Source organism: Lytechinus pictus, chromosome 1, assembly GCF_037042905.1.
Source record: "Lytechinus pictus isolate F3 Inbred chromosome 1, Lp3.0, whole genome shotgun sequence".
In the NCBI taxonomy this organism is placed as follows: Eukaryota; Metazoa; Echinodermata; class Echinoidea; order Temnopleuroida; family Toxopneustidae; genus Lytechinus; species Lytechinus pictus.
The window spans coordinates 24,393,190-24,465,278 of record NC_087245.1 but is presented as its reverse complement, the minus strand read 5'-3'; the positions used below and the strand labels follow the sequence as shown (position 1 = coordinate 24,465,278).

Genomic DNA, 72,089 nt, shown 5'->3' with positions numbered 1-72,089 from the left:
AAAGTACGAAAGCTCTGTAAAGTGTTTCGCATTTCAATATCCATGACATTTCAACAGAGTCATGAAAAGTCTGAAGTTCACGAGCAATGGCGATGTGATTATTAGTAGCGAGCATCTCGTAAGTTGCTTGTTACATTTCTCAATCCTTCGGATTTTGTGAAATCGATGGTGGAATAATTGACTTGATCGCAATTCTTATCCTCATTGGGGATACGTCTGAAGGGGGATCGTGATCGTTTCTCCCGCAAAGCTGGTGTGGAACTACCAGATTTGTCAGGAGCAGGTTGTCCAATGTCAACATCGACATAGTTCAATTCCTTTTCACCGCTCAGCGATGACTGGCTGGAACGTCGTGACGAGTGATGCGAGGACAGCGCACCGGGGCTAATGGTGTCGCTGTTTCGATTGTTATTTCCGACCCCTGTGAGAGAGTTGGCACTACCTCTGGACGGGATGCTGCTGAGCTGCGAGAAGGATAAGTCTTCCAGCGACTTCCTCAAGAGTTGCTCAGCAACCGGTCTTCGCAACCACGAAGGGGACGGTGGGCTGACGGGGGAGTGACGGGGACTCGACTTCATACCGGTCTCCCGAGTTTCTGTTTGGACATTGATGTAATCATGACTGTCCGGGTTAGAGTGAGTAATCGGATCTATGAGCAAGGGGGGAACCTGCCTCTTGCTCAGATCAGTCACACCTTTAGGACCATTCCTACCCTTCCCAAAACTCATGTTCATGTACTCCCCATTTAGGCCGCTGTCCGTCGATCCATTCTTGACAACATCAAGACCTTCATCAGTACTATCAACAATGTTCCTAACCATGGCATTTCCTTCTATACAGTCTGGGGCATCAACCGTTACCTGTACACTACTATCCACATGTTCATTCTTCTCCTCATAATTCACATTTATATACCTTGGTTCCTTCGCCGGCATGCTATGCCTCTGGGTGGCATCCTTCTTATCAATGTTGTTGTTCTCGCATGCTCTATGCGAGACTTGGCCACGCTTTGCTTCAAACTCCATATTGCAATAGGTATCGACCACCGGTTCACTGTGTGACCTCTGATGAGCGGATGAAGTGATCTTGAGCAGGTCGTCGTCCTGCGGTCCTGCAGAGTTCCTGTGCTTTTTGTCAGGGGACTTCTTTCCCAAGGAGTTTGTAGTAGTGAAGGCACCTCCACCTCCAATGGGCGAGATGGACATGGGTGCAGGAGCCCAGGCTAAGCCGGGGCTGTTGGACGGTGAAGGACGATTGGCCGATGGGTTCATCAACATGTAGGTGGAAGGTTCTGCACTCGAGCTACCGGCGTGTGGGGTTATGGTTATAGGTGTTGCTCTCTTGGAACCTTGGAGAAAATGAGCAAAACAAGAAAAAACAGCCATTAACTCATTTGTTATAGACACCTGGTAGTTCCTGTGGTTCGGGCTACGGGAATAAAAGAATCCTGAGAGCACTTAATGAAGAGTTTCGATGATGATGTTCACTCATTAGCTCTCTACCAATTAGATGAAAGGATCTACAATAGCTTTAAATGTCAGTGAAAATCACCTACAACAATCCTCATGAAATGCTCCTCATAAGTTGGGGAGTACTGAAATCAATGTACAAGTTGATAGAATAACTAGCACATAATGGTGTGATATCATTGATTATGCTAATTTATAATGTATGAAGACAGATATTTTCAATCGATAAATAAATGTTTGAATAATCTGATTTGGGGTCCAGAAGCTCTCCCTGGACTTCTTGGAAAATCTACTATACAAATTATTATATGAAAATAATTTAATATGTAGTGTGTCATAAATTACTGATATGCATTTCTATGTTTTGGGGCAAATACAGTGTGCAAAATAATTAATATTGATTAGCAACAGCAGAAATAATCATTCATTTCTGAGGCTGAAAAAACAATTTTGTTTGAAATTCTATGTTTTCTTTTTTGATAGCCTTTTGGTCTGACATGCAGGTATAAGATTCTGCACAACTTTGGAAATGAGCACTTGAGCAACACCACTTTGATCTTTCATCAAACTTCAGGGGAAAAAGGATGGTAATGTTGCAGTGGAGGTTCTTATCACCGTGACTTTGATATAGCATGGTGCATCAACAAGGGGGGGGGGGGTGGGGGGCTGCTTTTTTTGTCAAGTGAATGGTTACTGTTACTTACAGTGTGATTCATAAACTGTATACCAATCATCTAACAAGTTCTGTAACTCCCTTGTACTTTTACAAGGACCACCCGGTTCCAGTATGCAATGGGTAAATTAAAGTCAGATGGATTGGAACACAAGATTCTTGGATTTATGTTATTAAGGACATTCCACAGTTAAAATGATGTCCATGTAATTTTCACCGTCTTTTGCACAAAGTTGCTTTAGCACTTAAATATTCCAAATTTGCAAAACAACATGGATTCATGTGCTTGCATTTTTGCTATAGAGCTTTGAAGTTCACTCATTGAAAGTTCTTGTGAAATTATGTAATCAAAAGAATTGGGCATTTTTAGACCTCACAAGATCATAACATTGAGTTAATCCTCTTTTTAGTAATCCAGCAAAATGTGCAAAGTTGTAGATGTGTAAACATTGAGAAAATGTGCTTGTTTTGTATCTTTGTGAGGAAAAAATCTCAACCATTCTCCCATATATTCAAACTCCAGGTCATATTCGTCATACTTTGCAGCACTGCAGAGTAAAGTATTCTGAAGTTGTAGAGGAAGATTTAAAAATTAGTTTCAGCTAATTAGCTGATTAATCATCTCTTCATTCAATGTGACATCAACGCGCATACATGTAGCTTACAATAGATGCAGATCACGATGCGCACAAAGATAATTGTGGAACAGACATCCATGCATTGAACTAAAATTCTATTCTACTTTATCTGTATTCTGTGAAAAAAATCATTAGTAATTAAAATAGAAATAAAGTAACAAAATCTTCCTCATATGAAATATAAAGACAGAATTTAATGTCAACCTAACTTGAATAGCAAGCCTCCAACCAAAGAAAAGGTTAACATTCATTCCAAAATTTCAATCAAAATCAACCAAAAATATTTTCATACTCCCTTTTTTTTGTGTGTGTGTAATTGAGGGCAAAATATCTATCCACCTAATCAACAAATTAGAATGAATATTACCTTCATGGTTCTGTAAGCAAAAGCAATTAGAGTAATCATCGGAATCATCAGTAAGATACAAAGAGACAACCTTGCCATGGCCAGATCAAGGTTAGATCAATATCAATTAATTATCACAGTTCCCTTAATCAGTGTGATTGACTACAAAGAGCTCCTTTTTTTTTGTGTGTGTTTTAAAAGCTCACTCACTTCTGACTCTTCATCGTGGAAAGAAATTTTTAATAAACAATAAGCCACACTTGGGATGCTCGTAAAAGGTCAGTGGGTGTTCCACAAAGATAAAGGGGAAGTTCACTCTGACGAAAACTGTTATAGGAAATAAAAATATTGGTGAAAGTTTGAAGAGAATCCATTTAATATTAAGCAGGTTCGAATCCCACTGGTTCCAATTTTTTTCTGACGTATGATTTTCATTACAGATCGTGCATGGGATCTTCAACACATAGGAGTAATGCCGATAAATTTGTGCAAAAAATTAAAGAAAGTTATTTGAATTTAAAGTTTGGATATGTGACGTCATAAACGAGCAGCTGCCCCATATTTTATGTAATATCAAATGCATAAATTTCAATTTTGTAATGGTTACTGATGACTTATTTTTGTTTACCTTTTAGGAACGGGTGTGAAGTGATTTGTCTATTGTTATGCTGAACATACAGTAAAAAACGTTTTTAATTTTCTGAAAAAATGACATTTCATTTATTTTTTACCATACGATATATAAGAAGGTTGCTTGCATATGATGTCACAAATCAAATAATTAAAATTCTACGTACTTTTTTTTTTCTTTCATGGAATTTTCTTTAACCTTTTTGCTATTTTTACACAAAACTTTTTGTCAGGGTGAATTTCTCATTTCAAAGTCATCTTTCAATGTTGACACAGACGTGATATCAAAATGAAAAGGAAGACACCTTGAGTAGCGAGCCATGTTGTTAGGGTTATGAAAATGATATTGAATGCACAACCTCGTTGATCAATGTGCAGTAGATTGTGTCCTCTATGATCTTACCATCGCGCTGATGTATTATACATTGCACGCAATTGGAATTCAAGTGCAACTCTATTAAAGTCACACTTAAAATATCCCCCATCCATGAAAATATGATGATTATATAATCAACCATGATTCACTGAATTGGATATAAGATGAACTTGTCAATTTGTGAAAACAAGTTCTCTCATTTAATTGTACAACATATTATTATTATTAACATGTGTGTAGAATGCACTTCTTTTTTTAGCATCTGATCATACTGTCACAAAATGTGCCACGACTCCATGATAGCATGCATGATTATAATCTTAAATTTGCTACCAAAAGACTTACTGATTTAATTAAGGAGATTTAATTTTCGAAGACTGTCTAAGGGATGTCAAACTTGTAAAAAAAAAAGGAAAAAAAAAGAGGAGCAGTACTTTGAGGAATGACAACAAGTTTTGGGGTGGAAAAACAGTATCTTTCCACAACAGATACAGGTATTATACAATTTGGGGAAATAAACTATTTTTCATGAAACCTGCTACATTTTTTTCAATAAGTAAAAAAGTGCAAAATACTGTACAAAAGAATCCGTTGGCATACCATGATTTAAAAAGATGTTAAAAATAAACCGATTACCGGTAAGTCCTATTCTCAGTTCTTTTTTACCCTTTTTCAAAATAACTATTTACTATTTTGTCTGTTTGTTTGTTTATAAACTGGCATACATGTATCAGTTAAACTTTATATGTTGGGGGACAAATGCTTGATAGGCCCCAGACTTTTATTTGTCCCTTCACTTTTTAATGTATACCTGTAGTACTTTTGTTAATGCTTGTATATTATTTACCCATTGTTATTGTATATAAATGTATGCCTATGAATTGTTTAATTCACTGTTTTGGGGATTTATTTTTGTGTAATTCTAATGTCTATTTTGCTGAATTGTGGAAATAAATGAGATTTAATTAAGTTTTACATTGGCATGTACTGTTTCGATTTCCTGTTTTTATCGTTGTTTACCTGGACTGGGTCCCATCATCATATAACCCTCGTCTTCATTGGATGGTGCCTTCAACGCGCTGCTGGAAGGGGCCAATCTCTGGCTGGGTGACGGCGTCAACTGAGTAGCAGGGGAGGAGCCTGTTGCCAGGGTAACAGAGCTTGGTCTTGAGCGGTTGCTAGGGGTCATTGCCATGTAGGAATCCGGTTCATCGACAACGACTATGGGTATGATGGGGAGGGATAAAGAGGTGAAGGAGAGAGGAGGAAGGAGAGAATAGAAAGAGAGTGTGGAGGAGGTGATGGGAGAAGAGAGAGAGAGAGAGAAGAAAGAGAGATTGCAGTCATATTACTGTACATGTATGTGCAGATATATTTCTAATACGCTTTAGTACAGTACTTTTAACCCCTCCATAGAGTACAAGTGTAGGAACGTGTGATATTGAAAGGGCAAGTCCACCCACCCCCCCAAAAAAAAAGTTGATTTGAATAAAAAGATAAAAAATCTAACAAGCATAACACTGAAAATTTCATCAACATTGGATGTAAAATAAGTTATGACATTTTAAATCTTTGCTTATTTATTTTTTTACAAAACAGTTAGATTCACATCCGGGTCAGTATGCAAATAAGGGGACCAATGACGTCACCCACTCACTATTTCTTTTGTATTTTATTATATGAAATATAAAATATTTTAGTGTCGTGTAAAGCAAACTTTTATTTCTCCCTGAACATGTGGAAATACACTTTTTTAACATTTTGTGGTTCAATTTGTCAAGTCTGGAAAAATTTAAATATTGTTTAATTCAAACAATAAAAAATAAAAGAAATAGTGAGTGAGTGACATCATTGACTCACTCATATGCAAATCATTGAGTTTTGGATACAGGCCTAACTGTTTGGCGAAAAATTTATGAATCTTTGAAATGTATTAACTTTCTCATTTCGCATTTGATTTTGATGAATTTTTCAGCGTTATTTTTTTATTCAATTCAAATCAACCTTTTTTTTCTGTGGAGGACTTAATACCTAAGTGGTAAACATTAGGCCTGGAATTTCTATTTTGAAAATTTTATATTGAGTAATTCACTTCCATTCAAAACATTAACCTTTTCCAAGCATGAACAGTGATTTTGGTATTTGAAAATTGCAACAGGATGGCAAAATAGACCATCTGATCACAAAACTTGTTAATACCACAGGCACTATATCGTACAGAAGTCATACACTAAAACAACATTGGCTGCGTTAATAAGCAACTCTTTTTCCGAGGTAGAACTATGGTTCCAATACCTGTACAGGGTGTATATAAAAATCTAAACCTGCTTGAGATTATGGGGTTTGGCAAGTCTTTTTGAAATAAAAAAACATTCATACATTAGCTCATATGTTAACGGCTTGTACTTCTATGCAATTACTTTGCACCCAGACAACTACAAGAAACTCACACATTTCATTTTTCGGGACATGCACGGTAGATTATTTGACACAAATTCAGCAGAAATAAACATGCGATATCATGCAAAACAATCATGCAGACAAAAAAGTTAAAACAATAATACAAAAATTTCATTTTTCAATAAACATTTGGCAAAAGTTCACCGATATCTATTTTCTAGCTTGTTGAATCATTAAAACGTATAATAAAATATATTCTGCATTGGCAAGTTAATTTACCTCACCCCCTTTATAAAAGATAAATGGATTATCATTGTAAAAAAATCAAAAGCAAACAAACTAACGAGGGGAGAGACTACGGGGCGAGCTCTCAGCGCTGGAGGCACACGAGGAGGACGAGGCAACATGCAAGAATAGGTGATTCTGGTAGATGTGATGCTGCTGGTGCTGCTGGTGGTGGTGGTGGTGGTAGTGATGCGGTACCTGGAGGTGCTGTCCACCGGTTCCCGGGGCTAGGGAGGGGCTGGAGGTGGGGGAGGTTAGGGCCGGGGAGGAGGACCTTCTATGGGCCAGGGAAGGGGACAATCGACGATGGTGGAGGTGTGGACTGTAAGCAAATGTTCTGGGTACGGGTAATGCTAGATAAAAGGAAAAAGAAAAACATATACACATCCAAAATGGTGAACATAACAAAACCTGTAGAGGATAGGTGTATTTCCTGAGAGTGGTATATATCTTTCAATTCGACCAAGTAATTATTTGTTTGGAAACAGCCAGCAACTATTTTTATACTCTATTTGTAATAGTAACTGTTTGTAATAGTAACCTACTTTTGCAAGAAAACTTTACAAACTACAGTTAGAGGCTACAAGCTCTCCATTTTCATAATAGGTTATTCGCCATTACGAAGCTATCCATAAATGTAAGTACACACAACTTACACACGGCTGGAAAATAACAGAGAAAAAAGTATGAGCTGAAAGGTTATCTTCTTTTTTTTTTAATGAATTAAAAGTCCTGACAAATTTTTCAATATATGGCATATACAGTAAGGTGTAAACCTCAACATATTTGAACTTCTTCATGTGTAATGTAATTAAAATGACTAAGACATCAATGTGGATAGCCATTTTCCAGTCTTTTGTAAAATAACATAACTTTGTGAATAGCATGGTAGTTGTATTTTGGATGGAAAAATAAACACTATCATAATTTTTAGGAAACATGACTCAGGACTCAAATACACAGAGAGCAGTAGAATTCAAAGAATTAAAATATGCAAATAACCACAATCCTACTGAGCATTCTTGCATAAAGGTTTTCTAAATTTTATTATGGAAACATTGCCACCCCAATGTTAAAGGTAAATGCCAGTTGTGGTAACGATATCAAAATGAGTTCGTACAGAATCCAATGAAATGACCACCAAAGTGTCCGTTTGTATAAATAAAACAAATGTGCCAAAGAATTCTGGAAGAAATTGTGTAATTGCTGAGAAATCAGCAAATAAGCACAGGATTCGGGTCATGCGTCGGGCCGACATTCAAGGCAATAATAATACACTGTCCCACGTGCGCTTATCTGTGTTGGTGATCTTCAGTGTGAACATTTTTCAGCGTAGATTTCAAGATTTCACAAAGTTCAGTTCATGTAACTGTGCATGTACCAGATCTAGATCCTCGATGGTATACTGAAAATTAAGCCTGGTTTACAGACTTTCTCATGAAATCAGTGTTTACTACAACTACTGGCATTTCTCTTTAAGTTCCATGGTAACAATGTCGAACCAAAATCATGGATTCCATGGATTGAAGCATTGGAAAGAGAATGTTACGATTATAGTAATTGTAGTTATTATAGTAATAGTAACAGCAATGGAGTACCAGGTCTTTTCCCTTGATGTTTCAAGTTCATCACATTGAAAGATATATGCCACACTCAAATACTATCCACAACATACCAAAATCGCAGGTTAAAAGACAATACACAGGAAGCAGCATGCAAACATTAAATGCACAATACTATTAACAATTAAACAGAATCAATCCAAAATGAATACAATTTATAATTATCATACTGAAATCATACATACAAACTTATCATTTTTCAGGGAATTTTATCATTTCGAACCCATAAATCAATTTGTGCAGGGAGGCAAAGAAACTTTCTTGAAAAAAAAGGGACAAATCATATTTGGCAGAGGCAACATGCAAGCACATCGATTGGATAACAAAAAATCATGCACTACTTCTTAACTCAAAGTTTTAATTGTGATTTTGTTTTCATAAGCCAGAAATAGGTCATGAATTCCAAGGTAAACTAAAATTTAGCTAGGGTCATATTCTCTTGTTGAATAAATTAGTCAGCTCAAGTCTTTTAACAGTGGACCAAGAGCCAGCTACTACAAGAGTTGAAATCAAAGAAACAAAAATTCAAATGATAATTGATTTTCAACCAATCAGAAATACATGAATGTATATTGGACTTGCATTTGATATTTTCTGGTTGTGTTTCAAATGCAACTTTTTTTTCTGCAATGGACCACGTGTCTATATGTTATTTCAGACATTTAAATGAATTAATTGATTAGAGAAAACTTTGGATACCTTCTCTTGTCGAGATTCATCATATCAAAAGTTATCTTTTTTTTTCTAATTTCCTAGTTACTAGTTTAATCTTCTCACAAAAGAAAAAATTACTATGTCAGATGTTTGCATCTCTCAACATATTTTAATGCTTTAAAAAAAGTTGGGCAATGTGTCCCAACATGTCTAAATACTATGACAAATTTTGCTGAGTATTGTTGCACCATATCTGAAAGGTGTTTTTAACAGTGAAATCGATTGTGAGTGAACATCCATAATGCTACATATTAAAACATTCAGGCCCTGTAACAAACAGCTTTAGTGATTAATCACGAGGTTGATTTTTTTTATAAATGATGTCATATATAATAATCAATGCAATCAATCTCAGAAACTAGCCCCACGATCAATCACTGCACTTTATGAAGCAGGGCCCGGACAACCATGCAACCCACTGATGATCATGCTCCCCTATGCTCAGCCAGGATGCCTGGATCATACCTTTAGAGGACGCAGAGGGCGACATACTCATATATTCATCGTTAGCCTCCAGTGCTTCTTCTCTTATCGATACATGAGATGGGGAATCCGGGGTGCGACTTCTTCCCCCGCTGCTTCCAAACCTTTAAGAAAGAAAAATCAGATGAGATCATTTAAAAGGCGAATGCCGTCTTGATACTGTCGTGTTTGATATGCTGGGGCCGCAGAACCAGGGCAGTTCTGGAGCTTCTAGTCTGCTGTGCAAACCCTTCACTTGAGTTAAGGGTCTGAATGTGCAGCCTATTCAAGCCTTGTGTACTGACGGCCTAAAACAGCAAGTTATGTTTGTTCTAGTCTTTGCGTGGAGACACACTTGTTGATCATTTTCAATCAGGGTCTGTGCCTGCAGACTATGGAGCTTCAGCCCCCCTTTTTTGTACAAAAATATAATAATGATCATCTGATTGTGTTTTTTGGGTATGGAAAGTAAACTGTATCAAGCATTCGTACCTGGTGAAGTAGTGATCATCTGAACTATGGGAATCGCACTGGTAACGTTCATCAAGGTAACTCTGTGGACTTTCACTGCAAATTACAAACAACAAAAGTATTGAGCATTAAGAATAAAAAGAGGGAACAGATAAAATAAATCAAGTCTCAGAGGTTAAACTCTTAGCTAGTCAATAAAACAGGCTCAACAATCATCAACAATAAGTGTACGCACACAACTCACTTACTTGGGGATGATTCCGTTCACCCTGAATATCTAATAGCAGTTTTATGTCTGTACATTAATTTTACTTCCCAAGCAGGACTTTAATATTCTTGTCTATTGGTCCATGTCAGACTACGAATCTCAGTCAGAATTAAATCAGAAGTGCTAAGGTATTTGTTTCATTTCATTGTGACTATATAGCATATAACTAAATAGCCCGGGCTATTTTGAAAACGCATAGCCGGGGGGGGGATGTTTTGGCCCCCCCCCCTAATCTAGGCCGTTGATTGTGCGATCGCGATGAAATTTGGCAAGCATGTCATCCATGACATAATCTCCACAATTCAATTGTCAATTATACCAAAATTATTCAAATTCATTTTTAATTAATAATGCTAATTAATGCATAACATCATAATTTTGCTGTAAATCTTTCAATATAACCACCAAAACTGCTAAATTCTGGTCAGAACGCTCTTCTTAGGATTATCATCAAATGAGTATTTAAAAATTGCAATATCCATTTTTGTTTTTAAGTATTTTATTGTTTTTTTGATGGAAATCATCGGCAATGCTATTTCAGTCACAAATAACATGAAAGCTATTGCTTTTAATCAGTTAAAATAAAAATGATACATTTATTAATTTTGGCTACATACAGAATTTGCATTGGATTTGCACATGAAATCACCTTTTTGAGCAATTTTAGGTCTGGCATGCACTTACAAAATGTTACGTATTTTTGGAACCGTGTAACCCAGCATCGTGAATTTGGTCTTAAAAGTTGCATGAGACTTGAAGAAAAAAGTCACGAAACACCGCGGCACGATCTTTTCGCATTACAGATTTATTGTGAAAAATTTTAAGCCCCCACCCCAGGGCTGGATAGGGTTAAACTAGGGACTCCTGTTAATTTCCTTGTCTAGGCTATAAAATGCAGCATGGATGAAAAGAGAGACGGCCTGATTTTTTTTTTATTCAACAGGTTATACAAGGATGAAACCATATAACATACAATAGATCAACTGAAATGAATTTAATAGTGTTTATAAATGTACTAGGTTATACAAAGATTCAATACATTTTTTGTGGCATCATTTGATCATGAGCTGTGCTGGTCAATAAGCTTTCCAACGAATTTATCAGTGGTTAGCCAAAAAATATCCATAAATTACAGGAGCACGGACAGGGTTATCAATTATGGGGTTTGATTCCATCTTTTCCCTTCTCCCTTTTCTCCATTTTTTCCCTTGCTTTTGTAATTGTTAGGGAGTTCGATAGGACCCCCCCCCAAACTCCCTGGCTACGGGCTTGAATTACAACTGACGCAAGCATCTTGAAATTCATTGTGCAAGCCTATTTCTATGGCTTCACTTGGCCCTCACAGAAATGCTCTGCACAGTATTTAAAAATCCCACATCGATACATCAACAACTTAAGTTTCAATGATACTATGGTTCTTTTCAACAACAACAACAAAAACAAATTATCCAAGAATTCAGCAAACAATTTTTTTTTCACGGACACTATTGGGCTTTAATATTAAGAGTGAATTCCTTTAAAGTTGGGACCCATACAGTATGTTTAAAATAAAAACCACCATAAATTCGGCTGAATTTGATGCTGCCATTGTCATGATACAGAGGGGAGAAATATAACATTCATCCACACTGCTACAGAAATAACAGCAATAGGGTCAAAACCACTATCTCGGCGCAATTGGAAACTCAACAAATCAGAAAAATAAACTTTGTTCAACACATATCATTTTATTATGAAAAGAATGCATGTATTGTCAAGTTAATATCCGTTGATTATTGGCTTTTGAATTTTGCTGATTGACTAAATTTTCACGTTTTCGTAATGACATGTATAATTCAGTGTGAAACCTACGTTACAGAGCATTACACCTTTAATAGTCGTGGTGAAATCTATTTCTATTGAGTAGAACTAATTTGCCACTTCTGAAATAATCAATTTGGTGCCAAAAATTGTACGATAATGGTCTATTACTTCCCTTGAGTTTGATTGCGAAAACCACTGAGGGGAATTGAAGTTTGAAAACATTAATTTCTATAAAGAAATTTGACTGTCAAAATCACGAATCGTATCTTTTTACTTCGAACAATAAATCTGAAAGATAAAGGTAAGATTTAAACATTTATAAAGTCATGTAATGATTAAGTTTACAGGATGTTCATCAAATTCAACGAACGGGCAGCATGTAATATGTAATTGTCTCATTAAATATGGTAACGTAGGTTTCATGAAAGGTAACGTAAATTACATGTTCTAAAAATCTGAAAATAACTACGAAGGTTTAGAATTGTATGCACGAAAATAACTGAAAGTTGATTGGTTACATTCTCAAATAATATCATGAAACAAAATGGACCCAACTATTATCACAAAATGGTTTTAATCCACGGGAAATTTAGATTACACGGTGCTCAGAATATGGGCATTTTATATTCAAATGTAAAGTGCCAGACGTGTGGAAGTGTGAGTGATAATCAAAACGCGGGGTCAGTTGTGTTTTCAGATAATGGTATTTATATCAACTCCCTCGTTCTGTTTGCAATTTTAATTAAATGTAAAGAGTGAAAAGTAGAAATAAAGTTACTTTGAAAATAGTAACGTATGTTACTTTAATATCTGACAATGCTAAACAATTGTCCTACCACAACTAACATTAAAAATCTGCTAGCTTGGATGAAATATAACACCAATGTGCCAAGAAATTGCAACTTTAAAATTTAACAATTTGTCTTTTTGAACTTTACCAAGGTATGAAATACTGAAAGTGTGAAAGAACTATAACACCAATTTGAAATTGTGAATAAACTATAACACTTATAGATCAACTGTACGTCAAACATATGGAAATGTGATTGATCATCAAAACGTGGTTACCTTTATTTTCCCGATGACTTTTATATCAATTCCCCATTTTCTGTTAGCAAATTTTGATTACGTTTACATAGCGAAAATTTGTAATAAAATTATTTTAAAAAGAGTAACGTATTTTAACTTCAATATCTGACAATGTAAAACAATTATTTTAACTCAGCTAACATTTAAGATTTGAAATTGTGGATGAACCATAAAACCTAATGTTGAAAGAGAGAGATGAAATGAGGAAAAGGGAGATTGCAGTAAGTAGACACAAGATGAAAAACAAGAAGAAATTAACCCCCCATGATATGATGAGGAACATAATAGGGAGTTGAAGATAACTCACATATCAATTATTTATGCTTGAATATTAATTCCCTAAGACTGGAAGCAGATCAATCTGATATCCCTACAACTTAATCACATAGGCCTAACTCTAGTTTTGCATGTGTGATATTAATTTCTTATAGCTCTTACAATAAACATATGGCCAATGATTTATATGGAAATCAATTAATCAATTAACCCATAAAAATTAAAACCCCTTTTGAATCATTCCAGTAAAGATCTATGAAGTCAGACAACGGCCTTGAAGGCTTCTTCGATCAGAGCTTTCTGCTCTGGAGATAAAGTGACAATTCTTTGAGAAGTATCACAAAAGCATGGTGTAATGTGACACAACACTTTGTCCCATGCCACCCATATTGCATCTTTTTTTACAGGCCATTTGTATTTCCCCCCTGTATGGGTACCAGAACATTTTGCCATGAAGTCAATATGAATATCAGAAGAGTCAAATTTGAGGACTTTGCCAATGTACCACTGCTTATCATAAACTGCAGCAACCCAGTCGTCAACACCATATGTACCCGAGGACGCTTCGTTGGTTGTTGGTGAGGACTCATCATTTTCAGACATGCTTGTGTTGCTTGGACTCTGTGGTGTAACAGAAGCACCTGTTGTTGACATGGTAGTCGATCGATAAAGGAGACGATTGTGTTTCCACCCTTCGCACATCGTTTCAACTTGGCCTTCTTCCCGACTGCCATAGCAGCTTTGACAGTAGCAGGACAACTTTCTGAGAAGAACTCCATTGTCATGGCCAATCACTGCGTGCATCTGCATTGTCCCAGGAAAGGTTTTCACACTGGACCACCTCTCCGCAATGAGAAGACTTCCTGCAGCACAATCTCCCTTGGCTACAAAGAAGAAGTTGATCTTTGAACCTGAGCATTCGTGGCGTTCTTGTGAGGCCCAGGCGAAAAAGTCGTAGGCATCTTGGATAACTGCTGCCCGTCTCTTCACTGCAGTGTCTGCAAGACGTTTGATGGTACCCCCGATCCCATCGCACGGACCCTTCCCGTGGCCACTCTCGAAATAGTTCCATTGAGCATGTATGCCGTCGAAGATATCAGCATGCTCACTCACCAACGAAAACATTGTTTTGTTCCTATATTGCGATGTAGGACTGTCGGTCCAGTAGTGAACCTTATGGAGATGGGGTATCAGCTCTTTGAGCTTTGGCATGAGCTTGGTGAGTATTGCCAGTATTGTGGAAGTGTTGTGATTTCTGTCATCAGACACAGCTGCAAAACTTTGATGAACTAGTTCATTCCCGTCGTTGCGGAAGTACACGACAATTGGGTGAAGTGTCACCCCATCCTGACACCAGTAGGCGCTTTGGACCTCTTCAAGTGGAACACAGACATAATTTTCGGCAAAATCCATCTGGATAATGCACTCATCTGGCTTCAAAGAATTCTTGCAATCTAGCAAAGCTCTGAATTGGTTTTTGATTCTGACAACATGTTGCCTGAATTCTTGGATCTCCTTCTGAAAGCGCTTGATAAAGTCAGGTTTACTTTGAGATATGCGGATGATTTTGATTTTCTTTCTCCCATCTACCTCAACCCTTGACCACTCATCAAATTGGATCTGCTCTGACTGCAAGTTGTTGAGGAGAATATCTACCTGAGCTTCATTATGTTCTTTAATGAACTCATCTGGGTTGTCATTTACAGTTCCCCCTAGTGATTGTAGTGCTTTGAGCTTCAATGCAACATTCTGATGCTTTTGACAAAGGCAAAGATCTCTCGAGGCGAACTGGACAGGCTTAATGTGAGGACATAGGGTTCGTCGCACGCGGTTGAATGCTGACAATGATATCTTTCTTTTCCCATCGGTCTCTGCCAGATACCTTTCATGAAGATTAGACAGATAATCAGTCAAATACCTCTTCTGACACTTGGTTCCGTCTTTGCCCTTGCTTGAATCCTTTTTTCCCGGACACATACGTGATACATCATCTCTGTGCAGAAATTCTACTACTTCCAGATGGAGAGAAGTCCAGGTTGGTCGTGATTGTTGAGTTGATTTGGTATGTTTGTTTGCCTTCGAAAGGTTACGTTTCCCCAATCCAGTTTCCGTCCGGAGCAACTTTAATAGGCGGTATTTCTTCAGAACCTTTGATCCAGCTACCAGCTGGTGAAGAATCCGGCGATCAGACATCTTTCTGCTTGTGTTAGAAGAACCTTGAATCTCTTCCATCATTGCATTGGAGAATAACAATCGTTTTCTGATTGAAGGAACACGGCTTGGATCTATTCCTTCATCTTCTAGCTGAGAGTTTGTACGGGATCGCGGTGTATTCTTAACTTCTTTTCTTGTTGGCATTGAAGTCATGACTTTATTCTGCAGCCTCTCACACCTTTTCTTTAGTCTTGTCTTGTCTTTCTTTGCCGCCTGTAGTTTCAGTGTGAGCTGTTCAATGTTTCTATGAGCCTTGCTCAAACACCTACTCACTCGTTTTCTTCTTGGCTTTTGGAATGGCATTTTGATAGTAAGGCCTAACTGGTTAGATATGTCAGGGGATATGTCCGAGATAGCAGAATCGTCATCCGCAGTGTATCCGACGTCATCTATGTTCATGTTTCTTCTTTGTTCCATTTCCTGTCTTACCCGACGAACTCGATCTCTATGCTTTCGTACTCTTCTATTTACTTGCGTTCTTCTCTCTTGGACCCTCTTCTTTGTGAGCGTATCCACCGGTTTGTAGTATTTTTTCACCCTCTGCCTCTCCGCTTGTAAGTAAGCATTTTCCCCCATCTTTTGCCGCTTCCTTTGCCTGTAAGCAGCCTGAATTTCAGCCCTGCTCCTAGCCATTCCTTTAGGGAAAATAAAAAGAGAAAGGTTATATTGTATGTTATGTTTTCAATTATGAAATCTTGAAACATACGTTACCATTTTGGGCAGGGGAAATGCCATTATTATATTCCAAATCTTATTAAAAGGTGTCGCGTTTATCAATTGATATCAACAACTTCTTTACACAAATATGCCTTATACTGCTATTTATAGTTTTTTCTCTTTCATTACAAAAATATTAAGGTATATATATATATTTATTTTTTTAAGAAGGCAATTATATAAAATTGATATATATACAAGAAATTTGAGGGAAGGAAATCAACAATAATACATTCGATAAACCGATATACGCCCCTCCTTTATATTGCGAAAAATAAAATTTGATCATGGGATTGGGAAAAATCTTAACTAGTATTCAAAACTCGGTACCAAATCCTGAAACCTACGTTATTATAATTTGAAACCTACGTTACTATAATGAGGTGGATAAAATATTAGCATATGAACTTTGTTATGTACCTTAATTCAACCAATTGAGAGAGATCTTATTAATATTGGCAAGTATTAATGTAAGAAAGGTATAGACAGTGTAACAAAATACCGAATCTTTTAAAGGGCTAGTTTTATCTTTAAATATTTCATGAAAATAAAAGTTGAACGGAACATAAACAATGCTTGAAGTGATAGTAATTGTACTTTTTTCTTTTTTTTTGTTCCCGAAATTCCACTGGTAATGAAATTGAATGTAGTACTAGCTTATTATAAACATAAAGTTACGATTAGCAAGATTAAATCCCCTTATATCATCTATGTATGGGACAACTTCTATTTTGAAACATACGTTACTAGAGTTGAAACGTACGTTACATTATTATTACTAGCTATCAAGGTATAAAAAATTGATTGAAGAGTAATTTCACATTCTTAAACTTTTGTTTGATTTTCTAGCACTTCTTAAGAAGCCCTTGACTAATGGTTGCACCTAAAATACACTCAAATATTTAGGGGAGTAGAACCTTTAAAAAATTTGATGAAATTGAATACTTACTAGTCAGCCTCTGATGCAAGGGATTAGAAAAATGGGACGAGATCCACCATAGACTTGAAAAAGTTGTTGCTAGGCTTTCTGAGAATGATCGTAGATGGCTCATCTTTGTTATATATCGAGAAAAATTCTTTTAACGCCAAAAAGGCCGAGGTCTGCATATACAGTAACGTAAGTTTCATAACGTAAATTACATGATGGGGTAAATAAATAGTTGCTGATCCAAAATTGCTCTTTGCAAGTATGATTTCGTTGGCCCTCTGACTTTCCTTTTATCAATGCTAACTGCTGATATACATATCAGCATCTAAGGTCTATACACATTACCCCAAAACGGTAACGTAAGTTTCATCTCTTAACGCTACGTTTCTATAAATTGCATTTAGTTTGGTTTTGATAAGATTATTCTTACTTAGGAATGGGAGTACATAAGTATCATTTCTTATCATATACCCGAGGTGTCAAATAAATAAAAATAAACATATTTACGATGACAAAAAGTAATTAATTATTGATCTAAAATACGGTAACGTAAGTTTCACTATATTTGGCGACACATTTGGTTTTATCCGCATGTGAAAACAAAACATTTTTATCAAAAACTTTTGATTGTATTTTGTGGAGGGATCACTTATATGCATATTAATTTAGTTTTAGGGCAGTTGCTTTTTACTTTATTTTGGCAAGATACAGAAATTTAGAAAATATATGACCGGCGACACGCTGTTTTTCACTATTACAACGGATGGGTTTGCTAATTTCTCATTATATACCAAAAGAAGGTCAATAATATGACTTTCTTTTTAAAGAATGGATCTCATATAATAAATAGAATAGCTTAACTCGACCATTCTATATCGATTTTATTTTTAATTGGACCCATAACATGCGGGACACGAATTTGACGCAATTGCGCCGAGATAGTGGTTTTGACCCAATATTGCAGTATAATGCATGGGTATGTGAACGAAATGCTCAGTAGACATTTTGTGCACTTCTGCAATAGCACCCTCTAGTGACTACATGCCTTCAACACATAATAATAATGTCACCAAAAAAGAAAAATCCATAAGTATTTCCAAACTTCTGAAATATCCAGAAGACTATTAAATCCTTGTATTTCCAATCAGCATGAAGCCAAACAACACTTTTTATTTGTGCAGTTTTGGCTAACATTTTCTTTGTTCATATAATATAAGCTATTTCAAAGGCCTCTTAATGAGAATGGATTATCTGGGTCAATCTTCTTTTAAGGCTTTGGATAGCGCTTTAAAGGTTCTAAGACACAAAGGCCATCTTATTCTAGATACATATCTATTATTAGGTAGTTTTACTTGAAAAATATGAATTTGCCATCGGTTTCTGAGTACGACGAACCGGTGTTGAGTTATTCCATGGAAATGAACTTCAACGGGAACGCCCACTAAAATTTTCGAAAAAGTCGGCCGATCGACCTGTCAATCATTGTGACGTCATTGAAGGAAGGCTTTCTCAGCTGTGCAGCCGGACCCCTAGTTATTGTACATGTTTTTTGTGTAGTTGCTGTTTCGACCGAGCTCATCCTTAACATATTTTTTTAGATTTTTACGAAGTTTTGATCATGGCTGCAGCATCGTCATCGATCACAAAGATACAAATCACAAAGAGCACACAACCTTATTTATTTACTTTGAATCCACACATGCAACCACAACACTTCACGCTCCAAACGTCAACAACACTCAGCAGCTTCCTTCCCTGACGTCATAATGGTCACGTGATATACGAAACCAAATCGGGCTGAATTTTTGTGGGCGGGGCGAATTTGGCTCAATTTTCAATATAAAATTGCCTTTGAACCTGATGTGGGATGATTTTCGGGTAAAATTTTGATGGAATCGTAATTAGTAACCACTAAGCTAACAAATAAATCAGCATCTTTGCTGTATTTCATGGGACTTTTAATTGTGACCTATACAAAAAAAAGAGTTTGATAAGAAGTAATTATTATTATTAAAATGGATATAATCTCTGCAACCAAACATTTTGAATTTTATGATTTATAACAAAGTATGGCTGAATTCAAGTTATTTTATTTCAAAGCAAATGGGGAATATTTTACAAATTTTCTTTCACTGGCATATATGTGTTAACAGTATTATAGAATGTACATGTAAATCACTTTCTGCATTATTTCTATTATGCATATGGGCATTTTCACCACAGATGGACACAGAGGCAAAAAAATCAAGTTGATATTCATGTCAAATGCTTTATGTTTTTTAATAAAACAAGACCTGAAGTTTCTGAGACAAAATTTTTTTCAGACTCTGGCAGTCATTTTTTATTTCAAAATGGCTGCCAAAGTATGGATACAAATTAGTGTTGAAAATAGTATATTGATACATATTTTGTTTTGACAGATTTTTAAAGAACAGGTTTGATCATGATGTTTTCGCCTGTGATTTAGCTTGCTATTATAACACTTTTTAAAATCCAACAGAAAGAAACACCAGTAATTCATTCATCTGATAAAAAAACATTGATGAAGTATGTGATATGGTATGTAATGTCAGTTACCGAAAACATGAACTTTTTTTTCTCATTTCCTGGAAAAGAGGATATATTATATGAAACTTGGTAGATTTCCTCTCTAGGTAACACCCCTCCCTTCTACACCAAAAATTAAAGATTACCAATTAACAATGAAGTCATAGGGTACCATTAAATATATGTAATGTCAGTTACCATGATAAAACGTTGGTTACCAATATTGAAATGCAAATATGTGGTCAATTTTATGGTGAAGAAATATTTTATACTTGTTATTCAAGTCTTTCACTTTATAAGTCACACCAGAAGGAGCTTGCTATTGACTTTTAAAAGATATAGTTCACAAGGAATACTATATGAAATTATGAAGGAAGTTGCATTCCCATCGTGCAAAAAAAAATTATGATGAAATTGTTTTGTACATGCACTTACCAAGTACCTAATTGTTTGTATCAGACAATTTTTTGTTTGGTTTTCGGGGGGGGGGGGGGGGGGTAGCGGGGGGTACTTTTCCCAAATTATTGCCTAAATCTGCAACATTTTTTAAGCTTAAAGCTAAATGAAAGTAGTTGCAGTAAAACACTAATTTCGTGAGAAAGTCTGTAAAACCAAGGTTAAGTATGACTTTATCATCGTGGATCTAGATCTGGTACAGTTACATAAACTGAACTTTGTGAAATCATAAAATCTAAGCTGAAATACAATCACACTGAAGATCACCAACACAGATAGGCAGACGTGGGACAGTGTATTATTATTGCTGGAATAAAGACCCGACGGAAGTGACCGAATCCGCGCTTATTTTGCTTATTTCTCAGCAATTACACAATTTCTTCCAGAATCCTTTGGCACATATTTTTTATATATACAAACAGACACTTGGGTGGTCATTATATTAGATTCTGTAAAAAGTCATTTTGAGATCGTTACCAGAACTGGAATTTACCTTTAACATTGTGATGAAAGGGATTTCCAGGGTCCTTTTTTTTACTTTCTAGGATTCTTTTGAGCATTGCCTCGCTAAAAGTAAATTCCTGGTTTTTATACCTGTTAGTAGTGTGGATGTGTGATACAATTTTTGTTTTTGGTTTACAAATATAGATGAAAGGTGAAATTTGACAGTTCTGATCAATGTTGCATGGATCTACTAAAACTGTTTTTTTTTTCTAATTTACAAATAGTTCAGTTTCAGTTTAGAAGCTGGAGTTTATTTTTTGTTGACAGCTTAAAAAAGAAATTAGCAAAGAAAATGATTAAACAAATTATGAAGAGAATTGAAATCCGACAGATATGAACAAGCATTGCCTGCACTGACCAGAATAGAAATCAATAAAACTACATGGCTGCATGAGATTAGGGGGGAGGGGTACGTGTAGCCTAGGGGAGGAGACCCTTATTCATTTTGCCTTTTTTGAGGGGAGGGGGAGGTTGGAGAAGGAAAAGGTTTAAAAAGTCAATATAAAACTGATGAATATATTATGGGTGTATAGTCAGAAAAATCCATGTGTACAGTCAATGCAATATTAAATAACTATAGGAAAACTTGTAGCTGCTATGACCCGACCCGACCCCCCCCCCACCCCCCCCCCCCCCCCGAGTAAGTAAAACATACATTTCTTATCTTTTGATAATTAAAAATGTGAAGTATTATGAAACTTTTATGATTTTAAATAGCCTTCCATATAAGTACCAAGAAAATTATGCCTTTGAAAATCATGTAGCACTGGTAAATATTAATGTGTATTGTCAGTTACTGACAAGTAATGATAAAAATGTTCAAATCAAAGAAAGGAATTAAGAAAAAGAAATAGTTTTTTCATTGAAATGTTCCTAGAAACTTGGGTATACTTCCACATCAAGCTCACTTTCATGTGAAGCCCTGCACAGAAGATACAATGCAATGATTCCACACATTTGACTTCCATGTGTTATCTCTATGGCAAATTAAGTGTAATGTCAGTTACCGTAATGTCAGTTACCAGCATGGTTGTGGAAAAATTATCATAGCCCCCAAAAGACAAAAACTAATTGTTTAATATTTTGACACATCTTAACCTAGTAACTGAGGTATATTTACATATTCAAATTATTACTCTATCTACTCAGGGACATGAAATATTTCAATTTTAATGAACACCCTGAAATTGCATGTCCTTTTGCGTAATGTCAGTTACCGACACATTTTTGCTTGCTGATGCGTAAAAAAATGTGGTTACATAGGAAAACTTAGTATCAGAGTATACAGCAAGGTTCACTTTATTAACTCTATCAAAAGCAAACTCCCATCATTTGTTGTTTTAGAGATACACACAATGAAAGGTGTGAAAACATTGTGCCGTGTAATGTCAGTTACCGTGAAAATGCCCATATATCAAGAATTCTAATCTATTTTCCTATGACATGAAAGCACCTATGAGAAAACTGATGGTGTATGATATGATACAAGATCTGATATTTTCGGTAAAACCGCATCCCTAAATTACAGTATTACAGTGCTAAGGATTCCAAATCAGCATCTTTTACAAATCGTGTGTTGTATGTAACAAATATTCAATGTTTTATTATTCGTGCAACCAGTTGTAGATTAAATGTACATTCAGTGCAAGTTGAAGCAGACTTTTCAACTCTGCTTCACGTTGTTGAATAGAATCTCTCAACTTGCCCGCTTACATGTATGTAATATTCAGAACAATTGCACCATAATAGTTTTATATTGTATTTTTTTTGTCTAAATTAAAAAAAGTTGGGTCCCCAAGAAAATTCACACTCATGATAAGCATATGTTTTTGTTCTTTCTGGTTCAGAAACACTTTTCAAACATGGAATGTGGTGAAACCTTCAGGATAAAATCTGAGGTACAGTAGCATATTCATTTGTACTTTATCAATGAATTTTAAAAATGTTTTTTGAAATTTAATCACATATATCTCTTATTGTAGCTTTTCAGATTTTCAGTCACTAAATTTGTACGATAAGCATTAAAATGGTCGTTATGTAGAACAATACACATTACCAAAGAGGCCACTATATCTTACAAAAAGCAAAATCAATTTTCATAAAAGGATCAATCAATAAAATGTTTAATAATGGTCTCTACAAAAAAAAAGACAGTTCAAAATAATTCGCAGTATTAAACCTATTAGGTAAAAGGATTGGACAGGCTTTAGCAACATGCAATACAAGACGGGATACTTTGTATTCTGATCAAGATAATCAATAGAAAGAATTTCCAAATATTTCTTGATTCTTTACGAAGGCGAATCAACTTATGCAAAATTTGCTGTAAATACTGTATTCAAGACATATTTTTTTTTAAATACTCTAAAATACATTCACTTATAATCTGTCACTATCCTTTTGACCTTTACCTACCTAAGAGGACTATTGGGTATTGGTGGCGAGTTCGACATAGGCTGGGCTACCATCCGATGTACGCTAAGGGGTCTGATGGGACCACTGCTAAGACTACTCCTAGATGTCAATGAAGGAATGGAGAATCGCCCCCTGGTCTTTGTCGGACTATTGGTAATAGAAAGAGGGAAAAGATGGTGAGACACAAAAAAAGGGGTTAGCATTTTTTATCTTTGTCACAAATAACAAGCCACAGTAATACAGTTTGTTAGGTTAAGTGCATACCTGGAATGTACAATGCAAACAAGAGTTAACACCCTTATGCCAGGCACACAGTAATGGAAATCGATGTACGCATGAATCCTACTGTCCTTCTGTCAGGCAGGCAATGATTTTTACACTACAGTTGTACTGGGAAAAAAGTAATGTGCTGTTTTTGTAAACGGTTGAAGTGACGTGAAAGCAGTGGACGAGGGATGCTTCAGTATTTCACCCATAACACTCTTTTTCCTTACCCAATTTGAGGCTAGGAATACAGGCGCGTACATGGAGATCTATTCTGACAGTGACTCTCTGTAATAAAGCAACCTGTTATTTAGCCATGCTATTTGGTACAAGCTCCACTCAGCACCTTTTCAACTCTGATTTTCTATCTTTACCTTGCTTTTTCACATTTGGCAGTGATACATGTAATATGCACTATATAATAAAGCATGTTGGTATTATTATTATCATCTTCCAATTACACATCATCAAACAGATCAGAGGAAGCATGAAAAGCTGCTGTAAAACCCTGTATACTTGTATATTAAAACCATAGATGTGGCTTTCATGCATCCCCAATTCGTCTGGCACCCCCCCCCCCCAAAAAAAAAAAGTAGTATGAGAAGTGAAAAGACGCTGGGTGAAGTTCCTATTAAGAAGCCATGGCCGAGTGTCGCTATATTAGAGCCTAAGATACATGTAGGATGTTTGACACCTACAATATCAAGGCAGCAACCTTTGCTGAATGCTATAACAGCTATTAACATTTACTAATGATGAGATTATAGCAATCTGCTAATAGGGTCCTGTCACAAAACAGGACGTTTGTGAAAAAAATATGACGTCTTTCGCCAATCAGCCATCACATTTTAACCTTTACCACAGATTAAATAACTTTGCTACCGTCTATACACTTTCACTTATGATGACATTCTAATATCTTCTCACAAGGTCACTGTAGAAATGAGGAAAATGAGTGATGTACAGGTGCTGGAGTAAAATAATACAAATAGACCGATTGGAAGATTGGGGTTAGAAGGAACTAGGGGAAGCCGGATTTTGAGATGGATTGGCAATGAATTTGGAGGAGGTAAGACAATGAGCTACTCAAACAGGCGTTGATCTGGCAAAGGAAACGACATGAGCAGAGGGACATAGATAAACATATGATGGATACAGTACACAGAGATGATGAAAACTCTGAAGGTTCGGCTACTGGATTGCATTGGACAATTATGGCATGTAGTGTAACCTAGGAGTTACCTCCTTAATGAAGAAAGAGCAGAAGGGGGGGGGGGGAAGAAGACAAGAATAAGGAGGGTGTGATGAAGGAGGATAATGATAAAATGGTCCCATGACATGTGATTCGGTGACAATTGCTCCAATGGAAAATCTGCACGTTAAGCCAAACATCAAACCTTACCTCCAAAACTAAATAAACCATAATCCCAATCTTTACAATATTCTGAACTAAAAACTCTTATTACAATTCTTACTCTAATCCTATGCCCTCTAAGACATTGCACAGGAGCAAATGTCGCAGGAGCATATGTTGTGTCACAGATAAAATAGAAGAAAAAAAAAACTTTACACATAAGAAAACAAATAAGACAAAGAGAAAGAAAATTGCGACAGGAGAAGGTATTAAAGGGAAAGGAATATGAAAAAAGAAAGATGAGGAGAAAAAAGGAGCTGAACTATAAGAAGACGATTGAAAGTCACAGCAACATGTACAGATGAAACCCGAACTCACTGCTCCTTGGAAAATGTGTTTTTAAGAGTATAAAAAAGTTCACATTCTCCATAGCTTTATTAAAGGTCAAGTCCACCCCAGAAAAGGTTGATTTGAATAGAGAAAAATCAAACATGAATAACGCTGAAAACTTCATCAAAATCGGATGTAAAATAAGAAAGTTATGACATTTTAAAGTTTCATTTAATTTCATAAAACAGTTATATGCACATCCTGTTCGCTATGCAAATGAGACTGATGACGTCATCCACTCACTATTTCTTTTGTATTTTATCATATGAAATATGAAATATTATAATTTTCTCCCCATTGTCAAGTGAAAGAACGATTAATTCCTCCCTGAACATGTGGAATGAGTATTGTTTAATGCTATACATGTATGATGCAGGCAAGTTGGTCATTTTTGTCAAATAAAAAAAAAATGAAATATTGTATAATTCAAACAATAAAACACAAAAGAAATAGTGAGTGAGGGACATAATCGACTGTCTCATTTAAGTTGTGCATATCACTGTTTTGTGAAAAATAAGGAAAACTTTAAAATGTCATAACTTTCTCAGTTTACATCCGATTTTGATGAAATCTTCAGCGTTTTGCAGTTTCATTTTTCTCTATTTATTCAAATCAACATTTTTCTGAGGTGGACTTGACCTTAAAAGAGCACTGTTCCCCTATTACTCATAATGCCACAGGGATACAGTCTACATCAATAAATTCAGTGCCACAAACTCAGTGAAGTTCAAAGTTCATTATCACATTAGAATCCCATTAATGTTAATAATCTGGCACCTGTATACATGTATCTCTCAGTGGGACGCAGAAGGGGGAAATTGTTTTGGGAAGATTTAACCTTGTAATCTTTTTTTAGTAAAAACCATTTCAAACATTCTAACTTTACCTACCCTCTCATTATATAAGTAAGGAAATTTCATGAATGGATTAAGAATTATGATCTTTCTCAAATTTGACCAATTTTCAACTTGACCTGCATCTTCAGAAATATATATGTGTCAAAATTCTTAAAAGCTAAAAATGAAAATTTGCTAAAAGATAAATTCCGATACGAATACTCTTCCAGATGCAACATACATGTAAGTCACGTAGCCTAATCCAAGTTTTCTTTTGTGCTATCAAAAACCCATTATTCTTGCTTATGATATGAGTAGTAACTTCCTTGACGTAAATTTTTTTCAGTTTGAAAGGATAACGAGCAAACATTGGATGCTCAAGTGTGTTTTATGTTTTCTTAAAACTCCTTTGAGAAAATCAGCAGCTATTTCCTTGCAGTGGCTTCCAATGCAATATGTAATACAGGCTTATATTAAGATTAAGAGATATAAAAGAGTGTGTTCTTCTCTTGCTTCTTTTCCTGCAATGGCAATGAAAATGTTTTCTTATAACAGATTAAATGGCCATCAAGAATGCCATTAAATTCTCACAAATTTCCGGAAACAAACTCTTGGGCTCCTTTGACTTCCGTCTATCATTTGGCCACCCACAATTTGTAAACATACAAACATAAATACATACATACCTACATTAAATATTTTTATAGCGCCTCTCCATTATCATGCCCGAAGCACTTAACAACAATGAATATGACCAAAAAAAATGACAAAAAGTAAAAATAAAGTAAAAGTAAACGGGATAAATGACAGCTTTATGGTACAGACATTGATTAATATACATACATACCTATCAGGCGCTTTCATGCCCTTTTCCCCTTCGCTTGATGTCCGTGGGCGGAGCTTATTACCAAATTTGAGGAGGCTGATGATAAATGATAATGGAACACATAAAATACAACAATGAGATTGATAGTCATGAGCATGATGTGTTTGTTTTCTTGCCGTAATTTGCACAATATCAATGAAAATGGCTTACGATCACACAGGTATACACATCTGAAACTGAAATTTAATGCAATGTGGACATGAAAAAGAGAAAATGCCCCGAAAGTGCCCACATGGAAAATCATGAATGAATACATACTGTAGCCATGCGAAAATGACAAATATGCTAAATATTACAAAATTTCAATTATTGGATATTCCTAAGTCCCTACATTTGAAGAAAATAAAAACAAGTTATGCAAAATTCACAATTTCATCTTCCTAGTAAAAGAAACCCTTTCATTTGTACAATAGGCAGAAATTGAACTGATTACTGAAATACATTCTGTTCAAAGGGTTTTATACCAAATCTACATGTACAAGATCCAGAGGAAGATTATAGTCGTATTTACAACATACAAATCATTGTATCTCTTCCTTCTTTTAGAAATAACAAATGCTTGATTGTTACTAGCAGAAATGTTACTTCTCTTTTATAATTGTATGGTTGTGTTCTATATATGTCAAATTGCATTTTGACTCAAGTTTGGTTAAGCAAGAACAATTACTCAAAAATCAAGAACAAAAGAATATTTGTAACAATGTACCAAACAACACAAATAAACAAACAATATGTTAATTTCATCCTATTCTCCACATTTTGACACTGTATCAGTTCATTATAGAAATCCAATTATGGTTTCCTCCCCCCCTTCTCCGTAAAACAGAGCTGGAAATCAGTTTTCATATTGATTCAATTATGAAAACAACATAAGTTACAAGAAAAATATAATATGTAACTATACAATAAAATGGCAATAAAGAAAAAATATACATTCTGAGAATAAGAGCGATATTACACTAAGATGTTTTCCATGCACACTGAAAATACATTTCCACCATCAAGTGAACATAAATCCTAATGTTGAGGTTAACCAGAATTCTACACTGAATTCAATATCTGAACAAATAATGTAGCTACATGTACATGTATGCGATGTAAACATTCATCTAAAAATAAAACAGCTTTATAATGGGCTGAAATGGCCCACCCCCCCCCAAAAAAAAAAAGGGGGGGGGGGCACAAATAAACAAGAAAAGATTTATTAGGGCTGCTACCTGTACACATACACGTAAACAATCAAAGAACATAATTCTCTAAGTGATCAACAGAAAAGAGAAATCATGCCCACCATTTCACAAGTTCTACAAACATGCAATGATAAAGAAGGAAACATCAAAAATACAAAAGAAACATTAACAAACAAAACTATGGGAGAAAACAATACATTAACTATTCCAAAGCCGAGTTTGTTTTGTAAACACAAGAGGAAAAAAGACAATAAAATCAAGGAAAGATTTGAGCCAATATGAATTCTGCCATCAATCAAATAAAAACTTAGTTTTGTGTTATACATGTAGCTCGTAAGGTTCCCTAAAACTGTTTTGCTTTGTATGTACCTTACAAAAGAAATTGAAATGAAATTGATTTTCCAAGAAATATGTATAACTGTCACACATAGCTTTAGATGATGTTGCATGTTGCTAACCTTATTTGATGTACATCAGCATGAAACAAGTGAAATATGAATGTCCCTAGGGGGCTCACCTGTACTGACAATTCAATAAAGCAGAACTCTTGTTCTGCAAATGTTCAAACACATGCACAATGGCACAAATGTCATGCCACACGAGTATCAAGGCAATCATATTCAAACATAAAAGAAAGATAAATAAAATCACTTTTTTTTCTTTCCATGCATATACAGACTTTGCCAAAATTTCCACCACCGACGTTATTATCAATGTGGAAACTCTTTATTTTATTATTCTACACGTACAGCAGATTGCTATTCCTACAACGATTCATGCACTATTTCCCCCCCTGTAACACAAAGTAGCATTTAAAATCCCAATCCATGGGAACGTGTATATATTTAGGCAGTGCTGCACCAGCCCGAGTTTGCTCAATCTCGAGATTTTAGCCCGATTGGCCCTCTGCGCGATTAATCTCAAGATTCAAGAAACCCCATCTCCACCATCGCAAAAAGAGCGATTCCTGCTCGAGCGAGGCATCGATGCATTATGGTGACGCCATGAATAAATAATCCTGAGTGTGTCTGCACCTACAAATTAGCAGGATAATTCGTAAAATAGCGTGCTATTTTGCAAATAATCCCAAGTTAACTTGGGATTGCAATCTCGAGATTAATCCTGCGAACTAGCACGATAGTTGAGTCTCCATAACAAATAATCTCGAGATTGTTCAGTTCGGGATAATTTGCCGGATCACACATAGCGCGCTAATTCAAAAACTAGGGCTGGTGCAGACGGCCCTATAGAGATGAGACTTGGGGCAGATAAAATATTACTACAGCTGGTATTTTACACAAAAAAAGGAGAAATATCAAACTGAATTGTTTAAAAAAATTGTGAACTATGTGAAATTCAAAAATCTAGAAAAAGGGCGGGGGGGGGGGGGGGGGCGGTATTTCATGTGAAATAAATATTTTCTTTATTATGCGTTTTATTTGTATGAATTGGAAATAAAATTAAATTGTCCACCGTGTGAAACTTGAAATCCTATTCCACAGTTCTGGTAAAGGGGTAGCTATGTGAATAGTAGTGGAATATCAAGCTATTATTCCAGTATAGATTGTTATCTTTATTTATTTGAATTTGACTGTCAATCAAATTTAAGCACCTTGTCAAGTCAGAGGCCATGTCCTTGCCGCAGGAATTCTGCAAGCAGCTTTTCATTGCAAATCATCAGTCACCATGGGGACTGCAAGAAAGTTGTGCAATTAAATGAAAATATGCATCGCATCCTTAGAGCTGATTTTGACGCAGCACTCACTCTTGACAAGTTGCCTTGGTACCCACACACTGCATTGCTATATGTACATGTATTATGTTCAATTTTCCAACCCTTAAGCTTTTTAAGTACTTATATTTCAAATTTTAAGTAGGTACAGACATGTACACTGTATATCAGATTCTAGATCTTTCACACAACGTGTGTTTCACGGCGCACTTTATTTGAATTAAATACAGAATTCAAAGACCTAAACTTGTTACAAGCTTCAATGTCTGACAACAGACTGAAAGTGATCTACTGGCATATTGGACATAAAATCATACTTAGAGCAAGAAAGAAGAAAAGAACTATTTTTTTTCTATAAGTTCCTGAAAAGTCATGTGGTTTGGAGACAGAAAATTGATTAAAAGGAGCAGAGTACTACCCAAATACTGTACTGGTTTTGATGGTTTTGATATGGATTATAACACCTACATTACCAGCAAAAAATTGAATCTGTATAGAGAAACAGCTAACATTGCATGAATCATTTTGGGGAAAAACCCTAAACTATCCAATTAAAAACATTGAAATATGCATGCAACGAAAATGTTCTACTTGCTACAAGCATAGAAAGGAATTTTTTGGGGAAAGTAAACAGCTTTGGTTTAATTAAAACAAAAAGCAGATTTGAACTACGTCCCTGTTGGAAAGAATAATCTTGCCCACCATAAAAATCATTGTTCATTCATTTTAAGATTTATTCTAGAAATAATCTTTTGTCCCTTCAAGCTGTATTGGGCAACTCTCCTATATTTTGTACTTGTCCAACAAAATGAATATGGAAAGAGGATTTAGAATATTCCCTTTTTTTTCTTTTTTTAAAGAACCAAACTATTTATATCATTTATTTGCCATTTAAGGACGTTCCACAGTTAAAGTGAAATCCATGTCATTTTCACCAAAATTTGCACATAGATACTTTAAAACCTTAATATTCTAAATATGCAAAAATTAACATAGGTCCATGTGCTTGATTTTTTACTATAGAGCTTCAAAGTTCACCCAAATTGATGTTCTTAAGAATTGCGATTTCAAAAGAATTTAGCATTTTTAGACCGCCCAAGATTACTACAATGAGTTTAAACCTCTATTACTCAGTCAAAATACATGAAAAAGTCATCAAATTTCGCAAGAGAGTTAATAATTGTATCGTTAGAATGGAGAATCTATTTATAGTGCTATTTGTTTGCAATTTTAAGTTTAACAGCACTGTCAGTTCTTAAAAATGGCGTAAAAGATAACGAAATCCCAATCTAAAAATGTATATTTTCAGCAACAAACCACAAACGTTCAATAAATGCTGCACTTTATTCAAAATCCATGTCATTTTCACCAAAATTTGCAGAGTTGTAAAGGAAGGTATACCTAAGAGGTACAAACATTAAAAAATAGGGGTTCATGTGCTTGTTTTTAAACTATCATCATTTTTATTAGAGCAAATGTGCTTTTTAAAACACCAAAAATGTGCCGAATGCTTAGTATCTATGTGAAGAAAAAATCAAAACCACTCTACCATTTATTCAAACTCGGGGTGATATTCGTGATTTTTAGCAGCACTGCAGAGTAAAGTATAATGAAATTGTAGAGAATATTTTTTTGAATGGTCCATTGAATAATTCATTTTTTTAGCTTCATGAAATAACGCATCGGATCTGCAGTTAAAGTGCAGAAGATGAGAAAATCAGCTCATACCCGCAGCTAATTAATCACCTGTTCATCCAATGTGACGTCAGCGCGCAGAGTGTAAACTATGCGCAGATCATAATGCGCACAAACATAACAGTGGAACGTCCTTAATCAACGATTCAAATGAATTGTGATCAATTGTAAATTCATTCCCCCCGACCCTTGAACATTGTATTAATTAGTGCGTTCCCTGTTTTTATTAAAGCTGTATTCTTTCCGCCAGAGGCTTACAAATAGCATCAAGGAAATAAAAGCAGAATAGGTTGCTTGTTATACATAAAAAACATTGATCTTTTTTCACTGTCTACAAGTACCAACGCAACCAAAAATCTGATTCTTGTACGAAAACAACCAGCACAAAAAAAAGACTGAAAGGCTATCAGACGATAGGGCTTGCAAAATAAGCTTAGGTACCTTGATCTTCCACGAGGCACGGTCGAGTGTCCACCCCCACCTTCGCTGCACGTCCGTGGTCGCATCGAGTTAGTGAGGTTACTGCCATTTTTGGAATGCAGTAATGTGATTGGAGGAAACATTGTCACATGATCACACAATGCATACCATACAATCCTTACAAGTAGCTACATGTATATTTATAGTTTGCCAAATTCATTTAAGATACGTTAGAAGCATTATCCAAGGTAAAGACAGAGAAAGTAGATACTAATGACACGATTGCATACCCCCAAAATAGATACATTTTTCATGATAAATGAATATACCACACAATGAATTGTGTAAGAATGAATAAATTAAATTAAAAAAAAATAACTTAAACTGATGAATGAATGCATTAATAGAATATAGAGGGTAATATATAAAGAAAGAAAAAAAAATTGATCAAGAAGCAAATTAAAAAATAATTCAGGAAAATTTTGAACTTGATTTGTAGAGGCTCAATGCAAAAACAATAGCACCTGCCCCCTTCTCTTTAAAAACAAAACAGGACAAAAACATAACAAAAGGCATGTTTACGTAAACACCATTATTTCACTTGTTAATAGACTTATGAAAGCAAATTCAAGCACACAATAAAACTTAGGTCTTGCTTTAAAATGAGTAAAATAAAACCTCATCGTGCATGTTCAAAACTACATTTCACAATGGATGTTCAGTAGAAATGAGAAAAGCATAAAGGCGACGAAACAAAATACTGGCTGGGATCGTCACCTTCCCTTTTTACCATTGCACACTTAATAGTCTGTCTAAGAGAACGGAATAAAGCAGTATGGAGGCTTATCATTAAAGTAATTTAACACCTTAAAAATAATTAGCACTTTAGAATTACATTCTCTCATTCTGAAGATCCTATACTGTAGGACTGCACGAGGTCAAAAGTATATATAAGTTTTGGCAACAATCTCAAAATGATGTGAACTGATTTTTGGTGTCTGTGCAAATAAAGCTTCTTTTTTTTTTTTGGGGGGGGCTAATCTGGGTTGACAATCTTCAGTTTACAAGCTTTTCAGTGATCTGAGCTGTACTTCACAAAGGTAGTTTTTGTACATTAGATGTGCATCTGGATCTAAGATCATATGGTATTCCCAAGGTCTTGATTAAAAATATTTTCTTATGAAATTATTTTTTACTACAACTACACTAAAGTGGCTTTCATGGAAAATTAGACCCTTGAAACAAGTAAGCTGATGTGAAAACAAAAATAATCAAAAATAAGATCATAGCAAAAACCCTTATTCCATGGATATGGGTTGACGGTATTAATATCAGCCAAACATTCAAAGGATAATGTCTAATGTTGATATAACACATCTTGGATTAAATGTTGTCTTTGATCCCCTCCCTCTTTCCTATCCCTTCTTGGCGCCAGTACAGATTGCTCATGAAATTTTCAGTGAAATCCTTGGTTTTGATTTGCCGAGAATCTGTCTGTTTCTAGTCAGAGAACAACACCTTGTCAGTGCTGAGAAGCAACACAAAAACAGTGCCCGATCTCTAGTAACTATTCAGAGATATTTTAAAGAATAATACAGTGCATACATGTATATCCACAAGATTTAGTTTACATTACACTGATCTGCAAGCACAACTCCACTCTTAGAGATAAACAGCTACATGTATATGATTATCTTTTCATATAGCATTGCACGTGAAAAGTGGTGTTATGAATACTTTGGTGCATCAAAATTCCCAAAACTAAGTGGTTGAATGTGGCAAAGCAGAAATTTTGGGCTTTATTTTTTTTAAACATCTCTTTGCCCTTGTAACATATGCAGATTGGCATCTTAGAATCTAACATCAACAAGCTTCAACAGAATAATGGAAAAAAAAAATAGGTAATTCCAAGTTCAGTTGCAAGATACACCTTTTTGCTTGTGTTCGGAAGCATAGCATATTCTAACACTGCTGACAATGACGACCAGGACCAACATAAAAGCTTAGCAATGGATCACAGGGCGAATTTATCTCATTGATTGCATTGATCGATTATCTAAAAATCAGACCCATGATCCATTACTATTAAAGGAAACCAAAACCCAAGAAGAGAAGCAATCTTATTGGAAATAGTACAATGAGAGGAACAATTTAAAAAGTTTCATCAAAATTTCACATTATCTCCTCCTGACTTTGACATATGTGGTGTGAATTATATTTTCTCATGACAATTGTTGTGCTCAGGAGGCAAGATGCAATTTGAAAGATAATAAGGAAAATCTGAAAATTTGTGTAAAAAACAAATGGAGAGTTGTCCACAAATTGAAGCAAGTTTGCCAATTTAAGGATACCCACAGAAAGTACAACAAGACTTTTTAAACGTCCATAACTTGCTTATTTTATAACCGATTGTAATAAAACTTAAAATTGTTCCTCTCATTTTACTCTTTCCAATAAGATTGTTTCTCTTCTTGGGTTTTGGTTTCCTTTAAAGATTTATGTTATAGGCCCCAGAACACATGACTGAAGTACGGTATATGTGACCTGCCACCTCAAAACCCACAGTAAGCTGCCCAAACTGAAATTTGATATTTTTATTGTGCTTGAAAAAAAAAAGCCATCCCAAGCTTTGAAATTATATATGATTTGTTAAAATTAATCAACAATTTAAATACCCATACTAGTGCTTGATTGAATGCAGAAGAATATCACATAGAGCTTCAAAAATTAAGGAGAGATCAAGGTTTAAAGTTTGGGGTTTACTCAATCATGGGATGTGCATGCTATGCAATCTCAGTGAAACTTTCAGGCAGTCTGCAAAATAGGGTGTCACAGAAACTCTTTTTATCTTGTCTTTTATCCCAACTTGACACCTTAACATTTTGACAGTATAAAGAAGAAGAAGTACATATATTCTTTCAGATAAGCCTATTTTTCTAATTTTTATTCCTTAAAGACCAAATCATTTATAGACAACCTTAGCCCTATCTTAACTGGGCTATTTCGGACCAGTATATACTGGGGGGGGGGGGGGTCAATTTGACCCCCCCTCAGATCTCGGCCGCTGATTGCGTAATCGCCGCGAAAATTTGCAAGTGCGGAGAGCCGGATTTAAACTACAAGAGTGTATAGTAAAATTTTCAAAATTAAAAAAAAAAAAATTTTTTATTAATTAATTATGCAAATAAGCATATGAAATTTGCCATAAATTTGGTTTTTTGTGTATGTATTTGCCTTTAACTCAATTTATATAGCTAGTAGAATGCTAATTTTTGGTGGGAGTATCAATTATTACATTTCTAACAAATATCTACAAAAAAATAGCAAAAATATAATTAATTTCTTATGTATTTTATTGTTTTTAAAATTCTTATGTATTTCTTTGTTTTTTCAAACCATTGTCTTTTATTGTTTTTCCCGATGAACTTTGTCGAGGACCCTTTTGCGATTATAAATAGCATAAAATCCATTTAAACCAACAAAACTAAAAATAATCATACATTTATGATTTTTGGTTGAAAAACACAATTTGCATTGATTTTTTACACGGAATCACGTTTTTGAGCAATTTCTTGTCTGACATGCACTTACAAAACGTTGCGTAATTTTGGAAACCGCGTACCCGGGCGTCGCAAATTTGGTGCGCAAGACTTGAAAGTAAAAAGTCTGAGAGCGGCGCAGTCAAAAAGACCCCCTCCCCCAGTTTAATAAGGGTTAATGGCAACTGATTGTTGCTTTTGAGGCGACTGGTCACATATACATGTACTGCAACATCATTTCCAAAGTTACTGTTACTACCTTTCTGAGGGCAAAAGAGAATATTTCGGAGAAAAGAAATCAAGTCCAATTGCCTGAAACGAAATGTTATTCTCTTTATATTTTGCATTTAACTATAGAAATATTTTTTTAGAGGATATGTGCACAAGCTTGAAGCTGTCACACCTGGGCCCCATCTTACAAAGAGTTGCGATTGATCCAATCAATCGCAACTAGGGAAAGCCAGCAAAGTCAACATATAAAATGCATGTTTGTTCAAAAAAAATTCTATATCCATGAATTCATTGATTTCTTAAACAATTTGGTGTGTTCTCGTTTGTTTACAATTGACATTTTGCAAATTTCCTGCAGAAAAAATTATGACACTGATCGATTTCCATAGTTACAATTTGATTGGACCAATGCTAACTCTTTGTAAGACGGGCCCCTGGCGAATATTTCACAAAGATGTAAGTGTGACTTGTATATCGACATACATGTACATGTATGCTGGAAACATGTCTTGTGATAGCCCAGTATTAAAGGCATAGATTCATACAAAGTTTAAACCCTGCCAGGTGTCCCGATGTCTTCTTGGTGCACATCTGCATTTTCCATGAAACATGAAGATGAACATACATAGTTCAATGAACTTTTTGATAACGCATCTATAACAATTCTTTGACAAGCTGCCCGAGTGTAATTTTTTTGCTAAAGGCCACATTAAGGTTGGACTTGAGCTTTTACTCAGAGATCCTGCTCAGTGTCTTTATATTTTCTTGGATTCCCCATTTGTTTTTGTCAGAGCTGAATTGAAGGGATTGTTGAGGGAGATGCTGTGGAGGGTTATCCCTACTAACAAACAGACATAACTCAAGACTTCTGTTGTGCTCAGGAATCAGCAATACAGTTTGCATGTTCAAGATACATAAAGCACCATAGCAAGCCATCAACTGGAACACTTTACACGCAGTCTGACTGCAGGGCGTTCTCAGGTGAACCTCCATTATTTGTCTCCTTATTAAAGGAGAATGAAACCCTTGAAACCAGCTGAATCCATATCAAAGAGAAAAATCAAAGAAACATATTGTTGAAAGTTTGAGGAAGATTGAATGAATAATAAGAAAGTTATGAGCATTTGAATATTGAGATCACTAATGCCATGTAGATCCTCCCATTGGCAATGCGACCAAGATCTGTGATGTCACACACGTACAACTCCCTCACTACTTTAGTACTTATTTCACTTATATTCTCACTTTTATAGAGTCTATCACAAGGTGAGGTGTTCTCTTTATGAGAGGACAATTACAGAGGTTTCACAACATTATATCACTGATGAATCGTTTGTCATATGATTAGAATGAGCAAAAAGAGATGTTTTGGGGTATATTTTCAGTGTCCAAAAGGGGAGAGTTGTTCATCTGTGACATCATAGATCTTGGTCGCATTGCCAATGGGAGGATCTCCATAGCATTAGTGATATCGACATTCAAATGCTCATAACTCTTCTATTGCTAGTCCTATTATACTCAAACTTTTGTTGATCTTATTCTTTGATTTTTCTGCTTTCACAAAAGCTAACTTGCTCCAAGAGTTTCATTCTCCTATAAATGACTACCATTTGTCTTAAACGTACATGGCCCTGGTGCATAAAAGTAACTATTATGGTATCTTCATCATCCAATGGTAACTTTAATGAACTCTTGATTCTGACTGGCTGATAAGCAATGTTACCATGGTACATTAGAATGCCATTGATGGTAAAGTAATAGTAACTTTTAAGAAATAGGGCCCCGATGTTACACTTCTCATTCCATCAGAAGCATTTCTTTTGACAAAACTAATTCATCCCATAGATATGTATCCATCCAAAGCCTAAGATGGCATCGGCACCCTTGTGACTTATACCACAATGGGCTACGATGACTGAGACATTTCTCTAACCTATAGATCGCAATTCAACTTCTTGAACATCCCATAACATTGGATACAAAATTATAACCAAGGTTGCCATGGTAGTATCTGCATGTATAAAGTTGGAAGTTTTGATTAACAGATCCTGATAAATTCCTCAGCAATCTTTCTCACATTGATATTTAGTGCGTGAGTGCACATAAGCTACCAAAAGCAAGTGCATTGTGGCTGAAAAACAAATTTGTAGAAACAATGAAATGTAACATCAGACAAAACTATGTCAGTGAATGAGAAAAAAAATACATCATGCAGACCAATGAGAATGAAGAAAATACAACACAATTTCCAACCAAGATTGAACTTTGAAATAAGAGTAAAACCTACCCAAAATATGTCCCGATATAGTTACTACACCATTTCAAATGAGTCACAAGCGAGCTTTCAATTGAGGTTGTATATAAAGTCACAAATACAATAGAAAAAAAAGGTGATTATTGTGAAATGTGACTACATGTAGCATGAAAAGAAAAGTACAAGTAGGCCCAAATGCGGAGTATTCTGCAACCACTAATCTATTATAAACACACCAAGGGGGGGGGGGGAGCAGCAAAACAACAACAAAAATAAACTTAAGATACAACTGTACAACTATTCCCTACTATAGAGCTTCATAAAGGTTCCAGACAAAGGCCTGATAAATGTAATAATACTCTGCTTTGTACATCATAACTGTTTCCAAGCACTAAACAGATATATACATTAGTACCCAGTCATATATTCTGGAACACAATGTGTGCACAATCTTCATTTTGATGGCAAAATGAAAGATGTTCAATTTGACTTGATAGGCTTGAAAGGAAATTTGAAATGGTGGGAAATGATTTTGCATACTTAATGTACATATGATTTGCTTTATTAAGAATGAAAGGTCCTGTCACATCATTCCGTGCAAGTCTTGCGGGTGAGATGCGGTCAATCACCCGCAACTCATCCGCAAGCATGTTCAACACTTTTCTGCGTGCAAATTAGACTCGAGTGCGCTTCTAGGAGCAACTGCCTGTGAGATACGTGTGCGAGATACAGTCAAGGCGGGTGACTTGTGGGTAGTAAAAATTGTCATCCGCAAGTCACACGCAAGGCTTGCACCGAACAATGTGACAGGGCCTTAACATTATGAAATTCAACTGAGGACAATTCCGTTCTCCTAAATGTAAGAGAAATTTATTCTGACTTTCCTCTATGCAGGATAGCAAGAACCCTTGGCAGGGCAGCGTTTAGTTCTATATGTGTCATGTGCACTTGCTAAACACTGTAGAAATCATACGCAGAGGAAACATGCAGTGAATATCTAATCAAATGCATGTGAGTGTTGGCAAAAGACACTGAAAAAAATCTTTACAAAATACAGTTGCCTCCAATATAAAGTAGCCACTTCAAAAACAGATCTAAAAGCCAATCTGGTAAAGTATCGCACTACAAAGGAATCCGCAAGAATCTTCTTTGCCAAGGATAAGGGCTGAAGTCTTGAATTTCAAAGAAACCCAAGAAGTATTTGGCAACTTTATATTCCCTACTTCAGCATAAATGTATATGCATTTATTGATAAATTTCAAGTTCCTAATTAAGGCCACTTGGGTAGAGAAGAAAGATAATGTAATTCGAATAGCACTTTTCTTATGTACGAATCTTCTCTTATTGATGATTGCCCACATTTGCAATTACATGGTTAGTCATGAACACAAGCTGCTGGCAATGATTATGAAATGATGGTGTAATATTGGGAAAATTGACCCCTCACTCATAATCATTGGTTTTTAATTGTGTGCAAATAAAAGAAAGAAATAATCAGAGTAGGGGCAATAAGACATGGGATGATGAGATAGACGATACAGAGAAAAAACCTAACAAAAACTAGGAAAACAAGATAATGTTCCGCTTTCTAGATCCCCTTTCCACAGACTGAAGACCAATGTTCAAATGTTGGGACACCTAAATTTTGTTTGATCTCTCAGCAATCTCTATGACACCACATAAATGCCCGATAGACCCTGGAGAGTTGCTCACATGCAGGAAATGCGGAAAGAATGTTGGGAGATCGCAGAATAGTGACTCAACAGTTGATAGAATCCTGGAATACTCTTCCAGATCAATCAACAATTGTTCTCAGCCATTTCATTGAGTACATGTATTTGGTATAACACCTTTTCTATTCCATTAAAAAAGTGTTTCACGATTTGCTCCACGATACCCACGTTAGCCATTTAACAAGACCAAAGCAAACTCTGAACGATCGTTAAAGACAATAGGGATCTACAGAGGACTAATGTAAGACTATAATGAAATATGGGCCCCTACAACCAGAGGCAGATTTAGCAAGAAAAGACACAATACTTTGAGCAGGTCCAACGTTGTGTAAAAACAATATGGCCACCTGATCTGAAGAGGCATTGTAACCTGGCTAGAATTGTCTATGTACGAAAGACAAAGGATAACTACCAACTGTAAACTTGAAACAATTCATAATGGTTCTCATTGGCCATTGTAATTTTTTGGTAATCAACTACTATTTTTTTCCGATAGTGAGAGCCCTGGTCTTTCGGCAGTCGGTGGAAAGGGGGTATTACATGTAGAAGCAGAAGACACCTCCATCCTAGCCTTTCAGCTTTTGGTTACCTCCTGACATTTATTCCCTTTCCAAATCCCAACATGAAGAGCCTTTACATGTCATTTAAAGCATCTGTACTGCACATATAGAAATTAAATGTGTGAGAAGACAAATACATCCTGTAAAGAATAATGAATAGAAGACTGAATATTTTACCAAACAGTCAGATGATTGAGAGATAAAACAGAAGTTATGAAGTGTGCTCTTCAATACCAACCTCACTGGACTGCTGCTGCTCGCTATGGCATGCTGTTCTTCCTTCGGCTGCCCATCCTCCCCTTCGCTATTCCCTCGGGACCTGGAGCCGGACCTGGACCCGGGCATCGCACGGTTTGGCACAGGCATGCTGTCACATCTGGTCCTCCAAGATGGTCCAAGTGTGTTGGACTGCCGTCTGCTCGTCGAGGCCGAGTGAGACTTGGCTTCGGAGCCAGGATTGCCAGAGCTCATGGTGCTACTGTGGCTTCGTGGACGCATTTCTTCCTGTTGTCGAACTGAACGCATGGCTCTAATAGTTTGTGATGAGTGGAAGAGAGATGCAAGGATAGAAAACAATAGGAATAATCAAATGCAATAATCCTTTAAAAATGGTGTTTAAATTTTACCAGTTGTAGTAATAATCTCAAAATGAGTTCAGACAGAATCCAATGTAATGACCACCAAAGTGTTTGTATGTATAAATGAAAAAAAAATATGTGCCAAATAGCTCTGGAAGAAAATTTGCAATTGCTGTGAAATGAACATAATAAGCCAGAAGTTCCATCAAATGTCTGGTACTTCAAGCAAGGAATATTTTTTTCAAAAGATGTTGAGAAATCACTTAAGCAACATTATCTTTATATTCAAGAGCGTGTATTTATCCACCTGTAATAAATAATGAATTTGAATACTAATGCCATATGTTATGGATTTGATTATTACTTTTTTGTCCTTGGACAACACTTTTTTTAAGATATCCATTAAGCAGGGGATAGTAGGGGCAGCAAAATTAATAAGGTAAATGTCTTGCCATAATATGTCACTCAACACAAAACAATACCTTTGTATGATTATGAAATCTTACTTTTTTTCCCGTATGTCAACAGATTTATATTTCCATAAGTAAAATCAGGACCATTTTCCATCACACTGACCTAAAAAAAAATGGGGCAGGTTCAGTCATACAGTACATGTAAAACCAGGTCAGCAAACCTGAATAGCCCCCCCCCCCTTCCATCTCCTACATGTAGCAGTCAGTCATTCTTCTAGGGAGCATTTAAAAAAATTAGATAGTCAGTGATTTTCACTTATTCTTGTTATAAGCTACTGCAAATTCTTTCACCTGATTGGCTGAGAGCACATGAGTCAGGGAATCCTTCCATGAAATACTCAGTATGTAAATTTAGATCTTGGGAATGTTGTGAACTTGTGACTGAAATTTATAATGTGAATGCTGTATTACCTAATATGTGGACCAGTGGATTCCCATAAGCCACCAACAGAATATTCAATTACCAAAAGCTATTTCTAGCCCTCATTACAAATGCAGAACAAACAACTTTTTTTTCTTTTATTGCAACAGCAGGCAAAGCACCTCTAAATACTATTACTTCTCCGTTTCCAGAAATAAGAATAATTTTGTATCATAAATATGTCAAAAATGCAGTTTTTCAGAGCCTTGATGACCACCTGCAATATAAATCATGTATTTTTGGGGGGTTATATCCCCCTTGAAAAACACAACAGAGATACAAACTGGGTAATGACGAGTGTTACTTCTCGTAATAACACGGCTTTGACAGCTGATCACTTATTCTCCTCTCGATTGCTAATTGCTGTGTAAGATTTAGAGACAAGAGAAAATAGGTGGTTTTAAACCGCCTCGATCATACGAATCCCTGTTAAATTACGAGAACTTTTTTAGGCTAAAAAATACCCATTTATTATTCCTGCATTCACACCGCCCCGAAACATACCCTTCGGGATAAGTTCCTGAAGTTACGAGCGTGCGCAGTATGGTCTGATAAGCAAACAAGGCGCGAGATTCAAAATCACTAGCTCGACCTTGGAAAAATCCCCGCGAAAGTTCTTGTAATTTTGACAAGTACCTACTATTTAGTGGGTATTTTCTTTCGGGGAGATTACGCGTAATTTGCTTTCACATTGCCAATATTACCTGTTTACCTACAGTATTACCTATTTTCTGATCAGGGTACATTTCCCAATTAGAAAATACCTGGAACTGACGAACTTTGAGGCGGTCTGAAACCACCTAATAAGGGATGCAAAGCACCTGCTGCCTACCATTCTATTATCCCCATCTCTTATCTGATTTGTAATACGACAAAAACAAACATTAAGCAGAGAGGCAGCGTTGTTGTAACATTCAGCTAAATATAATTGCTTATCTTGTATTGTGCTTGTGATGGCATAAAAATGTGGGTGTTGAATTATTCATAGACTGCAATACGGAACTAGAAAAATACAAAATAATTGTCATATGTTTCCCGTCCCTTGTTTTTCCTCTCTACTTCATCCCATCAAAGGCAAAATCTCTCTCTTTTTCTCCCCCTTTCTTTAAATCTTGTTTTTATTCTCTTTCTTTCTTTCTTTCTTTCCTTCCTTCCTTCCTTCCTTTCTTTAATTTCTTTTTTTTTCCTTTCTTTTTCTTTCTTCCTTTCTACCTTCAACTTTTTTCTTCTTTGTTTTTATTCCTTTCTCTCTTTATGCCCCTTTCTCCCCCCTCTCTCTCACATACCCACATAATTACAATTTTATTGCTTCCGTTGTTTTTCTTGGTATAACATTTTTGCTGCATCAAGAGAGGTTAAACTGCACTTTAATTTCTATTGCCATGGCATTGACTAATGGATCTAAAAAAAAATCTATGATCAAAACAGCCTACATATTTAATGATGGAATTATTGGTAAGCCCCAGTCTATGAAAACATAGATATGAATTAACTAGAACAAGCACCTTTTCTTGCCCTCTCTCTTCCACTTTCCTTTAGCTCCAGTGATAACAACAAGTCCATTAATATGATGATTAAACTTTGCACAAAATTGCATTCATACAATTAGACAGAATCATTTCTATGTTCATCTACATGGATAATATACACAAACTAAGTAAAAAGAATCGTTTGAAAAAGAGATTTTGATGAGGAAGAGATTAATAGTATTTCATTTTGCATTTATATTTTATAATGACCAGCTAAAAGTTGGATTTGAAGCCAACTGAAGATGGAGTTCAGCTTATAAGGTATAGGTTCCACGAGCCTAATTACATCAGGAGGGCTAAAGATATTCGTTCGACCCAACCCATTCGAATTTTTGTCAATTTGATATTGCTGATTGACAAAAATGTATGAATGTGATTCAAAATCTAACACTGATTCTAGAAATGGTAACTACTGAACTTACTTCGCCCAAATTGGGAAGATAAATAAGTAATTTGGAACTATTTTTTGACTGGCGGAATAATTAGGGCTATTTTACTGTTTCAGTTGATGAATTCGATCGATTCATAGTTATCTTCATAAATGGCGATTTATTTTTAAAATGAGCTGGCTACGGTACCCTTTCCTGGTCAGATTTGGAATGTCAGATATATATCCTATCCATTGGTAGTAAACATTCCACCCTCTAATTTCACATTTATTTTTTATGAATTTTTCAAAAGTGCCATTTTAACACACAAGTCTATGGGGAATGTTTTACGCGCGTGACACCTGTAAGTAATATGGGAAATCCCTAGTAGCCGGATGGAATACCTGGCCAAACTCTTCAGTAGCAAACAATTTCTCACTGATATCAATATGTTTAGTCATCAGAAGTGGTGCAAAAAAAATGGATTTAATGGCTAGCAGGGCTACATCAGGTAAAGTTAGTAGGTCTGTGTAGCCTAGGAATGTATATGTATATTGGTCATTGGTACAGAGTCATTTGTCTATACATTGGTATAGAGTCAAGGCCTCTTTATGTTCTGATTTATCATTGTTTTGTGTTAGTGTACATCACCTACTTAGCATTAGAAAGACCTTTAGAAATTCATCATGTTAAAATTGTTCTTAGGAAGGGGGTAGGTAGAGAGGAGATAGAACTTTGAGAACTTTACTAAAGAGAACTAGAGTGGTGCCTTCAAGAAGGTATTTAGAAAGGGGCACAGAGTAAGGTAAGGTATCTAATAGTGCTCAACTAAGGAGGGAGGGGGGGTGGCTGTGTGCTGCAATCTTAGTATAGCCCCCCCCCCCCTCTTTATTAAGCCATGCCATCTATAAAATTATTTTTCTTTCTCTCTCTCTCTCTCTCTCTATGTATCTCTTCCTTCTTACATCTGAGAGGCAACAGCCCTAGGAAGATTTTGAATAGGTCAAATGCAAATATACTAAAGTAGTATCTCATTCTTTTATTGTTTCCTCATCCAATCTCATGTATATTTGGTAATTATGTTTGGGACAGTTCTGGTATCCTGATATCTACACAGAATTTACATACACTTTTATATTACAATTGATAGGGACCTATATTGTCATTGCATTCACTGTTGGGCTATATGCAGGTAGGATTTGTATACATCCATAAATAGTGAAAATAACATGTATGGGTAACACATTAAAATGGGTCATTGCATAGAAAATAGGCATTTTCAATGTATTTCTTTGTGCTAGTGTGAGTGTACAGATATAAAAGAATAGAAAAGTAGCTATTCAAAAAAATAAAATACATAAGTCACATAATATAGGTTCCACGAGCCTAATTACATCAGGAGGGCTAAAGATATTCGTTCGACCCAACCCATTCGAATTTTTGTCAATTTGATATTGCTGATTGACAAAAATGTATGAATGTGATTCAAAATCTAACACTGATTCTAGAAATGGTAACTACTGAACTTACTTCGCCCAAATTGGGAAGATAAATAAGTAATTTGGAACTATTTTTTGACTGGCGGAATAATTAGGGCTATTTTACTGTTTCAGTTGATGAATTCGATCGATTCATAGTTATCTTCATAAATGGCGATTTATTTTTAAAATGAGCTGGCTACGGTACCCTTTCCTGGTCAGATTTGGAATGTCAGATATATATCCTATCCATTGGTAGTAAACATTCCACCCTCTAATTTCACATTTATTTTTTATGAATTTTTCAAAAGTGCCATTTTAACACACAAGTCTATGGGGAATGTTTTACGCGCGTGACACCTGTAAGTAATATGGGAAATCCCTAGTAGCCGGATGGAATACCTGGCCAAACTCTTCAGTAGCAAACAATTTCTCACTGATATCAATATGTTTAGTCATCAGAAGTGGTGCAAAAAAAATGGATTTAATGGCTAGCAGGGCTACATCAGGTAAAGTTAGTAGGTCTGTGTAGCCTAGGAATGTATATGTATATTGGTCATTGGTACAGAGTCATTTGTCTATACATTGGTATAGAGTCAAGGCCTCTTTATGTTCTGATTTATCATTGTTTTGTGTTAGTGTACATCACCTACTTAGCATTAGAAAGACCTTTAGAAATTCATCATGTTAAAATTGTTCTTAGGAAGGGGGTAGGTAGAGAGGAGATAGAACTTTGAGAACTTTACTAAAGAGAACTAGAGTGGTGCCTTCAAGAAGGTATTTAGAAAGGGGCACAGAGTAAGGTAAGGTATCTAATAGTGCTCAACTAAGGAGGGAGGGGGGGTGGCTGTGTGCTGCAATCTTAGTATAGCCCCCCCCCCCCCTCTTTATTAAGCCATGCCATCTATAAAATTATTTTTCTTTCTCTCTCTCTCTCTCTCTCTCTCTCTCTATGTATCTCTTCCTTCTTACATCTGAGAGGCAACAGCCCTAGGAAGATTTTGAATAGGTCAAATGCAAATATACTAAAGTAGTATCTCATTCTTTTATTGTTTCCTCATCCAATCTCATGTATATTTGGTAATTATGTTTGGGACAGTTCTGGTATCCTGATATCTACACAGAATTTACATACACTTTTATATTACAATTGATAGGGACCTATATTGTCATTGCATTCACTGTTGGGCTATATGCAGGTAGGATTTGTATACATCCATAAATAGTGAAAATAACATGTATGGGTAACACATTAAAATGGGTCATTGCATAGAAAATAGGCATTTTCAATGTATTTCTTTGTGCTAGTGTGAGTGTACAGATATAAAAGAATAGAAAAGTAGCTATTCAAAAAAATAAAATACATAAGTCACATAATATAGGTTCCACGAGCCTAATTACATCAGGAGGGCTAAAGATATTCGTTCGACCCAACCCATTCGAATTTTTGTCAATTTGATATTGCTGATTGACAAAAATGTATGAATGTGATTCAAAATCTAACACTGATTCTAGAAATGGTAACTACTGAACTTACTTCGCCCAAATTGGGAAGATAAATAAGTAATTTGGAACTATTTTTTGACTGGCGGAATAATTAGGGCTATTTTACTGTTTCAGTTGATGAATTCGATCGATTCATAGTTATCTTCATAAATGGCGATTTATGTTTAAAATGAGCTGGCTACGGTACCCTTTCCTGGTCAGATTTGGAATGTCAGATATATATCCTATCCATTGGTAGTAAACATTCCACCCTCTAATTTCACATTTATTTTTTATGAATTTTTCAAAAGTGCCATTTTAACACACAAGTCTATGGGGAATGTTTTACGCGCGTGACACCTGTATTATACGGTAGTGTGTCCTAGAAAAAAACACGAAAACTGAGAATTATCAACGATTTCTCATAACTTAATCACAAATACAATAGACAAATGACCTATCATTGTAAAGCTTAGAATCTTCCTCTTGTATTGTGTATTGTATTGTGTTTTATTGTATTGTATTGTATTGTAATGTAATGTAATGTATTGTATTGTATTGTATTGTATTGCAGAGCATTGTATTGCATTGTGTTTGTGTTGTATTTGTGTAGTTAAGATAAAAAAAAAATCATCAATAATTCTTGGTATCATTTTTCTGGGATGCACTGTATATTGAAGATTGAGAAAAAAAAGGAATTTTTCGTATTAAAAGAACAATAACACCTGAATCATGGCATTTCCATGCGGTGTCTTATTTCAAATTCACCAGCTACCAATTTCATTTTCTGGTCCCATGGTATAACAAGCAACAAGAAATGGGGGAAAAATCTATTCCAACATAATCTTTTAAAGCAATAATCCATGAATGATGTATATAATACTTGGCATGTAAGTGTTTTGCCCACAAGGTGTAAGTCATCTGTCCATCTTCACTCTTCTGTCAAAGGTTGGTTTGTGTCTGATTTCCATTTAGTTTTGAATACCATGAAGCAAATACAAAATTACTGACCATGGGGGGGGGGGGGGGCTTAAGGCAAAGCAGGGAAGAGGGAGAGGGGAGAGGGATTCAGAATATGATAAGATAATTTGTTATTCTGATTTTGAAATAGAACACAAAAAAGGTATATAAATTGAAATTCATAGAGTTAAAACTATTTTGATATCTTTTTGTTACAAATGGAATTAAACAAATAATTTGTCTTTCTAAAAAAAGAAACTAAATATTCTTCTCCTTCTTTCCAATATTTTTGGGTGCAAAATTAAGAAGGCAGTTTTAACCAAATATCGTAAAATAGTCAGCTTTTTCAATACAATTTTGAAATCAGAAAATGAAATATTTGGACCACTATCATGAGAGAGAGAGAGAGAGGGGGGGGGGAGAGTAAAACTTACTAATTTTGTATAATTGATGTAAAACTACAAAAAAAATTAACAAGCATGCGCAACACATCATCCCATGACTATGCATCACAAAAAGTTACATAAAATATATGACTATCAAATTTCTAAAACAAAACAGGATTCCTAGAGTCACTTTTGATCACTTGGGCCTAAACTAAAATACATGTACGAATGAGATTAAAAAAAAACCTTAATATTCTTTTAATGTCAAGAATATTTAAATCAAAATTTAACCCTCTGCTGATAAAAAGTGAGATTTTGCAAATGAGCCAGGCGCCATTACATGAAAGTTTTCTGCACTGAATGAATTATTAATCAGCTTTGGCCATTAGCAGTGATAGCTTGTTATGGACTGGCTATGAAGCATTGGTCACTGTTGCTATGGTAACTGCCAGAGAAAAACAACTTGTTGATGCTATTGAACAGCTTTTGAAATAGTGGGTTTGATAATACTCAATATTTTTTACTCCCGTCGTTTTTGGTGGAGCTATTTTTTTTCAAACTGCAAGTTATATGAAAGCTTTATTTGGTATGAGCATGGCCATGGTCATGGATTGCCATGCAGTCAAGCTTAGCTTATAGTGGCAACCCCTGCAACCTTGTAAAAAGCAATATATATCAATAGAAAATGCAATTTTGTTCAATGTTTTGCTTGTCAGTTATACATATATTATTGTATTTTCTCTGTTATTAAATGTGTTTATGAAAAAGTGTTGCAGAAACCAATAAATGAAATGAAATTCTATTTCCAACAGGTACATTACATACTTTGTTTGCAAAGAGTTAATTGACAAAAATGTTGATGAAAATAACCACAAATAAAAATAAAAAGTATAGAATCCATATGTTCTCTTTCTTTAAATGGAATTTTCTAGGTTCCTTCAGGTACAGTCTGAGTGATATTCAGCAAGGGCTTTTTATAGAGGGAACCCACTCAACGTTGATACGCCAAGTCATAGGGGATTTTGGAAAGTCACTTGAAATCACAACATAAACACGACATTCACACCCCCCTCCCCCCCCAAAAAAAAAAAACTGCAAGGAATAGGTAAAGAAAGCAACAAGGAATGAAATTGAAAAGATAAGTTGGAAAAGAATGAATGCTATTAAACATTATCTGAGTTTCGCAAGAACACTGTCTGGGAGAAAAGAGGATCTTCAAGTATTCTCCAAGAAGCATCAAGTGCATATTGGATACTAGACTTCATTATTTCTATGACCAAAATCAGCTACTCAGAATATATTTTAGATTCTCTAATTTCCTCTCTAAATACCAACACACCATCAAGGGAAATAAATGATGGATTCCCTGTGTCGAGTGTTTCTCTGGCCCCTTAATGAGAGTAGGGTATATCAACCATTGCTACTGAAAATTCTGTCAGCAAGGGGCAAGGGAAGACGTCAAGTTACATCTGGGATTTGAGAAGCAATGTTAGGATTAGGAGAGAAGGATGATATAAAATGGAAACAGGATTTGTGACAGTATCTTTTATATCAGTGTCACTTACATACTGTATTAAGTCAGATTAAAGGAGTTGCCTCTAAATTCTTGGAAAATGGTTTGAAAATTATACAAAAGTGCACATCATCAATTATAGTCCGACCTCTCTTATCCGGCCTCCCCTTATCCTGATCTTTCTGTTATCCGGACGCACATTTGCCAAGATTTTTTTTTAATCTCGTAAGTGGGGAAATGAGATTTCAATCTAAAATCAAAATCCCTACACAAACTCAGTTTGATTACATACATTTTCATTTTTAGCCTTCCTTCAACCCTATTCTTTATGTAAATATCTTACCAAAATCATCAAAAGAATAATTTTCCAATAAATCAGGGCACAGCGCAAACATTTTATCACATTCTTTTTTTTTGGGGGGGGGGTTGGAAACATGTCTCGCTAGACCTCGTCTTGCATTGTGGACAAGCTGCAATGATCCAATTTTCAAACCAAGTTTCAAGTCATTCTCTTTCTTTTGAGGTATGCTCGATGTGTTCATCAATCATTTCAGTAGGTAAATTATCCAAGAGTTTTGGCAACCAATCAATTTCATTTCCATAAAAAAACTCCTATAATTTGCACTGACAGCAGTGAAATACTGTCTGTGTACGCCCACTACAATAGATTATGTGTACATGTAGCTACCATTGGGGAGGCAGCTGCATGTATTCAATATTGGGTCTCACAGATCTGTATAAATCCCTTATCCGGATTGGTGCTAGTCCCAACATGTCCGGATAAGAGAGGTCGGGCTGTATATCTACATGAATGTATGGCACTGACAACTCACTTACCATGTGGTTTTTAGAAAGCAACAGGTTCATAGTACAAGAGGGTTGGTGAAATACTTACTCCAAGGAGGCTTCATGAATGCTCTGAGCTATCACTGTATCCTCAACCTGCATCCATAGTTCTCCAGGACCAGTCACAGATTGCCGGCCAACCTCCATGAAGAAGAAACAGTCAGAGTGACCGCAGCGACGTATCGCTGACAACTGTAAGAGGGAGAGAGAGCGGCAGGCAAAAATCTCATGAAGATAGCGATAATACTAATAATCTGAAAAAAATATCATGTAGATATCAAATCCCTTCAGAAAAGGAGTACGAGAACACATAAAACAGGAAAAAAACTCAAATAAGCAATCAAATCATATATAGAATATAAAGATGTAAATATCTGTATTCATCTAGTATCTAATCTTCATAACTCTCAGTAACATTCAGAATATCTCTTTATGTATCAGACACTTGACTGTAAACATTTGTATTCCCATGAAAGAAAGGAAAAGTTCTTGTTTACTAGGTAGTTTCAAACCCCCCAAAAAAGAAATAAAGATATAAATAAATAAATAATGAATGAATTAATTAATAAGTAAATAAATATATGAATAAATAAATATAAATAAATAAATGAAATAAAATGATAATCCTAGGGAAATATGGACAACCGAGGATCATCCTATTGATGCGAAGAAGAGCTGGTTTAAAAAAAATAGAAAATTATTTGCAAAACACCCTTAATGGATAATCAAGACTACATGTATCTTGCCACTATTATTATTTCAATAACAACCACATTCTAGATGAACAATGATATTACAAGAGGAAATATTTTTCATTCTCATTCAATGTCATCTCTGTAGTAATCCTAGGATTCCTATTAGAAATTTGATCAGGGGGAAAAAAAGGTTCTGAGCCTTGTTTCAATTCATCTTCCTTCTTTCTACACTTCTACAGGTTTAGATTGTTTGTTTTTCACTACCATGATCTATTCAGACATGCACTGCCTTTGACATTCTTGCTTTTCCCCTCATTCTAGTAATTGATGACTGCTATCTTTATCTTCCAATCTCATTTAGGCAATTTTCAATTTCTATTTTCTCTCTGTTTGCTGACAGAAGAAACTGACTCATCTGTAGAGATTACAATTTCATGTATAAATCTTAATTACTACTGAGTCTTGTTGTGTTCACACTATTCAAATGTGAGGGTAATTATACTTGGTACACGTACAAATCTCTGTACACATGATACTTAGGAATGTTCATACTAGAAACTTCAGTTCAGTTAACATAGCAGATACTCTATGCTCCAGCTTGGTGCAATACATGTACATGTACCTGCCATAAGAATGTAGGAAATTCCACTAATTACAAAAACCAAAGCAATCAACTCGTTACTTTCACAAATGCAGTACTGTTATTCATTATGCGGACAATCCAGGACATCTATTGAAGGAAGGCAATTGCATCTTTGCTTTGAACCTTCTCCTCAACCTTCAATAGTGCGTTCACACTAGCAAACACTAATACTCCAGACATCCTGAGAGTGTAAACGTGTTCCTATCGCCGGCTTATGATGGAGTACATTTGCACTAGCCCGAAACCATGTTCCATTAAGACAATATTTTACTTCACACGCTAAGTGCATGTCATTTGACTTTACTCTGTCAATGTCTTCTTGCATACTAATAGGACACTCACTCACTCTCTCTCTCCCCCACATTCTTCTTTCTTTCTTCCCCCTTCCCCCCCCCTCTCTCTTTCTTTTCCTTCTTATCTCTGAAGTGATTCTCAGAAAAAATTTGATTGGGAAAATGAGCCTACACTATTTTGCTTCATTACAAAAGGAGGATATCAAAACAGAGAAATTCTATAAAAAGGTCCAGAGCAGACCTGCCAACCTCTGGGAATGAAAAAGTGTATTCTGTGATAAAAAAAGTGTATTTTTCCCAAAAAAAGTGTATTTTTCCCAAAAAAAGTGTATTTCATAATAAAATGCATAGCGCACTCGCTCATCGCGGCACTCAAGCTGCATGCAAGCTAAAATGCGCACTGGTCTTGCAGATGAAAAAAAAAACATTTAAACATGTATCTCACCCTGGTTTTAACAAACTGATAAAAAAAAAAAAACAAGTTACCTGAAATTAGATTGATCTAATATCCATATTTGTGTAAGTTTTAATGAATAGAGACATATAGAGATGATTTTTCTCAATAAATAACGATTAAAAAAAAAAAAACGTATTTTTTAAAGAAAAAACGTACTGCCGTATTTTGGTTGCAAAAACGTACTGGTTGGCAGGTCACGCTAGAGGATTGAGAAAATAATTCTTAGACTTACTGAAAACTCCAATCCTTGATTCTCTGAGTTCATCTTGACAAGGCTGATAGTCGACGTTGTGAGACACAGTCGGTAGATGCCACTGAGCTGTCGACTGGATCCCAGCCCTTTCGGCTTCACCGTGACCTGCCAGACATGCTCTGTCAAAGTGGTATGTACACAAAAAATAAAAAGAGTGGAATAAAATAAAATGGAGAAATGGTGCCTTGGGTGTTTCACATTACTCTTCGTTATATAAACCCGTTGTCTACTGGACCGGATGTTCTCTGTACAAAGCATATAAAGGGAATTACAGAATTCAGTAGTCAACAGCTTAACCTGCCTTGTGCATGACTTTCCAATAAGTTTGATAAGAAGTGCCATACAATGCACATGATGGGTGACAAGTAAAAGGTTTCCTTGTTTTGATAATAATGTGTGTTTCCAAAACTTATTCTACATTAGTAATGGCTGCAGCTCATAGTAATGCACAAGCTAAATTGGGAGAATTAAATTTGCCATGCAACTTCGGTGATACTGATATTTGGCAAAAAAGTTTAATTCTTGTTACCTGACGGGGATCAAAAATTCAAGACATTACCGAACGCAGGAATGAGTTTGCCATCTCCTCCGGCCCTCTGCTGCTCCAGCAGCGCCCTCAACCACTCCTGTTGCGATTCCTCATCATCAGCAACCAACGAAAAACAGTCATCTCTTGTGTACAGGGCAATGGCATGCTTGTGTTTAGCGTCTGATTTTTTGTTGATGTTGAAGCAAGCAGAGAGAGGCACTGTCCGCTTGGGTTCTCCGCCTAGTCTAAACTTCTTCTCGTTGTCGTAATACTCGAGTCGCGATGGGCCGGTGTTGCTCTCGGAACGCAAGACAAAGAACTTTTTCCGCATCGTCTATAGAGGGTGAAATAAAGAATGAAAAAGAAATATTGAAATGCAAGGTTTCTTCAACTTTCATGATTTACATTAGGACAAAGTATAAAGGAAGATTTTGAACTACATGTAATTAAAGGGGGGGGGGAGTGAATGCAATTTTTTTAAAGAAAAATAAATCCTGCATGCGCACTGTACCAATCAATGACTTTGAAAAGATATACATGTATACAGAGTAATAAATAATATTTCATGTCACAAGTTTATTTCCTGTATTAAGTCTACAGGAAAGCCTCATAACTATATCAAATATGCTTATAATTGGGTCCCTACATGTATTAATAAAATAAAACTACTGTACATGGTGAATATTTTAACAGTCAGTAGTATAAAAATGACAAATTTTTGTAGTGAACTATTAAAAGAAATTGCAATAAAAACCCAAATAATTCTACAGCACTAATAACTATGATCAAGGAATACATGTTTGAAAAACAATGAATGCAGCTGGCAAATATATTTGAATGTGGAGTAAAGCAAAAGGACTTTAATTTCAACAGCTTATCCAGTAACAATATTTCAACGCCAGAACACCCATAGTTTTCCAGAGCTATTAACAACTGCCATTTACATATTTTTCCTGACTATTCGTATCAAACATGAAATTCAAATTCCCAAGTACAGTATGAGGGTGGAATTTGAAATTCAAATAAAGGATCTAGGGTTACAAAACTGGGGCATAAAATTGATGAGCCAAAAAAAACCCCAATGTCACTCCAAATTCTGATTAATTTGTTTGTGAAAAGTGATCCATCTTATTCCGTATAACTTAACAAGAACAGACTTGGCCTAATGAGCACTTGCCATTAATACAAATATTCCCTACTGATTATAAATGCATGTTTATTTTCGACATCTATGACATTTAAATTCTTATGTAAAATTGTAGAATCTGATATTCAAGTAAGAAATTCAGGGTAGCAGAAGAGCAATAAAGTGAAAACACGTTATTTGCTTTATTTTTCCCTTTGTGAACCTACAGTATGAACCAAATGATGGACATTTTCAACTCAACAACAAAAGTATATCACCAACAACAATATACATGTATTTGAGTCAGATAGAGGGAGAACATTGGTGATGAAATATTACAGCAAAGTTTAGCTATTACAACTACATGTACTCTTCTTCAAATTTTGCACCTTACATGTACTTTCTTTAATTGAATCCAAAATTGTTCACGTTCAGTTTAATTTCAATTTTATCAGGGGTGTGAGTGGTCACAAATAAAAAGATCTGAAAAAAGCTGAAACTTGTAGAAAGTCTGAAATAGAAAGAGCTCCCATACTTTTTGTACAGAGGAAAGCCAAAAATAAGCTGAAATTAAGCTGAAAATCAAAACGAAAAAAATCTGAAATCAGATAAAAATCTGAACTCTCACACCCCTGTTTTTTATTCATCATGTCCTACCAATTATTTGAAGGCTGGAAGGAATGCGCAAGGAAGAAAAAAATAAAGAAAACAAATGACAAGTTCATGAAGAAAAGAGGTTACTTCAGGACAGAGTCAGAGTAACAGTGAATGCCAAGGGGTCATGAATATGAGGTCAAAGGTCACGGGGCAAAGTACAGGAATTTCATAGAAGCACACTTGGGAGGCCTTGAGCTTGCATTGTGGTAGGTCCTGTTATGGAGGGAGGGTCTGGCATAGTTTTAGGCTGATTTCCAGACCGTGTATATTGTGTATTCTGTACTTCATTCACAGACAGACAGACATACATGTTTTTGAAAAATTGGGCATTTGATGATGATGTGTTCTTGTATAAAAGCGCTGGTATCCACCTCAGCTGGGCGCTCATGGCACTTTATTTCCCTCAAGAAATGAAATCAATTTTAACACCCTAATTTTTCTGCAACCTGACTTTTATATGTAAATCTATTTATTCTTTTTATACTCAGCAATCAAAATACATACATTGAATCTTTAATAATGAATAGCATTTTAACGCAAAGTTTTATGAGGTATATACATGTATGTACATGTAGCCTACACTGTATGCCAACCAAAGCTTTTGACCATTCTCATCAGATAGATAAAGTAACAACAAGAAAGCGTGCCGTTGACAAAAAAGGAGAGATTCAAGCGAAGAAATGGAGGCCAATGTGCAGTTGTGACAAATCAATGCTGTTTGAAAGACACAGGTATTGTCATTCAAGGGGACTTTACATGTATATTAAAAAGAAGAAGTTGGAAGAACCATAAAATCCTGAGTCGGGAATCCAAGTATCTTATGTAATGTCAAAGCAACATGGAGCAGAGATGGTTGGGTGATCATCACGCCATTCAAAACCATCAATGTCAAGATCAAACAGAGTGCTACATGTACATCGCGATTCTGACTTGACATCCCTTTGAACAAACATGCGACAAACATTCACATTCTTGCCTTTAATGCATTGTACTGATTAAAGAATTTTAAAACTTTTTATCTCTCCCGTATTGGATTATTCCCCGGCCCCTTTTAGACCTGGGGTGTGTTTCATGAAAGCACTTGTCAGACGTTTTTTCCCGACAAGTCCCATTTCATCTGAAAGTTACCATAGTAACAGTGCCTTTCAGCCAATCAAAATCAAGGAAAGATGTCAGATCTGACAACTTGTCGCACAAAAATGTTGATTAAACCCTCCCAGAAGTCCCCTTCATGTCACCATCAAGATACATGATGCCAGGATGGCTGTGCATAATTCATTTAGACTGGTACATATACATGTAGTGGTAGTACCCTTCTTCTTGATTACAAATATTTGCTTGAATTTTCATTCTCCCCTCTTACAGCATTGAGTGAAATAGCAAAAATATTAGATAAGTCATAAAAAATGAATGAGATGCTGGGCAAATCATAGGGTCCATTTTTTCATAGCTACCTTTGCAGAAGCAGAATGCATTTTTTGATACGCTAATCATAAATCTCCTTTTAAAAGATTGTAAAGATTGATCAATTACATTCTTTTGGGTGGGACAGAGCACCCGATAATTTCTTGAAAACCATTATTTTTTTTTAAATGGCATGATACAAAAGGTAAAGATTTATAAGAATAAAAATATTGGAGCTTCCTGAGACAACTGCCATCTCTATTCAAAACATTGCTGTCTCTTATACCTGTAACAATAACAATTTAATCCAAGCTTATTTCAATACATTTTCGTCAAGACTGATCAGGAATACTCTCATTTGATCTTAAAGGCCTACATTACGTGTTGATCAACGAGTTGGTCAAGTTCCTTGGAGCTCCAAAGAAGCTTGCAAACACTGAAATCTTAACCAAAATTAGATATACAAAAGTTCTGAATAACATACAGTGTACATGTAATAAGAGGTGATATGATGACATTGCATTATATGAAACATACAAAAGGGAGAAAAAAGATAAAAAAATGTTTGCCTATCAAATGAAAGCTTGTATTGTTATTTGGTATACCGGTAAAGGTTCTATGGCATTATCTCATCTTTAAATCAAAATTATTTACATCACTTTTAATAATCATCAGTCATTTTGTTGTTGTTTTTTCCTAAATATCTTGAGAAGTTGAGAAAATAAATTTCACCGCAGCTAAAAATTGCCTTCTCAAGTACGAGCTGCAAAGACATGTGCAAGCACATTCATTTACAATAGTAAATATAAAGTCCAGGTTTATGCTACAACATGTTTGTGTACTTCAAATAGAATACCTATTTAGAAAAAAATATATATTCAGTAACAGGACACTGCCGAAACACTTGTACATACAAGAGCTTCAACAAAATATGAAATACAGGTCCATTTACAGTATAGGAAACCAATTTAGAATGAAGAAATCTTTTTACGGTATACTTTTACCTATTACACATTTGAAGAAACATGAAGTGCAAATGCATTATCATATTTCTTTAATGAAAAAAAAAACGTGTTCAATATAAAGAGTCATACAGCATTGTTCTGTATATTTCCCTTTTCTGAATTGCCATTCTCCAAATCACTCCCTCATTATTATTTTGTCCACTCTGGACCTTGTATACAAAACTTCTTGGTCTTGCCCATAAAACAAAAATTGTATAATTTTATCTTGTATTGCATTCATCATTATCATCATTATCGTCATTCATCACCATCATCATCTTGTATTGCATTCATCATTATCATCTTTATCACCTTCATCATCATCATCATCATCATCATCATGAATTCATGAAGGATTTGGAGAGTTATAGAATTTTAAGCTTTTTATTTACATACATGTATGACATCATATACGAGCAGATGCCAGATGCCCCATATAATTATGTTAAATTTTATGAAATGCATAAATTTCAATCTTTTAACGATTCATGATGACTAAAACATTTCTTTTTTTCAGGAGTGGGTGTGATATCATTTGTTTGTTGATATAATCAACGTCCAATAAAAGTCATTTTCAATTTTTTTAGAAAATTGAATTTCGTTAAATTTTTAAATCCATGATACATGGAAAGCTGCTCGCATTCGATGTCACAAATTAGAATTCTACTTTTTGAATCATTGATGGATTTCCCTCAAACCTTCACCATTATATTTACAATCAACTTTTTGTCAGGGTGAACTTCCCTTTTAAAGCAAGCATATGAAAAAGGCAATGGTGCCTGACAAAAAGTACATAAAGATAGGGATTCTAAAGAACTCTGTAATGGTTTAAGAAGAGTTTTGAGATTGTATTTGCTATACCTTGTTTTTTAACGTTATATTTTTTGTATAGGCATGCTCACAGAGCCGAGGCCTTCTAAAATATTCATATATTTCCAGAGTACTTGGAAATTAGATGAAAGTATTAACATGCAATTACCTATGCCCTGTGGATATAATTCTACACCATACTCTCCAGAAAAAAAGATTAATTTGCTGGACTGCCACCCAGAAAAAAATGCTGATCTACTCTTCAAACAAATTGGAAACTCATTTCATGGGATTTGTTGGATATTTTTTTGTCAAATCAGCTCAATACCAACAATCTAGAGAATAAAAATTCATTTTTTCTAAAATGACAATCAACACTGCCCACTATCCAAGCAAAGAAGTATAAGTTATCATTTTCTAAACAAGAACGGGGAAACTATAATATGAAAGGCAAAATTACTAACTGCAGCTCAACACCCCCCCTTCTATGTCTCTCTCTTTATGTGTTTATGCTTCCATTGCAAAGACAAAATCAGCATTTTTAAATGCTCCTTCAGAACACCAATCGCAATCATGGTTCTGAGAGTGCTGTTTACGCTTAATTTTTTTCAAGGTGAAATCACGATCTGTAGCTGGTTTCGGATCGCGGGATGATATTCTGTTGACCCGGAAGAGAGGTCACACTATGCCCACACTTTTTAGATAAATTTTTCTGAGTGTTGTTACTGCCGGCTGCGAAATATATCAATGCAATCGACTAGTTAAAATGTGTACGACTTCTGATCTTTAGGTTATTGTTTCATTTTTGCATACATAGAACCTCTTGTTGACCATCTGCACGTTTTTTTCCAAACACCGATTTGTGTCTGGTCATCCCATTCAGCCCACGCTATTAGAGGAGCTCGGAACTCATGTTCATATATATCCCATTTCACTCTTAAAAATTGAAAGCTATAGGTGCAACTGATATCATGCAGGGTGCTACATAAGCACTTGCCCGATTGCCCGGGGCAAGTAAAAGTTATAGTTGGGCAAGTGTTTTGAAGTAAAGACCAAAACTACTTGCCCAAATTGGGCAAGCAAAATTCACACAGTAGAAAGCAAAATTCTCACAGATAGATGACTAAAATTAGGGTCGATATGATATTGACCCTCAATTTGGTCATGGCAGGAAAGACAAAATCACTTTGGAAAAATAAATGCAATATCAAGGTAGATCAGTTCATGTTAAAAGAGAGGAAATGTCAAAAGTTTATAAAACCGTAACACTTTCTTTTGAAGAGGTAACCCTTTTTTTCAAGGATTTTTTCGGGCAAGTGAAATAGATTTTTGGGCAAGTATATCCCAACTATTTAAAATTTTACTTGCCCGACCGGACAAGCGCTTCTAAAAAGTTATGTAGCAACCTGTGATATGTCTAGTCACATTTCTGACACATGTACATGTATATTAGAGTCAGAAATAACTTTGTTCTAGTATTAAAAATACCACTAGAAAATAGTCAAATATGACATAACAGTTGCACCGAGCTGACCCTTATGTTATTTTCACGAATCACAGGGTCCATTTTCGTGGGTTGCTGAATTTTCGACCAGAAGATGTACCAAACACTCCACATTTCAGAGAAGCAAAAATAGTGCAAAACATGTGCAAAAGTATGCTCCTCGAAGCCCCAATGCTGATGTGTCTTTTGTACATAGATATGTTACAAAGTGTGAAAAAAGTGGCTTAAATGTCATTTTTTTGTACGTTTAGATCTGAAAATTCATCATGTCTTGTCACAGTGTGATCTGTAAAAGCAATCTTTGAAAGTTGTGTTTTGTTATATTCATTTTTTTTTTTAGTTGGTCTAAGTGCAAAAATGTTCTTCTTTGTGAACAGAATCTCACACCTCTAAAACCTATGGTCATGTGACTTTTGAATATTAATGAGTATGCAAATAGCTGCCAATGTGGCAATGTACCTGTATATAGAGTCAATCAGTAGACAATAAAATCAAATAATTGCATGGAAAATACATTGTAATATTACAGTGAGTGAATAAATATTGATAAAAATATGTTAGGAAATAATTTAGGCTCTGATTTTGTTTGAGAAATAAAACTGAGAAATAAAACTGTGAAATTCGAGCTAACTTTTTGAATTACTAACCATATTTTCTCAACCTTATTTTTTGTATAAAATTTTCCATTTTTTTCTCCATTTTTCACCACACAGAATGTTAATGACAGCAAGCTTAGCTTTCCTGTCGGGGACATTGGCACTAAAATGTGTCAATATTTTCACGCGTTGTTAAATTTGTGGCCGATCATATCGGCCCTTCATGAAATACGCAAAAATAACAACTTATACAGTAGTCATTTTTGACTGATTTATTTTTAGTGTGTGATGACAAAAATCAATAGAATCTGCCAGGGATAGCGAGCCTTCTTTCACTTCAGACCTAGACACCGTACAATTTAAAATTGCATGACATTTACTTCCTGGGTCAAACTGATCAGATCTGAGATGTGGGGTGGGTGGGCTTGCCACCTCGTAACATATTCTCGTATTTTTACTTTGTATTTGTTGCCTTTTCTTGTATCTCATAATGTCCTGTTTTTCTATGTTTTTCGTATATTGTATGTTTTTTATGCTGATCAGGTCACTCTGTATAAATATTCGAGATTAAATAAATAAAATAAATAAAGGGTAAACAGTATGATTTAAATCCCTTCCGACAAAAATATCTTTTGTTTGTTATTCTAAATTTTAAAATTTGAATTAACAGTGAAATTTGAATAAAAAAAAACGGTGAAAGTGTTAACCAGAATCCAGAAAGAAAAAAATAATCACTGAGGTCCTCGAATGCTAAAAAATATAACTTTTGAACTAGATTGTAAGGCCTTAATATATACAGGTCTTCGTTCGGTTCTTTAATCTAATTTTCCATCTCATCTTCACTCCTTTCATGATCATCTTACCATCTGTAAATAGCATTGTAAATACTGGCTTGGAAGAGTGTATTTGAATAGGGCCACACAGAAAGTGTGCATGGAGTTTTAAAGAGATTGGAAATCCTTCGAGAATCAATTCAAGTATATGTTGTATTACTTGACTTTCGGTGTCGAACAGGCAGGGAAAATGGTCTTCAAAATTTGTATCATGTACAGCATTTACTCATACACACGTTTAATAATTCCTTTTCATTTGATCCATCTAATAGTTGGTATGGTATACCCCATGCTATATGCACCTCACGTGTATGCATTAAGAGGAAAAAGTGAAGCATTTCTGTTCACCATTTTTTGTTTACTTTTTACAAAACATGTCTTGATATTCAAAGGATGGTTACAAAGTTTGTAGGAATTTTTTTTCTGGGAATTCCCTTGACTCTATGATAGTAAATACACTGTTAACAACATGGAGAAGTTATCCAACACCTTTAATGAACTATTGCGTGTGAAATGAACCCGGGGTGGCCGAAGGAAATCAAGTTCAACAAGTCATTAAAATTCAGTGCAGGGTTTGTGCCCGGCGGCTGGGTATCTTCTTTCAGGCCAATTGAGAAGCTGAACCGATAGACCGTTTTGAGAAATTCATTGCTTCCCCCCCCCCCCTCCCCCTCAGCAAGAAACCAGACATTTTATCTGTTGTGTGGCATCGCAAGGGGAAATGTGATGAAGTCCACTATGAAACGCAGAGAGATGGTCAATGGGAGAGAAAACTATATTATATTCAGAAAACTAAAAAGTGAGACAAGGAGTGACATACAATACATGTACAGAGAAAACCAGAGAGAAAAGACAGCAAATCACATCTAAAAAGAATGACATAGAGAATGAGAGAGAGAGGAGGGGGGGGGGGTAGGAGTAGGGGAAGGAGGGAAGGTGGTGACCAGGGTAGGCACATGACTTTTAAAATAAAATACGGAAAACAGCAATATGCAAGGCCTAGTTGTATTTATTTTCAAAATGTTATTATCTACAATGTATTTTGGTGTCCATTTTAAATATCAAGGAGCAGATGGCGTATTATGAAACACCACTGGAAGAGCCAGGGTGTAGCGGTTCTCACTCTTGCTTTGTAATCAGAGCGGCAATAGCGTCCTTTGGCAAATTGTTTCACTCTGCCACTCTCCACCCAGGTGCTATTTTTTTGGGTACCTGGTAGGATTTGAAGATCATTGTAGCTTGTCCAGTAATGTGTAGTGCCTCAACGGCAAGTGGCTGGAATACTCCCTGGGAGTGGAGGATGCGCATACACTGTGCGCGAGAATGACTGATTGAATCCAATGACGGGGTAATGATAAATCTGTGAAGCGCTTAGATGTGTAGATTGTATACATGTACATCTCAAACGCATATTGCCAAATTATCATTTAATTGTTACTTGCCAGTGTACATATACCTGTACACAACAAATTTTCCCTTGTTTGTTTTACCTGCATTTTCCTTGTTTATTCAAAATAATTAGATTAAGAGCATGCTCATCATTTCGCAAGAAAATGAGATGCTGCAGACATGTTGTAAATGTATCTGAAATATCTCCAACCTGGGCAGCATCCGTCATTCCTACCCGCCTCCATCGTCGTCGGAGACCTCCTGCAAGAACACATGAGCACCAAGAGACTAATTGCCGACATAGTTTGTCTTCGGCCTATTCATAGCATGCATGCGCCCCCTGATAGATGATTAGTTGTTTCTCATGAGGACGCGTTGGACATGTCAACAACATGTTTACCAGCCAAGGTATTTAGACCATCTCGGCAGATGACACAGACACTGTGATGAATCCTCCTCATTAGTGTACCATCCGATTGAAACAAGAAAACACCTACAAAAAACAAGAGGAGGCGCGCTCTATCTATCCTTGCATATCCATGGACGGCCTTTGTGCAAATTTTCTGCCAAAGATACTACTTGTATTGTGCATCTTGATGATGAACGGTATTAACCATGTTTTGTCATAGACGATTTTGTCCCAAGAGCATTCACACGGTTTCCACCGATGATACCAGCAAAATCTTTCCTTTTTTCCGGGTACAATGTACAATCTAATCTTTTCCAATTTTCCCCTTTCTGAATAGAAAATAAAAATCAATTTTGGTAGTACTTTTTGCTTCAAGATTTAAAGGACTAAGTAGCTTTTAGAGGTTCACAAAATTGTGAGCTGAGTGGTCCATTATGTTTGCTCTCAATCTCAGTGCATGCAATATTGTTTCAAGAGGAAACCCTGAAATTTGTATAATACAAAGAATCATTACATGCTTCGCAATATTAGAGATACACATGTACATGTATAACTTTTCCCTCCACGGCCTAGTGTTCCAAGGAATGCTAAAACCTTGGTAATCATTATCGCAGCAATTGATAAAGGGACTAATTAGCTTAAAAATCTCAGCTGATTCTGGTCTAACCTAAAAAAAAGTTTGCGCTTAATATGATTACAGCTGCAAGAGAATGTTTTTTTTTAGATCCTGAATGAAGTTAATCTCAATACCATGGCACCGTCTAAAGTTTGCAAATCAATCAAATAATGTTACTGACCAATCAAGATCATTGTCACAAAAAATTTGGAAGTGAATCTTTAAAATTTTAGTATAGAAATATAACAGTAGAAAAGAAAAGTAGGATTAGGTAATGTAGAGGACCTTGTATGACATTATCTATTTATCACAGCTCATGTCATTGTAAGAATAAATTTGATTTAAAAATTCCATTGACATGATTTTGTAAAAATATCAGCAAAAGCTTAAAGATAAAGAGAGAGAGAGAATGATACCCTCACAGGTCGCAGGTTATTTTTTTCATAACAACCATGAGGAGAAAATTTGATGTGTTCTCTGAATATCGGGAAGTAATTGCAATTGAGGTCTGACAAATTGAGCCAAATCTAATTAAAATTGCGGAATTTCAAATTCAGATGCAGAGCATGTATCCTCAATATTTACCTAAAAGGTGTACCTTTTCAGAAATTCAGATACCATTCTGAAAAAGAGAGAGATCTTCATAACAACTTTATGCTTTTAGACTGTGTAGCGTATGGTGCGCACCTTTATGTGTATGATACACAACACAAAGATGACTTGTGTTATTCACAACACAATGGATTTAAAATGATGGATCAAATACAGTAGTTTCGGAAATTTGAATTTGCATATCTACATGTCTGTTCTAACTTCTAATTATTCACAATCTAGTGCAATCTACATGCCAATGTACATTGCCCAATATGCAGAATGCAAAAGCACACCAACAAGCACATGTATTCAAAGGCAGTCAATGGCAAGGACGATCTCAGAAATGATTGATTGCACTACTGTATATGTAACGTACGTTCTCTTGAGGACATGCTTTAGAGAAAGTCATTTTAATAATAGAACATACATGTACACTGTACACTATAAATGTATGAAACCTGTGTACCTCTCTGAACAGTACACGGTGGAAAAAACACAGGGGCACATGCAACCACCCCCTCCCCCCCCCCAGGAAAAAAAAAGAGAAAAGGTTTTTAGTTTTCTTTTTGTGTGTGTATGCGTGTTTGGGGGATATTTTGTGAATCAATCATAAATGATTTATTATGTTTGGGACTATTAACTGGATGATAATATCATCATCGAAGAGGCATGAATTGCCATTCATGACCCCAGAGTCCAAACTATACATGTATGTATCATACATAATGTAGGTACCAATCGCCGATGACCACGGCACCAGGTTGTCAAAGTGTGACCTCGTAGTTTGCTGAAGAGTTCAATATTAAGAAGTATTGTTCAGCACAAATAGAGGTGGGAAAACAGGCACCATAATAATCCATGGTGCACACCGTCAAATTAAGATCAACATCAAAATCATGTCATGAGAAAAATTATGGTCTATTAAGATTTAGAGCAGCCTATTCAGTCTACATGTACCAATGATTGCAACTTCATAGTACATGATGTATTCAGTAAAAAAGAAATTAATCTTGAGCGTAAATACTGTATAAAGTCAAGTGATTTCAATTGGCAAATCAGAATGCCTGCATTCTCCCTAAAGGTTCACATTTTCTAGGTCCTCACAATTCAGTAGGTTGATTTCAAATATTGATGTATGCCTAGGACATTTAGGATAGGATTTTACACAAATAGAAAAAAAAAACTTTTTAAAGGTACACAAATAGAAAAAAAAAATTAAAGGATACTTTCTTGCAAATATCAACCAAATAAATTTGGAAATTATACTATAATTTTCCCTACCACTTGTATCATACGATAACTTCGACATTTAAACGCTATCTGAACTTTGAAGTCATGCAATTACATGATGTTTATCCAAAAGAACTGTTGCTGCGCGAGCGCCATGAGCGTCTCTGGACGGTGTGTGTACTTATCTCTATTATTATTGTTATTGTTATCAGAATAAAATGGAATGGTTCATCTTTGCTTGAATTTCTGTCTTCACAAATTTGGTTCTTATCAATTGCATAAGGGCAAAGGGATTCTAAACAACAAGTATTAAAAGAGACTTCATGTATTTCAATAGCAAAAGAGCATGACAGCAAGGACAAGATAATTGACTGATAAAAGATATGTGTGTGGTCAAGTTCCAAGAGGAAATATTTTTAATCTTGATATTAGAATTAAATTCATCACTTGAGACTCCTTCAATTTTTCATGTTACATGCATATTGCCACCTAATGTCCTGTTCTTGAAAAGATATTTTAATCCTACTTCTAAAGTATTAAAAGAAATGTAAAGAAAAAAAGATATATACTTGAGAGCCTAACAACTTCAATAATGTAGCTTGAAGGCAATTCATAAATCAAATCTAACCTTAAGCTTCCGCAGATAACCAGATTTCTCGATGTCCCCTACGGACAGTTCAACTCCACAAGGAATGGGGACGTTTTCCTTCTGCGAAGACATCTCTTATCTTTGCTGCTGATCCTCCAGCAAGAGAGAGAGAGAGAGAGCAGAGAGGATGTCCTCCGTCCGACTGTAAGCCTCGTCCCTTGATTCTTTATATTCCCTGGATAACAGCACGTCTGGAGAAGAAATGAAGCTCTTGTTTTTCTCTCATCTGGAGACGAAGGATCTTGAAGAAATGCATCAACCCAGGCAGTGAGTCCACATCTTATCTAGATGACAATCAGCATGCTCCGTCTGCAAGAAAACACATAAGAAATCACATTCAACACAACCACAGGGCATGATCTATTAATAAGGACTACTTCATCCAATCTTCAAATTGGCAATAATAGCACTGTTCTTTTTTTTTTCATTGTCTTTTAAAATACATGTAGATTGTAAAGAGATACGTTTTTTTATGGAAAATATTTTCTATTTCCTAGTTCATTGCCAATAAACAGTGAAAGAAGAACCAATGAACTTAAATGTGGGCTTGTTTAATTTTATGTACAAGCACAACAAAGAACCTTCATAATGAAGAAATATCTGTTGACTTTTTGACAATATTGACTGACATATTATTATTTGAATGTCTACATCAAAATATTGGAGAACAAGAATAAATTCCTAAAATGTACCGAACGCATGCATGCATGAAAAACTACAATATATTTCCATTTGGTCTAATGCCTTTTCGTCCAATTGCCATCTCGTCTACTATCATTTGGTCTACCATCAATTCGTCCAATATCCACATGATCTTATTGCCATTTCGTCCACTCACCATTTTGTCTATTAAATAACAAGTTGGTCCACTAGCCATTTAGTCCATATCATTTGGTCTAATTAGACTACTAGTAAGTGTTTATTACAAAAAAATAGAAAGAAAATAAGTTGGATATTGGAACAACTTGTTATGAGACGAAATGGTCATAGAGGAACTGGTGATTAGACGAAGTGATGATTGGACCAAATGGTTGTTTACACGATATGTTGATGGACAGAACGGCATTAGGCTAAATGAAGGTAGACACCATGTGGTGAGTGAACGAGTTGGCAGTAGACGTATAGGCAATTTGCTGAAACTAAATGTACCACTTCCAGGTCATATCACATTTTCTATGAAATAATCTTGACTCCCTCCTTTTACTTTTACACCCCCCCCCCCACCAGACACTTGTATCCCTTCCACGCTCTTCTACATGTACTTCCCTTCCTCATGCTCAAATTCTGTGCAATCGATATCAGAGGCCATATCCCTCGCATGCCATCCCCCTCCCCCTCTCAAATCCTCTACCCCCTCCCCCTTCTTTCCTTTTCCTCTCTGTAATAAAAAGATCAAGAGACCATGTCAAGAGACCACAGGGGCATCTCATGAAACTTGTCAGTGCTGACTAAATAGTGAGTTCTGACAATTTCATTGAAACCCTTGGTTTCCATTGGCTAAGAATCACTGGTCTCTGACTGTTACTATGGTAACTGTCAGATAATGACAACTTGTCAGTGCTGACAAGCTGCATGAAATGGTGCCCACATCTCGATGCGATCTTCTCAATTGCACTCCACTTTGTTGAGGGAGGCCGTGACAAACTACATAATCTCATATTTTTCAAGAAAATTTGTCCTTACTGCCAAATGCTTCAAATGTTCACAATGTACATGTATATAGCAATAAAATCAATCAAGCTCAATGATGATGTGACTGTGACCAGAAACAAAATTGGACCAGTTCTATAATAATCTGTCTAGTATTAATCAAATCCATACAGGAAAGTGAGTACAGAACTGGTTCAAACATACAAGATGAGGCCTACTCTCCCTTTGACCCCGTTCTCATTACGCTTTCTAAAACTAGTTTACTGGAAACCGGTTCAGGAAACCAGTTAGGAAGATTGCTTTGCTAGCGTTCCCATTCGATCACCCGAAAGTGTTTTTCAAAATCACTTATACGTAAAGCATTCTTGTTGCTATGGCAGCGCTGTCAGTGGGGGTGACACGTTTCGCGCAAAATTCGAAACGGCATCGTAGGCATTCTACAGAGTATGTAGAGTAGCGCACTCAAAATGTGCGAAGATCGCTTCCCGAAGAACAGTTGTGTCCTCACTTACGCTAAAACCAGTTTAACAAGGCAAAGCGATCTTGAAAACTACATCGCGAGGTGGTTTTATGAATTGGTTTGGAAGATCGCTTTCAAGATCGCTTCGACCGTTCTCATTACACGTTAAACTAGTTTCCAGTAAACTAGTTTTAGGAAGGTAGTGAGAATGGTGTCTTTCTCTCTATTTACTTTGTAACCGGATGGATGAGAAAATCGGAGTGTGTCCGCCGAGGTTTACAATCAAGTGCTGGATACTATTTTTATGCAAGAACGAAAGGAAGAAAGAACATAAACAAGTGTGAGGAAAATATGGAGAAGCCACAAATGCAATTTTACTAAGTGCAGTGGCTTCGTTACTACATAAAACATTTTCCTCTAGGGGGCTTGTATTAAAAAGCTAACATACATTGTACAGTAGCTAGAGGGTTAAAAGTCAAATTTACATACATGTACGGCCAATATCTACTTTTCAAAATGAGAAGTCTGAGAGTTCAATAAAAACCAGGAAAGTACGGAATGTATTTGTATATTGTTTGCAAAATTCAGACTCAAGCCCCGTCTTAACAGACACTTTCCCAATTGCCTTGTCCAGATTATGTAATTCAGGGTAGAAAATTTCTTTACCAATTGAAATTTACATATATACAACATTTTTCTGCCAATTAGGATTTGAATTTGAATCTACATGTAGTGCCCCCTCTCGGAAATGATTTCATTTTTACCTTAAAAAGCCACTTGAGCACTTACGATACTTTACATATTGAGTATTAGAAAAGCTACTGAAACAGATTATAAAGTTTTCAGCCCATTCCAAGCATGAGGTGTTATCCTTCACACCGCAATCGTTTTGGGGACACCGCATTAATAGAAATGAAGTGGAATAGTGACATTCACTTTTGGGTGCAACAAAACAACATGTAAAGATAGGCTTTTATAAGCTGCTCATACTGAGGTGTTGACCGGAATTAGTCCGGGATGAATTTTTGTTTACAAATTCCGGGCCAAGGCAAGAAACAAGGAATCGTCCTAATTGTCTCCTTCTTTCGTATGAGATATATCACAAAAAAATATCTATACAAGTGGAACGCCTCTGGCAGTCTCGCCTGCATTATGCGATTCTATATACATGTAGCAGCAGTGTTGACTTTGAAAACGACTCTTTGATAATTATTCACAAAAAATACCATTCACATAACAATAAAAGACTATATTCATTTATCCTTAATGACCTTTGACCTTTATCATGTAGATTCGAGGAAATTAAGTGATATTCGATTACCCTCATAAATGTCTTTAACTAGATTCATCAACTTTCAAAATTAATGATGGCAATTCAACAATACCCCAAGCATGGGCAAAGTTCACTGACCTTAAATGACCTTTGACCTTGGTCATGTGACCTGAAACTCACGCAGGATGATACTTTATTACTCTTATGTCTAAGTTTCATGAACTAGATCCATAAACTTTCAAGGTTATAATACCAATTCAACAACTATTTCCAACACAGCCAAAGTTTGTTGACCCTGTATGACCTTTGACCTAGGTCATGTGACCTGAAACTAGCAAAGGATGTCATAGTGGTGCTTGATTGCCCTTACATGTATGTCCAAGTTTCATAACTTAGATCCATAAACTTTCAAAGTTATTATGGCCATTCCGGCCAAAGTTTGTCAACCATAAATGAGTTTGACCTTGGTCATGTGACCTGAAACTAAGGCAGGATTATTAAGTGATGCATGGTTACCCTCATGTCCAAGTTTCACAAACTTGATCCATAAACTTTCAAAGTTGACATTTCAAAAACTTAACCTTGGTTAAGATTTCGATGTTGATTACCCCAACACGGTTTAAGTCCATTGACGAAATGACTTTTGACCTTGGTCATGTGATCTGAAACTCGGGCATGATGTCCAATAATACTTGATTACCCTTATGTCCAAGTTTCATGAACTAGCACCATATACTATTTATCAAAGTTATGATGGCATTTCCATATTAACTTAACCTTGGTTTTAAAAGATTTCATGTTGACGCCGCAGCCGCCGGAAAAGCGGCGCCTATAGTCTCGCTCTGTTATGCAGGCGAGACAAAGTGCTTGTTGAACAACTCATTTCCTTTCAAACATATCTCTGTATTCTTTTATTAAACTTCAGTCTCCTTCTTATCAATTCCATGTTCCAAAGCCGATGCAAGCAGAGATCTTATACCCAGGGATGCATTCCATTCTTGTTCAAAAAGAATAAAGGGGTAATAAGTTCTGAAAAGAAACTAAATATTTTGCTTTACCACAGGGACTCGATTTTAAGGCGCGCGAGAGCGATCGCGCGCTACATGCGCGCCTTAATCCATTTTTGGTAGCGCGATTAATAGCGCGCCTCGCGATAGCTGACCTGCGCGAAAATGCCCAAAGTCGCCCTCGAAATCACCCAAAATCATGCTTTCGGGGGCGACATAAAATCTGAATGTCGCCCCCGAAATTATTGCAGAGTGATAACAACTCAACGGCCCACTAGTGCCATATGCTCGAGCTCCGCTTACCATTTAAAAACCATCCAAAATCCACACTCAAAATCACGAATAAGCCTTAAAAGTAGCGAGTAGCGCAGTTTCAAATTCCGAAGTTGCGTTATTTTTTCTGTACCACGTATTTCCATACACATGGTACCAGGTATGGAAAAAAAAATCAACGCAACGGTCGGGAAAGAGTTGCATGTATAGGGGTCCATTATGACTACCACCGTGTGCCATTTCGAATGCACATGTTTCCCCTACAGATATCACAATTCTGTGATAAAATAATTCGAATTACACAGGAAATAAATCCCAGAGTCTAGTAACCTAGCATTGGTGAGTTGTCATTCGGCTTTGCTTTTCAAAACGGCTTATTAACTTCCAAAATAAGTTATCTAATTTATCAATTATAACTAAAAAATCATTTGTTTTCTTTTTCTAGGGGATGAGGTATTATATCAGACAATAAATCATCAAACAAAGCTCCATCTTTTTTACAAGGACGGCGGCAGGCTCACGCATTGGCGCTTTTACTAGCTAGCCAGTTGGAGCTCTGTCTCTCTGCCAGAGCTCTGGGGGACAATTCGCTCAGTAAAGGCCTCAATGATGGTGATTTTCTGTTTCAGACAGAGTTTACATTTCAGGAATATTATTCAAAACTGCCAATAAAGTTTGATGATTTCTTCATTGTCATGTATATTTAAGTTCTTAATGAATACATTCTCACCAAATTTAGACTCCCCCATAGAGAAATTAAATTTTCATGGAGATCTGCGTTTTCAAAGAACTTCAGGAAAAGTTAGGGTATGTGATGGGCCTTTATTACATGTACTGTACGACTAGGGTATTGTACTGGAATAAATGGAGTAGAAATTAGATATTGAATTCATTTATATCCAAGTCCAACTCACAGTCACACACACACGCACACACCCACACACACCCACCCATCCACACACACCCACATCCAAGATTCTAAACATGATAAATAACTTTAAAAATCATACAATATTAAACAAAAGTAATAATTCCTTAATAAGTGAACAGGTATTCCTCAAAATACAAAAAAATAGCATTTAAAAAGAGCCCCCGAAATTTGACAAAAAAATTAAAATGGAGCCCCCGAAAAAAAAAAAAAAAAAGTTTTGACTTAACTTTTAGCCAAAGTCAAAACCTAACTAAAACAGGTTTTACAACACACAATCTAATTACAATACATTGTAAAACAATTATAAATACTTCCTTTGGTTGTTGATTGTAATTTTATAGTACATACATTTCCTCCATCCATTTTGTTAATTGGGCAAA

The 72,089-nt window shown here is 35.7% G+C and overlaps 2 protein-coding genes and 1 long non-coding RNA gene across 4 annotated transcripts in view; all 3 read right to left on the bottom strand.

Moving 5' to 3' along the window:
- Positions 1-11,894, bottom strand: part of LOC129259707 (TSC22 domain family protein 1-like) — a 14,240-nt gene extending 2,346 nt beyond the window's left edge. The window contains exons 1-5 of one of the 2 annotated variants that reach the window (XM_064098846.1): positions 10,108-11,894; positions 9,619-9,740; positions 6,877-7,170; positions 5,153-5,353; positions 1-1,348 (exon numbers count right to left, since the gene is read on the bottom strand). The exon at positions 1-1,348 is cut by the window's left edge and continues 2,346 nt beyond it. In XM_064098846.1, the coding sequence (XP_063954916.1) occupies positions 102-1,348; positions 5,153-5,353; positions 6,877-7,170; positions 9,619-9,649 (1,773 nt within the window). In that variant the 5' untranslated portion in view covers positions 9,650-9,740; positions 10,108-11,894 and the 3' untranslated portion in view covers positions 1-101. The remainder of the gene's footprint in view (positions 1,349-5,152; positions 5,354-6,876; positions 7,171-9,618; positions 9,741-10,107) is intronic. The other variant, XM_064098851.1, reaches the window with a different exon arrangement.
- Positions 11,895-23,303: 11,409 nt separating this feature from the next.
- LOC135153926 (uncharacterized) lies at positions 23,304-32,174 on the bottom strand. The gene is made up of 3 exons (XR_010293437.1): positions 32,092-32,174; positions 26,995-27,069; positions 23,304-23,450 (listed from the first exon to the last, which is right to left on the bottom strand). It is a non-coding gene; the product is annotated as an uncharacterized LOC135153926 (long non-coding RNA).
- Positions 32,175-36,789: 4,615 nt separating this feature from the next.
- On the bottom strand, positions 36,790-53,625 carry LOC135155149 (insulin receptor substrate 1-like). Its single transcript, XM_064103922.1, has 5 exons — positions 53,325-53,625; positions 52,745-52,884; positions 50,474-50,616; positions 40,631-40,916; positions 36,790-36,876 (listed from the first exon to the last, which is right to left on the bottom strand). Exons 1-5 carry the CDS (start codon positions 53,623-53,625, stop codon positions 36,790-36,792), a joined length of 957 nt encoding a protein of 318 aa, XP_063959992.1.
- Positions 53,626-72,089: the final 18,464 nt, after the last annotated feature.

Bases quoted from the DNA above. Each gene is read 5' to 3' on its own strand.
- LOC135155149 (XM_064103922.1), bottom strand. From the start codon at position 53,625: ATGCGGAAAAAGTTCTTTGTCTTGCGTTCCGAGAGCAACACCGGCCCA. The intron at 52,885-53,324 runs GTAATGTCTTGA...CCACTTTGACAG, and splicing joins CAAACTCATTCCTGCGTTCG to AGCATGTCTGGCAGGTCACG. The intron at 36,877-40,630 runs GTGAGGTTGGTA...ATATGGATTCAG, and splicing joins TAGCGAGCAGCAGCAGTCCA to CTGGTTTCAAGGGTTTCATT.